General features: G+C 40.5%; 2 protein-coding genes across 2 annotated transcripts; both read right to left on the bottom strand.

Annotated features, from left to right (window-relative positions):
• Positions 1–38,831: 38,831 nt before the first annotated feature.
• Positions 38,832–49,637, bottom strand: LOC110969393 (monocarboxylate transporter 2-like). The gene is made up of 4 exons (XM_051948443.1): positions 49,534–49,637; positions 45,782–46,002; positions 41,527–41,670; positions 38,832–39,658 (listed from the first exon to the last, which is right to left on the bottom strand). The coding sequence occupies exons 2-4, from the start codon at positions 45,996–45,998 to the stop codon at positions 38,832–38,834; spliced, it is 1,188 nt and encodes a 395-aa protein (XP_051804403.1). The 5' UTR covers positions 45,999–46,002; positions 49,534–49,637.
• A 206-nt stretch (positions 49,638–49,843) lies between these two features.
• On the bottom strand, positions 49,844–56,559 carry kbtbd8 (kelch repeat and BTB (POZ) domain containing 8). The gene is made up of 5 exons (XM_022219498.2): positions 56,492–56,559; positions 54,596–54,803; positions 54,085–54,391; positions 53,093–53,912; positions 49,844–52,974 (listed from the first exon to the last, which is right to left on the bottom strand). Exons 1-5 carry the CDS (start codon positions 56,505–56,507, stop codon positions 52,511–52,513), a joined length of 1,815 nt encoding a protein of 604 aa, XP_022075190.1. The 5' UTR covers positions 56,508–56,559; the 3' UTR covers positions 49,844–52,510.
• Positions 56,560–72,089: the final 15,530 nt, after the last annotated feature.

Below are 72,089 nucleotides of genomic sequence, written 5' to 3'. Positions count from 1 at the left end.
TGGATACACATTTTCTATCTCTTTTATCCCTCTCGAATGTACACCGCTCATGCTGAGCAAATCGGTGACATTGTGCTCCGATTTGTCCTGACGCGTGGAGGGTTGAGCTCATTTTTCTGGATGTCAGGCATTGTCCTCTCTGATGAATCCTCTGGCCTGAAGCCTGGGCAGATTGGCTCACACACCGACTACAGGCAGGTGATTGATGACTGGAGTAGTAGTCTTCAGCTTTGCTCTGATTTCCCCTGACCAGCGTATCTGACAGCCCCAATCGCCAGGCGGACATTGGAATCGGGCCCTCTACCATCCAACGCGAAACCTCGGGCAGATCTCACTGCCTGCACTGCTCTGTATTTTGAAACGGCGGAAAATCCAAGCTTAAAATGCCTGCGCAATGAAAAACAATCGTGCCTTTGGAAGACCGTGGTGTATTACACCCACGCAGACATGAGATAACAGTAAGCTGGCTGTTTTCCACATTCAAGTGCAATTAAGACGGATTTTGTTGCATATCTGGGGTCCCATTCAGAACGGCTTCTCTCAGCATCCTCACAAAGGCAGAAAGCAGCAAGCCGACACCTCCCTTCACAGCCTGGTTTGAAGCCCTTGCATCAGCTATTTGGACGAACGCTCGCCTTGGAACACATATAGGTGGTGTATCGTCTCCTCAATTAGCACCTTTTCCAAAGCCCCCCCATGTCCCATTCCCTCCCACAGTACGGGTGTGAAATTTAAAATCCTCCACCACTGTGATTGCTCTTCTCTTCAGGGCACCGCGCTGCTGAGACAGCATAATGACAATCACCACAGTAGCCCGGGATGGCAGAGCTAGAAAGCAGAGGTGTTTACTGGGGGAAGAATCGCGAGCCAAACGCAGCAAGGAGCGAAGACAAGACAGTGACTTAACAATGGAATTAGCCGCGTCGTACTGTGACTCTCCGATGAGTCATCAGGTTTGCTCGGCCACGCTTCCCTGTGCCAGTCCTGACCGTCTGTTTGTTCCATTAAAACATCCCTCAGTCCCTTCCACCCTTCCCTCATTTTAGACTTCACTCTACCTGTCGGTGTCCCATGGCAGCTTACCAGGTGGGCAAAGTTGCACCTTGCAATTACCAGGCACCCACCTGGGAACGAGGATGAACGTCTGGGTGGTTCGAGGAGACGTGATCGGCTGCGTCTACTCCTGCTGATGGATGGCTTTTTGGGCATCTGTCTCAGTGGAGGAGCCGGCAGATGATGGCAGGTGGGGGTGGGATTTCTTTTTGGGTGTTTTTTAATAGAGATGTTTTTGTCTTTTATTCTAAACTCAAGCTGCTATTACTCAACAGTTTGCTCTCTGTCAGCCCCCAGTTTTGTCATTTTTGGCTCCAGAGGATGAAAACTGCAAAGAAAAGATGCACCACAGTTTAGAGTTCATTTCACTGTGAAAAGTCTTGCTATGTTCCATTCACCAAGTCAAAGTTCCTTAGTTGCTGTTGTCAAGTGTTCCATTCCTGCAAATGCAGCATAGAATGATGAAGTGACAAATTTATTGCTCACATTTCAGCAAATTTAGTGTATTAAGAGCATGTAAGATCACACCTTTAGATGGTTTCTACAGTGTTTTTTGCTTTTAACTTTTGAAAAGTCTTTTAGGAAGTGATCAAATCCATGTGTTTAGCAATGTTATTTAATGTATCTCAACACTGGCTGGTGTTGCTCAAATTTTGACCAACTTCTTCAAATTCATTAAACAGCAAGACAAAGCTGTTAATGAAAGCAGACTCTCCAGAAAAGCACAGTGTCACACCAAAATCTACAATAGCTTTGTTGGACCATAGCTCATAATATATTAGTTTCACACTAAAAGCTCTAAAATTGTAGGTTGCTTGCAATCATTTGGCCTGTTCTTTACCGTTGGCCTGCATCTGCACCACTTGATTCAGTCTCTGAAAAGAGCCATTTTTTTGAGAGAGCAAGTTCACAATAGAAGGACAGGTTGTGTTTCACCCAGAAGACTGAAACTCCATTCACATTTGCGTTTTAAAGGAAACACTTTTTTTTCAGATTAGGTTTTTTATTATGTTTCACAAATACGTTTCAAATCAACATCTTATCTTTTTACTTTATTGTGTATCATATGTTCTGCATGTAGTTAATGTTGTGAAAGTGTGTATTTTTCCTGAATCTAACCATGTGTTTTTTTTTATCTGCATGCGACCAAATAGCAAGTAAAAGCTTGAGGTACACCAGTGAATGAAAGCAAAACCTAATTTTAACAATAGTGATCCTACATCAGTGTGAGGCTTGGTCTCTTGCCTCCACTTTGTGGTTTTCTCAAGCCAGAAGCATTTCCTGCTACATCAGTCTTACTTCTAAGTGTGAAAATACATTTGTTTCAAGAAGAATTTTCTTTCGAAATATAAATGGAGAATGAGTTCAGTTGTGTAGGAGCAATATTTTTTGTGAGACAGGGTTGAAAGGCTGTGGTTTGGGTTAAAATATGCATGGGTAAATGCTGACCAATGTTAACATCTTTCTCACAGCACACAGGAAGTGCAGGGTTCCTGTATCCAGGCCCTGGGGCATTTTCCCTGTAATGCCAAGTAGAAAATTTTATTAAATCACTCCCTGCCACTTAGATGAGTAACAGAGAGAGGGGAGCAGGATGAAGAGGAAACAAATGCACATTTCCAGCCAAGCCCAGACACATTACTATGGCAGACTTCCCAGTGTTCTGCCCATCAGAGCCCAATCAAATATTCTATTACATTATTCTCCAATTTCTGCCCCCTATCAGCTTCGGGGGCCCAGGGGCCTCGCTAGCAACGTCGGCTGAGGAAATGTTTCCTCTGCATCCATCTGTAGTGATGGGAGGACATATTGGAAATCAAAGCAGGAACAGGAGGACGGTGCAGAGGGCAGGTCCCTTGGCTCTGGACAGGCTCCTGTTTGGCCACGAATTACCAATCCATGGAAGGAAGCAGTAAGGAGAGGGGAATTTGTACATCTCATGCACACACACACTGCTTAGTGTACATGCGTATGTTGATGAATATGGGGGAACCTTCTGCATACGGGAGTAGAAATTCAAGCCAGCAAGTCTTTTTTTCTTTTTCATATTTGAACCATATTCTATTTCCATTTTTGTAAATGGAGATAAAGACAGCCACTTGGGATTATGCTTGAATTCCCACCAAGCACAACTTTCACACAAGCCAGTTTCAGCAGAGCTAGGCATCTTCAAGCTGAAGTGAACAGAAATAACAAAAGGCAAGGTCATAAAACTGGACACAGTGACACTAAAAAGTAAGGAAATACTGATGGGCCCTGCCAAGACGTGAGAAAAACAATCTTGAAAAAGTCGTAAATACTGCCTAGGACACCCAGAGAGGGCTCTCGCCAATTAATCCGGCCTCTGCTCCTCTGCTCAAGCTGCCCACTGCTTTCCTCTGAGCGGGGTTTACTGAGCATTCTGTAATCCCTCCCCCCAAAAAGAAATCCCCCTCTAGGAGACACTTCCTAAGGCCTCAACTCGTATCTCTGCAACACAGTTGGTCAGCATCGCGGTCCCAGCTTAGAAGCACAGCTGCAGTTGTTCTGGCTGCACCCAAAACAAAATTCGAGCCGCCATTCATTGCAGAAGGAGGGAGAATTTGGAAATGTGGCATTAATGCATATGCTATTTAGCATTTTTGATTAGTTATTTTATATGCATACCTATTGACAAAGCATTTGGAGGAGCTGCTTTGTCTATTAAAGCAGCCATTTTCTTTCAGAAAGTACCTACCCTTCTCCCAACCAGCCCTCAAACTGCACCAAGAAGGTTCTGTTTGAGTGACATTTGTCTGCCTGTGTGGCTTTTCTACTTTGTTGGTTCTCATGAAAGTTGGTGAAGAGGTGAAGTATGGGTAAAAGATAAAGTCATGCAGAGTATGTAGAACTGTTGACTAAGACCATCGAGGTACAGCACAGAAGATCTTTTGTTCACTATCAAACTGCAAAACTCCTCCTCTTTCTGCTTTAGTCACAGCTGAAACACCAGATGCCTCAATCTAAGCAATAATGTCAATATCATTTAAATATTTCTTGGAAATGACTTTTGGACTTTTTCTCATTGAAACTCTGTGGCAGTGAAGCTTCCAAAGAATTGAGGTTCAATCTCAGCAATCCTTCTATCTTTCAAAGCAAAACTTGACATGGACATATAGTGGATCCACTCTGAGGAAGCACAAACATATTTGCATTATTTGAGCAATAAAGGCTTCCGCAATAAATGTAAATGCATTTTGAAAACTGGCATATAACAGAAAGGTTGACTAGTGACCTTGGTCTTCATCTGTATTCTCTGAGTGCTGTTTTTCTGAAGAAAGTGGTAAATTTCAACAGCAATGAATACATGGATCTCTTTATCATCCAGACTGCATCTTGATATGGAATTCAATTGTGTGTTGTATTGCGAAATGTCCATCTCTGGATTGCACCTTTCAATTAATTCACAATTTATTCCATTTATGGCTGTTAACATCCCACGTTTCCATTGCATTTCCCACTTTTTTCCCTTCTGATAGCACTAAAGTGCACATTATTACCTTCATAAAAGGGATTGAAGACTACATAACTGTAAAGTGAACTTGAGTCCTCAGTAGGTCTATCTGTCTGTGCCTCACTCTAAGAGCTGGAGTGAGACACGAACAAGCAGAAAAAACACACATCAACATTTCCCTGAAGGAATGACAGTGAGAAGCCATTGGCAGTTTGTGATCGAATGAGACAGAAGAAAACACGTGAGGGACTTTGAGGGGGTGTGAGGTGTCACAGGATTTTTCTTATGTGGACAAAACGCTGCTCCACACACTGCCATGTGTCAATCATTTAAGCGGCCAACAGTGGGTAGCAAGTGATCATGGGAATTCCCTCAGCAGCTTTATGAATTTTGAAGCCTGAACAAACAAGTCACTGGGTCACTCCAGAAGCCAGGAGAAGGCTGTTTTTTTCCCAGTTTATCTTAGAAAAGAGATGGTAAACAGACAGTGGTAGCTCTTCTGTGGGGGCACGGGGGGAGGGGGGTGTCAGTGGCGCCCCCTGTGATCTGATTGGCCACACTGTGTGCCCCCCAAAATTTTGGGTGGAAATTTACATTACTGATACTCTGATTTCCGACGCTCCTGAACGCAACTTCGTTGTCCGACTGCACCTGAATGCACAATGCCATCAGTTTGATCTGTTGATTGTATTTCGTTTGGATTTGAAGAAACTTTGAAAACGTTTCTTGATGCCAGAGGAGAAGATGAGCTTTGTACCTTTGCGGTAAGAAGACTGTGGCCGTTTCTCAGTACATAACTGTCTCTACTTGCGTTCTCACAGACTCGTGAAATGTCATCATGGAGACCGCATCAGACCAGACTAGTGAGCATAGATATGAATCAGTAGATAGATATATATCTATGGCTGCAGCTCCCAGTGGACAGGAGGGTTTTATTAGAGGATGTCAGACACAGTCACACAGAGAAACATTAGAGCTCACACTGAAATGGAGCTACAGCTCTGTGTCTTGGACAGGATTTATTTTCAAATCTGCATGTGTAGGTAGTAATCCGTGCCAGAGAGACCTCATTAGCACTTCCGCTAGGTCCACTAACTTCCGGTCACTCAATGGATGCTGTTGTCGGTAATGTAGCCAGAATATGGATTGATTTTTCGTTTGGGCTTGGGAGAACAAAAATATTAAGAGTGAGTGGACCAGCTAGGTAACCCTTATTACAGTTTGATTTACATGTACAAAGTCCATTTTTGAAATCATGTAATTTTCCTTAAAACAAATCACCGCTTTTATTTTGTAGAGAACCCTGGAAACGTTGTTTATCCGTAATTCCGCTAACTTGACTAAACTTGGTCTGCAGTTCCCTTTATTTAAACATCAATATGATGTATAAATGCAGATGGAATTCATATATTTCACTATGCAGACATTTTTATTTATGTCCAGTATATTTTATAGACATAAACATATTTGATAGAAATATTAGAAATGGATATCTGTTTCCTCATAATTGAGTTAATGTCATTAAATGTTCATCAGTGATTCATGGAGGTTGATAAAAGTTGACCTCCCTTCATTTCTCTGGAAACAACTCCATGGATTTTATGGATGCTGGTTAAAGACCTGGGGCCTCATTTATAAAGCTTGCATACGCACAAAACAGGGCTAGAAAGTGGTGTATATCACAACCTTTGCGTAGAAAGTGGTGTACGCTGTGCACTTTGTGATTCATAAAAGCAAACTTGGGGTGAGAATGTGCGCACCGGTGCGCTAACTTTGATGCTTGCTTAATCACATTTTAGAGACAGAGGGAACGGCAGTGCCGGAGGGTGAAGTGAATTGAAGCCAGATTGATCTCAAACCTTTATTGTTATCACATATTAGACTTGTAGAGCTGGATAATCATAAACCCTCATTGTTGTAGATGTTCATATAGTGCGCCATTCGGTGCACGACTGTACGACAAATACGACTGTGAACTATGTTCACTATGTTCATATATCAAACTTCCATCTTCAAATGATATAGAGTGGTGAGTGGCACTGATTGATTACTAATTTGGAAAAGGCATGTGACAATCAGTCCAATCGCTGATCAAGCGGATAAATAGCGGGTGACAGCCGTGCGTAATGTGGCACAATGGATGCGCTGGCGTTGCTGGAAGATCATGTTAATGGTAGGCTCAGAATGGAGAGAGTTTTTAGGGACCACGGAGATTTCCTGGCCCATGATGATGACTGTCTAATAAGCAGATTCAGATTCCCTAGAGCAGTGCTCTTGGATCTATGTGCTGAACTGGGCCCTGTCTTGGACCGACCTACCCGTCGAAACCACGCCATCCCATTACAGAGACAGGTGCTGACCACTCTGGGGTTTCTGGTGACCAGCTCCTTCCAGCGGGAATTGGCCGACAGGAATGTGTTTTATATGAAGAATATATCAGATTACACCCGCCCCCCCCCCCCCCTTTTTTTTTTGTCTAAATCCCGTTTGGGTCTGATATACAGTTAAATTATGTTCTTTAGGTCTGGGATATCAGAACCATCCCTCAGCGCAATAATGCCAGCTGTTTTGGAAGGCATTATAAACATGACCAGTCAATGCATCAGGCTTCCTTACACTGTGGGTGAACAGGCCAACATTAAACGGCAATTTGCAGCAATGTCCGGTTTCCCAAATGTAATCGGCGCAATTGACTGCACTCATGTTGCTGTAAGGGCTCTGAGTGAAAATGAATTTGTCTATGTGAACCGAAAAAATGTACATTCAATCAATGTACAAATTATTTGTACATTGGACATGATCATAACAAATTTAGTGGCACGGTGGCCTGGGTCAACATATGATTGATTCATTCTGACGCACAGCAGTGTGGGGAAAAGACTGCAGGCCGGTACTGCGCGGGATGGCTGGCTCCTGGGTAAGTAGCTACATGAACACCATTGTTATTAAGGGGAATTGTGTGCAGCTGTGCTTACGCATAGTTTTATAAGTCAGGGGCGAAGGGCATACACCCATTTCAGATTTTCGGCGCACGCAAACTTTAGTATGGATCCTACGCAATGTTTTATAAATGAGGCCCCAGCTCTTCTAGTCATCTTCCTTCTAGTCGCTGTAAAAAGTTACTCCATCCTCGCCGACTTCAACAGCTGCAGCTAATGATGCTGTATTTCATATAAACGAGGAATCAAGTCCATCATAATTTGAATGCTAACAGTCCAAAATGAAAAGGTCATAAACAGCTTTCCTATTGGGTTAAAGAGCAAAAAAAACAACCAAAAAAACATGAAAAATACTTTGTAAAAGCGAGAGGTCAGTTGCAGCTTTCATTTTTTCTTACAATTTTTCGGTGGCCCCCCAAAATATCTGTTGTATTCCCCGGTGCCTGCTCAACTAAAATTAATCTGGATCCGCCCCTGTAAACAAATGAGAGGGGGAGAAGTGGAGTAATACACAGACAGTTAATAACCATCAGCTGGCTGCTGATGCACCCTGAGTCCTCTTTTATTTTCCACTTCAAAACACACTCGCAATGTGCCCCAAACTCCAATCACCACCTCCCGGCTGCCCAGCAGGACACTGGGGTTGATCTCGGAGCAGTGTGACAGGACAGCAGGAGCCCCTAGGTAGGGGGTCAGAGGGACAACAAAGGTTAGTGAATGGTGGGGCATGATAAAAGTGTGTGTGTGTTTGTGTGGAAAGAGCGCGGTGTGTAGCCACTGTGTCCACGAACAGCGGCCTGAAGATCAAGCCAAGGGCACCACAGCCAGATACTTCTCCAGCCAGCATCGTCTCTTGCGGCTCAGCGTGCATGTGGGAGTGTGTGTGTGTGTTAGTGTGTGTCCAAGCACATTGGTTTGTCTCTGTATCCTCTTGTGTGTTTGTGTGTGACTCACCTATGACCAGCTCTGCTTGCTCGGAGGCAGCTTTTTGTCTTTGTGCTGACAGGGTGAAGATGATCGAATGCTCTGTTCCTCCAGTTTTACGCCACAGAGACAGAGAGCTTTGTGCTGAGAACAAGTTTTAGGCTCGCTCTGTTCCTGCACGGTATCACTCATAACGTATTATTTCCAAACGCTGCGCACAAAAGATAGAAATATCAGAAGAGGTCAACCTAAAGTGACAAAATCTTAGAGTCCAGCGATAGAAATGCTGCTGTATTTGTTCCTATCTGGCAGAGTGTTGCCTTCAGTCCACGGTTGTTGCTAGAGTTACGGACCCGTAGCATCGGTACTACAGGTACGGACCCTAAACCTAACCCTAACCTTAACCTTAACCTTTGCTTACCTTTCAACAGTTTGCAGTGGTTAGCAGCTTCTTGACTCGCGAGACTCGCATACGGGTCCGTATCTGTCGGCAAATGGAAAGTGCCGTATCCGTAGGCCACAGGCTACGGGTACGGGTCCGTATCTGTAGACACTACCTCAGTCCACAGGAGTTATATCCTATTAGGCTGTCATTAGTTTTATTCATCGACTAACACTCTTCGAAATGAAAACTATATCTATGTCTGGGAGAGACTTCATCCTTCAACACTTAATCCCTCCTTTTTTGGTGAGATAAGCCTGAATTGTTGAGAGATTTAAAAAAGAGAAAAGTACCTCTAGAGGATGTGTGCTGAAAAAGGAATGAAAGAAGCAATGACAGCATAATTGGTAGCTGTACTCATGTCGATGTAATTGTCATTTTTATTTTCATTCGAATGCTTTTATTTGAGCTATTATTTGGAAATAATTAGTTTTACATATTCAGTGCTAAAGTCAGTGTTTTGACATGAAGCTTTCATTAGAGCATTCACAACAGCAGCAAAAAAGAACATCTTTGAAGGATATATCCTGTGATCACCTGCCACTAGAAAGAAATTACAACTGAACATCTGTATCGGTTTCCTACCCACCAGAGAAAACAACAAAAGGAGAAAAGTAAATGTGGTAGTATTAATATAAGCCATATGTTCCAAAGAAGGAGAAAAAACTAAATACTAGTAGAATAAAATGAAAAAGTCAAAGCCAATATCTGCAAGTGTTATCCATCTGTATGTAATAAATTAAAAATATGAGAAAACATATGGTGTTGTAACACAACATCCTACTTGTTTGATAATTATAAATCTGATTGTTGTTGATCTTGTAACGTAACACAATACAATCATTATTTTCCAGTAAAAATTCACAGCTTTATGTCACATTCCCAGTTGTACGTTTTTGCTGCTTCATACTACATGTATCAGTAAACTGAATATATTTGCGTTTTGGACCATTAGTTAGACAAAACCAGTTATTTAAATGACATTTGTTTGGGCTTTCTTATTTCTCATTATTTGCATACTTGCATTTCATTGACTAAAATGTTATTAGATTGTCAAAAAAACATCAATAGATCAAGTAATAATCAAATGAATTATTGCAGCCCTTCACAAGTTAATAAAATGTGACACTAACTAACCAACAGAATACATTTGTCTCTTTATTTGAAAGCACCAGACTCCAGTGTTTGTCTTCCCCTCCCGTAATATCACATTTCTAGGGCTGTTGATGCCATTATGTTGACAAGAGTGTGCTGAATTACGGCGTTTGGCTCATGTCCCTGGAGAGCATGTGCTGTTGGAATGATTAGTAAAGCATGTAACCAGTCTGTATCTTGTTGAGCCAAACAGACAGGGAACATATGTATATGTGCTGGGCCTTGTAATCAACACATGGGCTGTGGGGCTGCTTGCTTCTGCCAAGGAATAAATGCACTTCTTCTCTCTGCAGTTTGAGGAAAATAGGTAAACCACAACACAAGCATATCCAAATTAAATGTGTGCTCAGATATAGAAGCCAAGAAGCAATAATGAAAAAAAACAACAACTTTGCCACTGAAAGTGATAAACAAAATCAGATTTACAGTGTGTGAACAGACTGGATTATTCATTCAGTTTTTACAGCCGTACACTCACAAAACATACACTCGCATAGAAAAAAAAAAAAACCCAAACACAGTTGTCATTGGAATATCACTGGCCTAAACAGCATCGTGAGGCTGACAGAGGCTAATTAATTTTATTGGCACTGCTGTTTTCCCTCTCTCTCCCTGTGGTGAGCCTCCAGTGTGCAAAGTGCGATCAGTATTCGTCTCTGGTTGTCGGTAAACTGTGAGAGCAGTGTGACAGTGACCCTCTGGGTGCAGAAAGACCCCAGCGCCTCCTCACTCTGCCTGCCGACACTCTCGTCCCGCCAAAGGCTGCCTGTAATTAAGAGCCACACACTGGGGAACGTGCACATATCTATGGAACAATATGGTGAGTGAGTGTTATCCGTTGTGCAAATAAAACACACTGTTGAAAATGACAGGGGCTCATTAACACTGAAAAAAACTGAATATATTGTAGTTTGAATCTTTTAAGTGTACATTTAATAAATATTGTGCAAAGATGTCTGTGCAACCAGACTACTACAGACAATGACATCAGTCAGCCTCATCATTGCACTAAAACTTCATAATGATGAACAGAGGCAGTTATGTGCGTCCTTTAAGGGTGAGAAATATGGAGAATGTAATTTTTTTTATTGTGTTTAGCATGTATGAGAAAACTGAAGATATAAAATAAAAGCTGTGAGTATATGAAGACACTTACTACTTCCTTTCTTTGATAGCCTCCCAACTTTACAAACCAGTAAGAATTTTAATTAATTAAAACTGAGCAGCCAAAAATTGGCAAACTAAAAATATATATAACCCCGTGGCATCACTGCCCACTGCTTCAAGGAATGCTATTCTGAGTGAACAGATGCCTCACAGTCCACCAGAATTATTTACTTCCTGGAGCTGCTTCTGCCAACTCTGAAAACTCTCAGCCATAAGCAAAAGTACACCAAATCCTCTGTTGCTAGTGGCAAGAGTGACCACAAGTGTCTTTATGTATGGCTAGCACCTGAAGAACTAAAGAGTAATGGATTTTTTTTTTTTTATTGATGACTATTCAATTTCAATTCAATTCAATTCAATTTATTTATATAGCGTCAATTACAGTCAAATCGTCTCAAGACGCTTTACAGAACCCATATGCCTGACCCCCAGAGCAAGCCCAAAGGCGACAGTGGCAAGGAAAAACACCCTTTTAACAGGGAAGAAACCTCGAGCAGAACCCGGCTCTAAATAGGGGGGACCCATCTGCCTGCTGGCCGGGCGGGTTGAGAAGGACAGAAGAGGGCAAGGGGGAGGGATGGGAGAAGAGGGAGGGGTGAGAAAGCAAGGAAAACACAACACACATTTGAATACATGCATGACAGGATATGTGACACAGACAAAGTATAAGCTAACATTGAAAACTGACTCATAGTTTACTCTTATGATGTACGGCTCTGACATTAAACATACTCCTTATATAGCTAGCAGTAAAATTCAAACAGTATGTAAGTTAGCATAACAGTATATTGAAGGCGATGCAGAGTTGACTCGTGGAAAAAGGGAATTGGAAGCAGAGGGCTGGTGGAAGGTCAGTAGCAGCATCCCACAGTGGACATGGTGGAGACTGGACCAGCTGGTGGAACATCGACCGCAGATCTGAAGCATCCAGCTCTGGGACCAGGGACACTCGGAGAAATAGCACAGGGGGAAACAGAGTGAATGTACTGCAATAACGGTATACATATTAAATGTAAAGGTAGATAGAGAAGGGCTCAGTGCGTCAAGAAAAGTCCCCCAGCAGCCTAGGCCTATAGCAGCATGACTAGGGGCAGAACGAAGGGACGTCCAAGAAGGAGTCAGCTGTACAATGAAGACACAAGCCGAACCTCTGTGGGTCACCCAGTCAGCCCCAACTATAAGATTTGTCAAAAAGGAACGCTTTAAGCCTGGTCTTAAAAATAGAGAGGGTGTCTGCCTCCCGAACCCAAACTGGGAGCAGGTTCCACAGGAGAGGCGCCTGATAACTGAAGGCTCTGCCTCCCATTCTACTTTTAGAAATTCTAGGAACAACAAGTAAGCCTGCAGTTTGAGAGCGAAGAGTTCTACTAGGATAATAAGGTACTATCAGATCTTTAAGATATGATGGAGATTGGTTATTAAGAGCTTTATATGTCAGAAGAAGGATTTTAAATTCTATTCTGGATTTAACAGGAAGCCAGTGAAGAGAAGCAAGTATAGGGGAAATATGATCTCTTTTGCTAACTCCTGTCAGTACTCTCGCAGCAGCGTTTTGGATCAACTGTAGATGTTTGAGAGAGCTATTTGGACAACCCGATAATAAGGAATTGCAATAGTCAAGCCTGGAAGTAACAAAAGCATGAACTAATTTTTCTGCATCACTCTGAGACAGAATGTTCCTGATTTTTACAATATTACGCAGGTGAAAAAAGGAAGTCCTACAGACTTGCTTTATGTGTGAGTTAAAGGACATGTCCTGGTCAAAAATAACTCCAAGATTCCTCACAGTAGTACTGGAGGCCAATGTGATGCCATCCAGAGTAACTATTTGCTTTGAAAGCGAGTTTCTAAGATGTTTGGGGCCAAATACAATGACTTCAGTTTTGTCTGAATTTAGCAGTAGGAAGTTAAAAGTCATCCAGGTTTTAATGTCCTTAAGACAATCTTGCAGTCTAGCTAACTGATCAGTTTCATCTGGCTTCATAGATAAATACAATTGTGTGTCATCTGCATAACAATGGAAGTTAATACAATGCTTCCTAATAATATTGCCTAAAGGAAGCATGTATAATGTGAAAAGTATCGGTCCTAAGACAGAACCCTGAGGAACTCCGTGATTAACTTTAGTCTGCTCAGAAGAGTTATTGTTGACATGCACAAACTGGAACCTATCTGATAAGTAGGATTTAAACCAATCCAGTGCTGTCCCTTTAATGCCAATTGAATATTCTAGACGCTGTAATAAAATTTTGTGGTCGATTGTGTCAAACGCTGCACTAAGATCTAACAAAACAAGTATAGAGACTAGTCCATTATCTGATGCTATGAGAAGGTCATTAGTAACTTTCACTAGAGCTGTTTCTGTGCTATGATGCACTCTGAAGCCTGACTGAAACATTTCAAACAAATTATTCCTTTGTAGGTGTTCACACAATTGATTTGCAACTGTTCTTTCCAGAATTTTAGAGAGAAATGGTAGGTTGGATATCGGTCTATAGTTAGCTAACACATCTGGATCTAAAGTGGGCTTTTTAAGCAAAGGTTTGATGACAGCAACCTTAAAAGCCTGTGGTACATAGCCTGTTACTAGAGAGAGATTAATCAGATCTAACATTGAAGAATTAATTAAAGGTAAAATCTCCTTGAAGAGTCTAGTTGGGATAGGATCTATGTGACCACAACAAACAATGAAAATCCTTAGTGTTACCTTAATATGCATTGGCTAGTGTTACCATTAGTTTTGAATGTCCACATCTTAGAGGTCTGCAGAAACTGAAACCCTGAGGGATGTTCAGAGATGGTGGAAACTCTAAGACCTGATTGAAACCACTAATCAAGGAGCAGGTGGGTCACTGTGTTTTCCTGTTGCCTGCTTTGCAAACCAAAACTCACCTGTTTGTTTCTCTCCTGTTCTCTGTGTTCACATATACTGCACTTTAATATAACTCAATTCCCAATAAAGCTGCTCTAATTTATATATTTTCTCTTGTCAGGCACTGAAACAAGTATTACAGTGACTTAAATGCAGCCCATTAAGATTACATGTTCATCAGTAGTGACTCCAGAGCTTTTTTCCAATGTAGTTAGTTCTTCACCACTAAAATACAGATTTTATAACCAGTGTTAAAAACGGAAAAAAAATGACCGTTCAGACAGAACTGCCCATTCACATCATTCATTCATTCATGTCAGCTGTTTTGCGCTGCTCTGTAAATCTTCTTCCTGAAGCGAGCATAAACAGCAGCATCTCAGCTGTATTTAAAGCTGCAAACATTTAAACCACTTGTTTAGAAAAGGGCTAAAATCAGAGGTTATACAGTCATAATAAAATTAAATCCTATATTTGTCATGTTTTTAGCTGGAAGACACAATTTGGGGGCATATAAGACTTAAATCAATACCATTAGAACCTTATGGGACCTTTAGGTAGTAAATGCATCGTTACATTTTAACTGAAAGGTTTTGTTTGCCTGATCAAAAATCTTTAGCATTGTTTATTTGCTGTAGCCAGAGTGTCTCTCTAGTTGTAGTTGCCATGTGCACAGATTGTCGTAAGAAACATCCTCATTGGAATTTTGCAAAAGGTCATTCTGATTTGTCCACTGTTACCACAGTGTTCATGCCTCCAAGAAAAAGCCTTTTCATTTGTAACTGAAAATGGTAGCCAACATTTACACAATTTATTAATGTTTCCTATCCTTGTTGTACTGACTTTTATTGGCTGGAAGCCAAAGCATACTGTCGTTTTATTACATTATTTAGACCTTAATTTACATTTATAACCTTTTTAATTTGGTTAAAAAAATAAAAATAAAAAATACATAGCTGTGTACAACAGATAATAACACACAAAAAATGACATATTGTTATTTTTGGTGTTTTCATTAGGGGTTTGTTGCCAGTTAGAAAAATGTAGAACATACTAGCCTTATCCTCTAATTAAAGGCCACTACCATTAACAGGATGCACTGACTATCTACTAATAATCCTGCATACTGCACACACAGAAATGATTAGACCCATCGTATTGGAACAAAGACCATACAACAGCTCTGACTCTCCTCCTCTATAATGCATCGTAGTACTTTTAGCAAGTGTACACTCAGCATGCTGCATGCTCATCATATATTATCTGTAGTAAATAAAGGTTAAATGTCTGTCAGGGGAAAGCTGAGAGTTGTTCATCTCCCCATCCTCTCTTCACATTTCCCATCCCTGTCTCTTAAATCTGTCTCCTTGATGTGGATGTCAGGTGTAAGAGGAAGATGATGAGCTTCACTTCCTGCAAACATGCTCATCAGTGTGTTGCATCGATTGCATTAGCATCTCCTTCGCAACAGTCAATGACCTGAGCTGTGTTCAACACTAAACATCAACACATCAACGCATCTCTGTGGCTTCTTCTGCCACAGTGCTGTTTTGTCTCCATCATGTATGACATTAGAAAATGCAGAAAGTCGTGTTGATTTGCATTTTCCTGTTGTTTTCCTATTACTTTCTTTCATCATGTGTGTTCATTTTCCAGTGGGGGGAGAGAAAAAAAAATCAGGAAATACGACAGAAATGTGATCCTCAGCTGAGAGATGGAATCAGTGTTTCTCTTGCTCTCTCCATCTCTGTGACAGGGAGGCAGGTGTTAGATGATATAAAGAAAATGAGCTCAGTGGAAAGACCCATTAGAAGCCAGCAGCGGGGGCTCAATTGAGCAAATAGACATTGTTGTCATCTTGGTTTCCCATAGCCAACTGAATGCAATCCTCTCAAAGAATAAACAGGAACATGCAAACACATCCTGTTCCTATGCACACAGATACAGACGGTGGGATGTGATTCATAAATTCCTCTGGCTCAATAGCAAGAATCACCCGATTAGAGATGTGTGCTCTAATATAATATATTCAATTTGCATTTTAGATGACTAAACGGTCTTCATTTTGCACCACATTTTCCACCATAATTACTTTTTGTTACAGCTAATGTGTTGTATCTGTCATGTTATCTACCACTTGGCTGCGGAGTTTTTGTTTCACCCGTAAAATCACCGGCCATAACAATCCCCACCTGCAGGTAACTGTAAATCATTTTTCTCCTGACCTTCTTTCACTCTGTATTTCTGGCACAACACAGTACTTACTGGACCGTACTGTATGGCATCTCTCCTCCTTCTCTTCCTTCATCTGCTGACTTACTGTCACTGTCCCGCTCACCTTCTGGCGCTGTGCTGAAATCCTCAGAGCAACTTCACCCCTCCTCCCCTAGCTCCCGCAAATTTATTAATATGATTTACATAAAGTTAAAGTTCTCCCGGCAGCCAAGAAGGCCGCTCTAAAATAAGCTGTGGTAGTGACAGAGCCAATGTGTTATGTGTGTCATAGGTCCGGGGGGGCTCTGGGGGGCTGCTGGGGAGGGGAACGTAGTGGAGGCTCTCTGGGGGCCTGCTGGCCTGGAAATGACATGGAGTGAGGGAAGAGCCCCCATACCCCAGAATCAGTCATCTCATTTGCAGGGGGAGAGGAGGAAGGACAAAGACGCATCGCCTCACCGCCGGGCACATACACAAACTCACCATGGGGAATCCGTGCACGTGCTCTGTCTGCACACACACTGGCCAGAATATAATATTTTATGTGTGAGCTTTAAATATGGCTTTAGAGAAGGATTATGCAGAGGATGATGCGGGCCAATTATGGTTTCAGGACATCGGGGGCACTTGATCTCTTCAGAGGTGCCCAGCACAGGAGAGTGTTTTATTCACACAGCGAACACATTTGCAAAAAGAAAAGGAGAACAAAAAGATATTCATTTAGTACTTTTAATGGGTCTGCTCACTCAAATTGCAGAAACCTATCCATATGCGTTATTTGTTGTTTGCTTTTTGCCAAAAAAAAAAAGCCCCTTCACAAATATCACAGTTGCAAACACTTCACTAAATATAAATAGCAAATGCAATTAAAAAGTTTTGCAATATCCAACTCATTCTGCCTGCATCCTAGTCCAACTGAAGTGAGTTTAATTTCGTTTGTGGTCCTTGAAACAAATTGAAAAATAGCTTTAAATTATTTTTTAAAATGTGACAGACTGTTGCTTGCGTATGTTTTATACATCCATGAACTGAAGCATTCATATTTCCTTCTTTCACTGCAATCAGAGCAGTTGTTAATACGGTCCGATAATCACCACATCTGCACACGACGGGTTGAAAATAGCAGTGTGTGGTGTAGCTTACCTACCACAAGGTCAATATCTGCCTGCACCTGATGACAGCCGACTGATCTCAAACTACACTGACAGCTTTTTTGATGGGATGATTTTTGAGAAACCGCCATGAAAGCCCCAGAGAGTTTTGGCCAATAGCACATGGGAAATACAATCCAGTGTATAATGGGATAGAGGTGGTTTTAAAAAAAAAGAAAAGAAAGGGGAAAAAAATCAACCCCCCCCCCCCCAGAGGGACAGACAGCACTCAAAACCATCTAAACACAAATGAAACATGTGAAAACCGAGACCTGTGAAAAGCATTTTGTGGCCGTCTACCACAAGCTGAAGGCCGTGTTTCTTTCTGTGGAAGAATAAGTGTAAAGGATAACTCGGCGTGGCCTTTTATGTTACAGCTGTGAAATTACCCAAATGTGTTTCCCTCCGAGCTGCATGACAATGAAAAGGCAAAATGTCAACAACTCGTTTTCCCTGCAAATATTTAAGAAAACTGTGACTAAAGGAGAAGTCCTCGGAGAGCGGAAAAGGAACACAGAGGGGAGAATTAGCTGAAACATTCATGTAACGTTTTCCCTGATGCTTCATCTTAATTACCACCGTGCAAGCCATGCAAATCCGATTGGTCGTTTATGCCAGGAAATTCATAACCACAGTGCGATATTAATTACTCCGGTAGGATTCCTGCTATATTTGATATGCACAAGGCATCGCGGCCATTACCAGCCTTGTGTTTCAGCCTCAGCCCTGCGTGTCAGCGGTAATCAAATCTAAACGTTGACAACAACACATTCGCCAATCAATATCGGAGAGAGATCCTTTGATGGTGGAATTTTAATCTCTTCTCTCTCCTGTGTGTGTGTGTGTGTCTTAATCTGTGTCAATACCCTGTTAGGATCTCTCTCTCACACAACTCTATTAATTTCTCTCACAGGTCGCTCATTGGATTTCCTCATTAAAAGCAAATCTTTTATGTTCCATTGTTCACAAAGCCATTAGATTAAGTGGAGTCAAATGCAATTTAAGCACACGCTTGTTCGGAGAGAGTTGTTGTACTTGAAGGCAGAATCAGGAGGGAGGAGACTGTGATTAGTGCATAGCATAATGTTCCCTTAAAACCTGACCCACAGAGGAAGATGAATTGGAAAAAGTGAGAGTGAGAAAACAGAATGAGACAGTGAAGGGAGAAAATGAAGAAAACTGACCTGCAACTTCATCAGTGGAGCAATACTGACCTCTCCTGGCAAACACACCTCTCTTGTTTGTCACACACTTCATTTTTTTTCCACCAGTGGCTTTAAAATTGCTTTCTTAAATCATCCGCTGTGTGAGTGAGAGGGAACATAGATCAAGCACGCTGAGGAGTCGAAATAATAAGAAAAAAAACACAAAGCACTGTGCCAATTACTGGCGCAGGTTCGACATTGCTCTTATAAAAATGTAATCAATCACCTGCTCCAATGTGGGCCACACACGCAATGTAGCCCGCAGTTAAACACCCCACTGCCACAGACGAAGTTAAAAAGGTCACCAGGGGAGAGGTAACTGTGCACTGCTGCTAATGACATAGCAACTGCACACACTTTTAGTGAACTGAGAAAACAAAAAAGCACAAAAGATGACAAGCGGGATATCACTCTCAGCCACATCTACATAATCTTTCATTTTTTTCCATTTGAGACCCCCTGGCTGGACTCTACTGTCCTCTAAGAGCAGCAGTTGGTTCCCAGACGGTGGCTGAAGATGCCACCTCAAGCTCAGAGCGGTTGGAGCATGTTCGGAGGAGAGGGGAGGGTTGCCTCGGGGGTCCTCACAGGCCCAAACATGCTCATAGATTTCTCCGGCTACGTGGGGTGACTCAGATGACAAGGAGCAAGTGCAAAAAGGAGCCAAAAAAAAAGTGGAGTCACACTGACCAAATATGTACCCATGGACTCAAGTAAATGAACATCCACGCAAGCGTGCACACTTTCATATGCTCCTCTCAGTTTAATATGACAAACCCCACGCTGCCTCCAAAGGAAAATAAAAATAAATAAAAAAATTATGTGCAAACAGCTGTCAGAGACCACTTTCAAAACCATACACCCCTCCTGTGTGTTTGTTTCTGTCTTGCAGTCATCCTCTGCCTCCGCTAATGATCTACTGGCACGCACGTTGTAGCTGCGTCGCCATTCACAGGGCTGGCATGTGTTAATGGCCCTGGCACCCCACGCCCCCCGGTAAAGTGATACATCCAGCTGGCTCAGTGGCGCACATACAGTTGGGGCTGAACAGATGCCACTCATTTCTGCTGGCCAAAGTGACCCAGCAATAAGCTGGCTAAACACCTAAAAAATCTCGGCAAGCTAGAAATGAGAGGAGGGAATTCTCCGCTGGGCGACATCACAGCGTGGAGCCTCGCCACAGTGGCCGCCTTTCTAGCTCTCCTACTTTCTGTTTGTCCTTTTCCTTGCTCTTGCCCAAGTTTCAGGGCTGATCCGTACTTAGCTGTTGTTTTGCTGATCCTCACTCAGTCCCTTCATCTTTTTTCCTCTACATTTCTGTTCCTCTTTTATCATTTTCACCCCCTTGTTGTGCCATCCTGTTTGTCTCATTTGCTTCCTCAATCACCCAAGAAACACTCAAATTCAATGTTTTTTTCTGTCTTGGTATCCTCTCTCTGAGCAACATTGCCGTGCTTCTGTACAGGCCTGCGTGCATGTGTGCATGTGTGTGACTGCTAGCTGATGCACTCTATGACATATTGAGGTAATAAAAAGCTCCTCCGCAGGGACGGCTGTGGCCCACTAATTAAACACCTCCTATGCGACCTTATTGCAGGCGCCAGTTGCCATAGAATCCAGCTACATCTTCTGGGCCCTGCGTCAAACAGCATTTCCTGTCTCTGAATCACGGAAAAGGGCGGGGAAGTAGAAAAAAGGGAAGGAAGTTGCAAGGTCGTTCCATCAAAAAACCCAATTACTAAACAAATTAACCTCACACAAAATGCTGGCATTGACTTGCAAGACATAAACTTGTTTTCGAGGCTCTGTGAAAAACTTTTAGTGTGACAATTTTTGAACAATTTGCTCATAATCTCTTTGCATAAACAGCATAATATGCAGACAGCAAGGTGTTCCAGTTCCAAATGCATAACTAATGTGCAGCTGCTTAATAGCTTTTTAACACAGTGCGTTCTCAGACTGTGTTATTTATTAACAAGATTGTGTTTACCTCGTGGACTTTAAGTCATCAAATGCAGCCCCAACATAAAAACAAGCATGGCAAAGATGAAACTGGGTTCATAGACCTGGAATGTACCTAATAAAGGCTGTGATTACATTGAAAACACCAGTATAACATAGTACGCTATTACATGACAAAGGGAAGAAATAAAGACGATTTTGGTTTTCATCCCTAGTTCACATAAAATCAAAGAAATCTGAGCACAAAGCAACAGAAATGATACTACTACCTCATTCCTGAATTAGCCACTAACAGACATGCTGTGTCTCATGTGGCCTTTAAAGCTGCTGTCCGGAGTTTGAATCGCAGCGTCTCCCAAAACACTGTTGGTCCCTCCCTCTGATTTCGCTCCTTTATTTGTGCACGCGCGCAGTACATGAGAGAAGTGCCCGGAGTGCTGCAGCATCTCGCCTGTTTTGCTGTTTTCCCCTCTTCTACATTTAGTACATTTAGTAAATAATAAAGGAATTACGTTAGAATGCTGTATTGAGTCTAACTTGTCCTAATACCAAAATAACATGAATCTGCTAGGACGAACGAGTAAAGTTTCAATATGTGATTACACTCGTGTATCCCTCTCGATGACGTTGTTTATCAAACTTAGTGCATTTACGTGTGTATATGTGTTAGATTGTTTATTTATTTCTATCTAGAGTTCAGAATTGCATGACTCCTCTGATGAAGAGTATGTCCCAGACGCCCCAACATCTTCCTCCAGAGATCGGGCATCTAAACGAAGCCGTCAGGCGGGCTATGGAGGCCGTGGTCGGGGAGCGACGCGAGCACCCCGAGCCAAAAAACGTCCTGCAGTCTCTTGGCCTGACAAGCCGTGGGATTGGTAACTTTTCTGGAAGTTGCTGAGCCCTGATGTTCTCTCCTCCACAAGCAAAACAAATGTGCGCGCGGTTGCATAGTGCGTAGCTCGCCCACCTCTGCATGGGCTTGCTTGCTGTGCGCGTAACCGTTGATTGACAGCATGACAAAGCTGAAGCTCGAACTTGATTGGTCGGCAGCAACCAGCGCTTTTTGGAATAACATGGGGGTCTATGAGAGGAAGGCGGAGCTCAGGAATAAATTTTCATATCGCGTTATACTAACATTATATTATAGTATCGAACTAGACTAACACATTTAAGCTTTGTTAAAAAATGATACATAAATTGAAAACAAACGGAAACTCCGGACAGCAGCTTTAAGGTTTACTCCTGATGACTCTGTCTCCACTGTATCTTCATTAGTAAATGCATTGTATTGGTGTGTTATCTGTCACAAGTTCACATGCTCTCCCCATATTTAATTTCTCTTCCAGTCACCTTCTTTCCCAAAGCTCTGAATCGGACCGTAAACACATGTCTGTAGGTTTACTCTGTCTCAATCTGAGAATCAAAAATCAGCTCAATAAAACTAGCTCCAGGACAGGTGACACTTTTTAAAACCTACAACACGGGACAAAATTAAAAAATCAGTCAGAACATAGTACTAAAATTCTGTCTAGTGAGAGAAGGTTAATGTTTAAAGCTACACAGAAACCCGAGAAAACCAAGTGGATGATACTACATGTGCAGCAAGGACTGAGTGTTCTCCATATGTGTCTATAATTGCAAGCGTAGGAGTGAGCGTGCATTTTCTACCACCAAATGAATGTAAAAGCAACTCTGAGTCAGAGACATTTATGTATGTGTGTGTAAGTGTGTGTGTGTGCGCGTGCATGTGTGTGTGTCTGGTAGGGTCGGGCCCACTGAATGAAGGTGTCCTCTGATTTGGTCCGTCGTGGAGCGAGGGGTCAGCGCAACAGACGACTCAGCACCTGTCACCGGCCGAGTCCCACTCATCACTCACCACCTCCATATGCTGCCCATTAAACACAGACATGTGGGCACTAGGCTCGCAAAAGTCCACACACTTAGTGACCCTCTGCACATCTGTTGACAAAGCCATAAACACATGCAGCACGGAGTAGGGGGAAAGGACAGTCGACAGGGGAGGGACAGCAAAAAGAGGCGTTTACGCACGACAAACACTCACTTTTCAGGTGACTTGTAAACAGATGAAATCATGTAATAAAGTATCATTAGCTGTAAGAAGATTACCAGAGGGAATGTTGTCTCTTTCCATTACTAAAGATAGGGGTCAGATGTATTAGTTGTCATCAAATTAAATAGAAAAAACACATTTCTCGCTCATTTTTTCATAGTTTATACACCCCAGCCTCAAGGACAATCCAAAGAAATTAACAAAGCTAACAATGCCTTAGTCAGTCCACACTCACTCTTTAGTACACTCACTCCTGTTAAATGCAAACAGGTTTTGTCATCTCTTTTGCAGGACCAACATTATATTTGCTTAGGACAGTTTTTAGATGCAACATTATAATGTGCCTGGCAACACACTGCTGTACATGGGATCAACTGTAGATAAAGTTTTCACCATAACAACAGCATGTCACATAGTCTACCAGTGTAGCTGAGTGATGTAACACTGTTTTTCATTATTAGTGGAGAGAAATTAGCAGCTGAACTGTATCAGACTCTGCTCACACAGACTATTCTTGAACAACAAGAAGAAAATTTTCCCCATCACCAAAATGCAATAGAGGTAAATCAAATATTGGCTTGTGGTGCTGTTCTCTAAAAAAAAAGACATTCAAGACATCGTGTTCGACAGATCTCTGTGTGAGCATTTTTGTTGTTTGTTTTAATTAGGACTGCTTTCCTGCTATCGTCATTGCATTAACTGCATTTTAAAGGCTTAATGGAACACCCAAATTTTGACGATTTATGTATAGAATTGAATGTGCTGAATTTTATTTTTCGACCTTAAATGACTGCTAATTAAATTGTAATTATTTGCTTCTAACTTTTGCTTTTACTCTGCCTCATCTCCATATTCCCCTTATGTCACAGAATAAGCACAAGAGAAAAGCAGTGAAACAGTGTGCTTCTTACTCAAAACAAAATATGGCAGAAGACAAAGCAGAAACACATTTTGAGGACATTACCGGAAACCCAGTGGCAATCTGTAGAGACAGTGAAGAGGAAAGACTCCAATCTCCAGTTTCTTCAGAGGAGGATCCAATTTCTTCCTTTGTGCCCACCACCCGATTCTGTTTCTATAAATGCAGATGATATACAGTTCATTTTTGTCGCAACTGCTTTGTTTTTTAACATTTGTGACTATTTGTCTCAGTGCACTTTCAAATGACTTTTTATTGTAGTGATTATAGAAATTAGTGTCCTTTCAGTTTTTTCATGCTTCACTTGCATGAAGTAAAAGATTCGTAATGAATATAGTATTCTAAAGTGTTTTTAAAGTTATTTATCTCAGCAACCGTTCTTCTACATCGGCTACATTGATGCTTAAACTTAATTGTGTGCAATCAATGACGTTTGCTTTGTTAATTCTACTTCCTACAAACCTGTTGGCAGCGTATTCCATCCTCAGTAATGTTGGCATTCTCTCTAGGAAGACGAGTTCCTTCGCAGATAAATCCAAGTGTATCTGGACCGTTGGACTGCAGCTAAATTAGGAATAAATGTTTATTTGTAATTTCATTGGACCAGCCAGTTAACTGCTTTGCTCAAGGCGCAAATAAAAAATAAACCTTTGTTGGGATTTAAAAGCTGCATGTAAGTAGTTTAACCTGAATTAGACCTTTACTGGAGAGTGGCCAGTGGCCGGAGTGAGGCTGTGCATACAAGTGAGAAGGAGAAAGAGGGAAATCAAATGAAGGAGTTGAAAGTTGAAGAGAAATTCACTCTCTGTCCCTTCGACACCGCTGGAATGTGATGTACAAGGTGTGCATACATGTGTGTTTTGATACAAGTCGGTGTACGTGTGTGCATGTGTGCAATTACGAGCACGTTGCTGCCCAAGTCCAACATGACCGTGCAGTTTGTGTATGTGTGTGAATACAAGAGAGCCTGAGTGAGCGTGCTTGAGTGACTGTGTAAAAGAAATGCAGAGGGCATTCTCTTCAAACGGACGGTATTCAAAGAGCAGGGAGTTTCAAAAGGAGACAGCACTGAGGGCAGTTGAGTTTGAACTGTGTTTGTGCAAAGCAGTCTGTCTTTAAAAAAAAGAAAGAAAGAAAAAAAAAAGAAAGAAATTCCTGAAGTGCATTCACTGAATTTTCGCGGAGGGGAGTGAATATTAGGAGATATAAGGAGAAGGTGGTGGAGCCAGAGAGACAGGGCAATAGAGGGGGTTACTAACCGACCAGAGAGGAATAAGAGAGGAGGGAGTCGTGAACTGGAAGGCAACAGAAGGAAAGCCAGGGAAGGAAAAGAAAGAGCGAAAGTGAGGGACACATAGAGGGAGAACATTGGCCTGGGGCGCTGCTACGTGCTGGGCCTCCTTTCTCCCTTTTCTTCAGGAGACTCGGAGAGGAGGAAAGAGAAAGAGAGGAGACGGGAGAGAACAAAAACCCACTTTCCATGAGTACCTATGGGAGTGCTGAAGCCGGCGGTGCTCCATATAGCTGCACTGATCTGACCTCGGCTCTGCAGGAGTGATGGCTACTGAATTACCATGTCAGTGCCCCGGTGCCCCGTCATGCCAGCTCCCTCACACACACATAATAAACACACTCCATCACCCGTTCGGCCTAACCACACCGCCCAAAGAGAGCATATTAATTATAGATGTACATTAAATTACTTTCATTACCTCCCCTGCTCAGTGGATGGGACAGAGGCAGGGATGATGGATGGAAAAGGGGTTCGATATCCCTCCCCAAGTAGTAAATGCCCCTTCTTTTTACTTTCTCTAACCCTTTTTCTTGCACTTTTGTTCTTTATTTTGCACCAGTTCCTCCACATTTTGGGTAGTTTTATTTTCCTGTTAGCTTATCTTTGCCATCATGTCCTCAAACGAATCTTTTCCTAAAGAGTCTTTGTTACATGGGTGAGAGTAAAGTGGGCAGTAGGTAGACTTGAAGTTGCTCTCAAACACAATTCTCTTATTTCTGTGACAGTTAAAAGGACTTTAATTTGAGTACAAAATGATGTGTTTGAAAGATGTTTCAAACGCTAACAGAAGGCTACAAACTTGGAGCATTATTCTAACTTAAAGACATTTTTTTTGGTAGCGTAGCTAATAAAGGAGTTCAATATTTGGGAAACATGCAAGAAAAAGGAAAATCTGTACTTTTCTCATATATGCCAGTCGCAGATACAACTACTGGTGTAGTGTTATTCCAGTTTAGTATCTTTACAACCCACTAATTCACACATTATTTGCAGTAGGTGATCTGAGAAGTACTTTCCCTCTTGTTAGCAAAATGACCAAACCTTGTTAACCTGCCACCTCCTTGCTCATTCGTCTACTGACAGAGAGATTCTAGCCTTGACTCAGTGACCTTTTATCTCACTAAAGTTTGTTCATGTTCGAATCAATGACCCTGATCGTGGCTCTGAAATATCAGCAGTCCAACTGAACTGAGAAATCCATGGCGCTGTCCTTGGTACTGAAGTAGCAAACAAATCAAATCTACTTTTTTCTTTTCAGTTCCATCTTTTTAATCATCTTCACTCTGGATTTAAAACATTTTCTAAACAATACGCTATAAATACCCAATTTATACTGTACTGTAGCTCACTAAATACAGCAGTGTCAACCTCTTGACCTTGTGACAGCCTCATAACTGACAGTGAAATACAAATTTTGAGTTGGGTGGTTTAGCTCCACAAAACAAAATGTAAATATTGTTTTTTTTATTAAAGATCATAATTCCTTTTTCTCTTCTCAGTTTATCACTCAAGCATCAAAATCAAAAGAAACAGGGATTTTTTTGTTGTTGCTGCGTCTTCCATTCTATGATGAATCTTGTCAAATCAAAATTAAAGGCTCACTGTTTTTTTTCCATTACCTTTAGTTCTTCATGAAGCTGCTCTAGTCATGTCGTCTCTTAGTTTCTTTTCATCGACCGGTAGCCTGTTTTCTCTTTTGCTTCCATAGTTCCACCTCTAACCAATAAACTTCACCTTTGCTCATATAGCGGTCTTCACATTTTCATTCTTGCCACTTCCTCCATGTGTTTAGAGACACTATTGCATGGATGTAACTCTGTGCTTCCTCTCATCTGCAGTTTGTGCTCTTTTCCTCTTTTCCTTGTGTTTCTAGATGCGGAGCTACACAGGTCCGATCAGCAGTTGATGGTTTCACCAACTTGTGCAGTGTTTATTTTTTTCTATTTGTTTTACCCTCACACAGGTTGAGGCAGACTGCTTCTTTCCTTGATCCTAGTTCTACGAGGTTGCCAATATGTGATCTCGTAAGGAATTCTTGGATTCAGTGAGATTTTCATGGATAATTTTGTGAGATCTTGGTATTAATTCAGAAATGAGTCAGTTAATTCTGAACATTGCTTTTTAATTTTGTCCAGGAAATTTGTATTATTCTAACTTTCAGGCTTTAAATCATCGTATTTTAAAAATTCACACCATAATTGAAACTTGTTCGGTAATTTCCCAACACCAGTCCTATTCCTCTACAGTAAAACACGTTGGCTCAACAGCTGTTGCTTTATATGTGCTATACACATAACAGTGACTTGACCTTTACGATCAAAGTGACAGGAAGCAGTGTGTGGAAGGGTTATAGTATTCCTGGCACACTTCTTTAATATTTCTGTGTGGATTCAGTAGCTGCTGAATGTGGTGCTGATGATACAATCTACACCAAAACCAAACTTAAACTAAATATTATAGGTGAGACGTGATGATAATAGATAAAGATTTCATTATTGATTTGTGGTACAGTGTGATTCTCAGCTGCCACAGCTACATAATTCAACATAACATCAAAACTACAGTAGTTTCAGAAAAATAAGCATTTTTAAAATGCGTAATGTCCACATCCAGCAAAATACCATGTATTTACCTGACAACAACTCTACTAAATCAGAATTATAACCGCATTATAATCACAACTGCAGTATATTCAAATAGAGAGATGCTTGTATTGAATCATCCTTTCACATTTATCACATCCTGAGTATATTTGAGTTTTAACGATGCTGGTAGGAAGGCTTTGTTGTCAAGGGCCTTTAAAGGCAGACAACCTGTATATATGAATGAATGAATCAACGTTACTTTCTGGGCACAATATTTGAATCTTAACATTTTTAAAAGTTCTTTACATCTGGGGTGAAATTTTTGGATCCGCTGTATAAATCAAACATATGAACGACAGAACAAATACCACCGTCCCCATAGGAATGCGTTGTGACATTTTGAACGGTGCTTGATTTGATGAAAGCTGCTATATAAAGCAGGTTATAAGCCCACTTTGATTAACTTTTGCTCAGATGTTAATCATGATGTTTGGATGGTACCTGACATCTACAGGCTCTAATGAAGATGTGGCTAATGTGGAAGCAGCTCGTCTCTGGTGTCATCATTCCCCGGTGTGCTTGCTGAGCAAATAAAGCAGCACATCTCTTCCTCAAACCTAAAGGCCACTGTAGGCAGCTCAGAGTGTGTGTTTGTGCAGATGTATTTGTGTGTCTTGTCCTTGCTTCACTGTGTTCTGTAAGTTTGATTTCACTCCGGTGAGGGAAGCATTACATCGGTAGCCTGTGCTTGCTCAACACCCCGGGTCTATCTAATCTCTGCTGCTCCGAAACATCCCATTCAATTTCGTCTGTTGATAGATGCCAGTGCTCTTTGAGCCCTCGGGGAGCACATTCTTTCTCTCCCGCTTGTCTCCGACTCTCTGCTTGTGTAAGACCACTCCAGATTCATCAGGTCAGCCCCCTATTGTAAACAACTGGGATCTGATTCGCGCAGATCCAAAGGTCAGGAGAAGGGCTGATAATCAACATCCAGACACCAGTCTCTTGTCTGCGCTCACTGCGTTTATGTAGAGTGTTATGTGGCACAAGCAGCCAGGACACTTTTTATGAAGAGTGATACCCAATTACAATCACGCACTCCCAAGCGGTGCTACTTGTTTAACAAGAACTGACAGTTAACTGAGCGCTGTCAATTAGAGTTAGTGCACAGTGATACATTCTAATTGCAGTCTTCATTAAGAGATGAGTAAGAAACAGGCACTCTATCACTGTTTCTCTCCCTGTTTAGGAGCTTGCTTTTATAATTTACTGACACAGGTGCCATTTAGTGCGCTTCAAGCTATTTTACAGTTTGATTAAGTTTTACAGCAGACCATCTTCGAACCTACTGAGGCCTAGCAAAACACTGAAACCCAAAATATCAAATATTCTTGTCAAAATGTGCCCGTATTGGAAAATTATTTTGACACAAAAGGAATCATGGACAGAAGACGAGTCTGGTATCAAACTTGAGGTAAACATGACAACTTTAACTTGCCATAACTTGTTCTGACTAAACCACCTTTCTACATGGGGATAGAACACTTCAAAGTTTACCCAAAATGAACTTTTTTTAAAAAGTGTTGTCAGTTCAGAAATAACACTTACAGGATACCAATGTCTTTTTGCATTTCTGTTACCAAACTATAATCTACCCCATGGTAATTGTGCTCAAGGTTGCTTACAGAAAAAAAGTACTATACAAAAGTGATAATTCATCTGGAGTGGATGTAGAATAAATTTAGTTGCAGTTTTTACTAAAGCAGCAACATGACTAACATGTTTAAGACTTGAAAATTTCAAATGGTTATATTTTCAGCCCATTATGAAGTTACGAGACTCAGAAATACTGGAAAGAATAACAGAAATTAAATTTCAATCCACTTTATTTATGTGGTCTCATTAAATATACTAAAGTTATGTACAAAAAAAAATGACACTGAGGAGATCCTGTGGGACTTTTTCAAATTTGGTAGATTTTATATGTAATTACCCAAGAAGGAGGTCTTTACTAAGGAGGCCTAAGGGGGAAAAAATTATGACTCATGTAAAATAAATTGCAGCTTTTAAGGGAGCTCAAACGTGTTTTTCAGTCCTGAAAAAATCATGTGACTGTATCCTTTTATTTTGAAGTTTTGAGAACATGAATTAGAAAACATAAATGTCAACCTATCCTATGCACTTTAATGGCCATAACTCAAAAGATTCATAGTATGATGTTAAATTCTGCATTGCTTCATTAAAATATACTGAAGTTTTTGTTGTAAAAATCTGCTGATTCTAAGGGGCCATGTGGGTTGATTTTGTATGAAACTACCTAAGAAGGAAGACAAAGTGTACTTAAGAGCTGTGTTCATCGAGAGTACAACCTCATAACGCTGCAGTATATAGAAATTACTACACAGTAAAGCAGAATATCATCCTGAAGGTACGTTATTCATGATTGTCGGTTTTTTATTTGCTCAACGGTATTTTTCAAACCAGCATTGCAGAGTCACCCGACCACCTCTGAGACCCCCAGGAGACACAGGAGTCTTTTTTCCACTGAGCGTGGAGGACAACAGTCATGGGGCTCTGCAGGAACAAACATTGTGGCAAGGGCAGCCTGTAGAGGAGGGTCAGCAGGCCAGAGGGGAACAGGAGGTGAGAGAGAATATAATAATGACAAACAGATTTCCCGGCCACAGTGCCCACAGCTCTGTCTCTGGGGTAACTTCCCACCTTGTCATGTCCAAAGACCTTGCATAATACTCAGCAAAGGGACAGGAGATAGCCAAAAAAAAAAAAAAGTGCGTGTATGTGTGCTCGCCTGTGCATTTCTAATTTATTGGCCCACTGATTTGCTGATGTGTATGAGGCCGCATGCAGCTCCGAGCACTAGCCTGGAACATCCGGGCCTTGCTTCATTAGGTGCTCACGCCCTTAAGCTGCTGACATTTCCAAACTTGTTCCCCAGTCTTCTAATTGTCGTGAAAAATTGGACAGAGCCACCAACGTTGAGAAGCTGCACGCTAGATCTCGATTTGATGGCATTTTTAATGTGTCGCAGTGCCATCTACCTTAGTGGATGAATGTGGAATGCGAAAACGCACTTTCATAAGTCCTGGATGCATGATGAAGGAAATTGAACTGGACTCTTTATCCCCTGAAGGTGCAAAATCATCATGCAATACAAACACATCTGATATGATGCATAGTTTTAACAAAAAGTGATCCTAATACGTTACAAAAACATACAGAATTTGTGTTTTTTTTAAGAGATAGCCAAGGACGTGCATACAGAAGACACCAAATCCATAAAGCTGCCTTTTACTTCAAATATTATTGTAAGCTTGACTTTAGACTGTGTGATACATATTTTTCACCGCTCAGTCCCACCACAAACAAATGTGCTCACATGAGCAAATACACACAGCAACAAATCAATCAACAGAGCAAACACATTCATTCTCATCCAAACAACAAATGTCATTGCTAAATGTCAACAGAAATTGTCATGCTATTGCGGAACACGCAGCAATTTATGTGTTCAACGTGAAAGTTCAAATTTTATAAAAAAAAGTTTACAAACACAGTATTATTTGCTGTAGACTGGAGCTTTATCATAAGTCAGTATCAGCCTTTAGTAACAGGTTTGTTCCTGTATAAACAATAGATTTTAGTACTTAGTTTACAGTAAATTAGCATGTAATACGCTTTATTTGCTGATATAGTATTTCCTGTGCGAAACCTATTGCCAGTTTTTATGTAAACACTACAAGTGCAAATTATCTCATGATAGTCCCCTGAGCTTATGCACATTACTATAAATGTTTCAACAGACACTTTAAATTTGGGGGTTAGAAATTTAAAAAAAACAAATGCATAAAAGAACAGCAGCTGTAGTGTGTTCATAATCATGTAAAACAAAGATGTTATTCTGCCAAACATTTACTCTCATATAGTGAGACTGTGCACCTTTCAGGATTGGGTATAATTTTGCCAACACATCCACTGAAAGATAACCACAGTTGTTCACAGTAATGCAGTGCAAAAAAGTATGAAAATACATCACAGGTTTAAAGCAACACACACTGTCCCGCAGTACTGAAGAGTAGAATTAAATACAGCAGTTGATCCTGGTTCAGTGTGTCATCCACACACTTAATTGTGTGCCTTCTAGTAGTCTGTTGACTTTTTTTTTTCAAATTAATCAACTAGACAGAAAATGAGAGAAATGCTAATCAATAATGACTCAGACTGATGAAGAATGTGCTGTTTGTAATTGGGTATTTTGCTACCCAGAATCAAAGGATAAATCATTTTAAAAAAGCAAACAGTAAAACAAGCCAGACTGAGGAGTTTGCAACCTGCAAACTGTTCACAGTTTTTCGACTGAGAGATGGCAGTTTGTTTGCCCCTTTACCCCTTTGGTCCAGACTTGAATATCTCAACAACTATTGGATGGATTTCGGCATAAAATCACAATATAACAATCATTCAATGCATGTCCCTCTTCAGTCTATGACTTTGGGATCCACTAACCTTTCATTTAGCAAGATCGAGTACCTGTCAAGACATTCATTCTCTACTAGGCCGATTAATTAACATGTAACAAAATCCTCACAAGCTGCAATAAACACACCACATGCGCACAGAAATGACAGAGGAAGGTTCTTTGTACACTTGTCAAACTAAGCCAATCTTACTCTGTGTCCACCTCAAAAACTAACTTTGGTTTGTTTAATTTTGTTCACCATCAGCTTTCTCCATTTTCTACCTGCAAAAATTCCATGTGCCTCAGCTGTATTTTGGAATTAGTGCTGATTAATAAATGTGAGCTAAAATACAGTATATATAGTAAAAATGACTCCTGTTAAACATCTATATGTTTACAATTGTTATTGCCAGAATGTTAATAAGACGATAGCTACTGTACAACCTCACAAAAAGGCTAGCACGGCTGCAGAGTGTTTTTGCTGGTTAGATGACTTGACAATTAAAGGTGAAGTCTGCCAGTCTGAAGAGAGACTGTTTCACTCCCATTATCCCATCTCCATCCATTTCCTCATCACCTTCATCTTGTCCCCTTCATGAGCTTGAACACACACTTTTAGGATTGCTGACTCTATCTTTAATCAAATATAAAAATAATTGCTAACTGAAAGGACAAAACACTGAATTAGAAATGACCCCGTAAGCAAGCTAACAAATACGCTGCATTAACATCCACAAACACCTACAAGTTAGTTCCGTAACATTCATGCTAAATAGACCAATCATATTTCAACCGTTTCTGCATTCTCTACATCTTGTTGGGCTCCGTTATCTCAGTTTGTTCCATTTCTACCTCTGAGGCGTTGGCCTGATCCTGGGTTCTCTCTGTCTTTTTGGGCCCTGCTTGTTGTTTTTTGCTGCTTCTCTTTATCCAGCATGTGGTGTTGTAGATGTTCATGACAAAGAGAAAAGAGGCCACAGTCATGATCACTGAGCCACACATGAAGAAAAGGTTACTTGTAGTCACGAAGACCGTCTACTAGTAACCTGTGAGGAGAAGAAGAAGAAGTATGTGTAATTTCAGGCAACATCCGTATACACAGAAACACACTGGAAACTGTATGCAAGACAAGCAAGGATAATATAGTGGTAGTATAGTATCTTAATTCAACCGCTTTACATTTTGAAGGTGAAGAGCAGGACCAGACTTGATTTGGCTTAATGTGTGTGCAAGAGAGTGAACAGTGAGCACAGGCCGATTTGAGGAGAGCCATTTCGGAAATGACAGAGGGCCCATTACACCCTTCCTGGCTCTCCTGCATCTCTGGGAAGGCAATTTGGATGGGTGCTACCAAAACGAATCAGAAGAGAGGCCAATTCTCAGCAACCAATAAATATCACACCCAAGTCTGCAGAAAAAGTGACAAATGTGGTTTACATCAGATTTAAGCCTGAAGGTTTTCAGAGTCTTAAGCGCACCTCGCCCCAACCTCCCCGTTTCCCTCCAGACACCGGATCGATGGGCGAGTGTCGCTATCCTCTCTCTCAAGTCTCAGCATGTGGGACTGTCCATCTCACTGGATTACAGTTCCTTCTTTATGCCATTGCAGAGCCTCGTGGAATCAATAGAAGGCTGTTTTAAAAGTTAAAGCTATTCTGAGCTGGTTGTTGTTCTCTTGTAGTAGTCTTTTTTTCTTTCTTTCATCAGTCATTATAACCTCTCATATCAGAGTATCTCGTTAGCGAAGATTATTTTGTCTATTATCATCAACTAAGAAGGGTTTTTGACAACCCAGGTCTGTTTTGTAAAATTCTGAGTGAACTCAACTTCCAAGAAACCTTTTATTGACTTTCTCAGACATATTGGGAAGCCGTCATTACAGACGATGATACAGCGTCTTATCAAAACCAATCAAAGAGAATGTTAAATTACACTGCATTGAAGAGTTTCCTTGGTAGCTCTCCTCAGGTATCCCACTAACGATCTTTACAACTACTGATGACATTTGTGTGTGTGCATGCACTGTATTGGGGGGGTAACTTTGAATTTGGATCAATTTCAAGCATCTCAGAGCATTCAGATTGATAGCAGTCATCTGGTGCCTGTACTCCGCTGACCACCACCCTCATTAAGACAGCCCTTGATTGGCTGAGCAGTAATTAAGTCCATCTGCATAGTCACCTCTTTTTTAATGTATTCACAGCTTAATTATGGCCCAGGTACAGGACTTTAATGACGAGAATTTGAACTGAGCATCATTAGACACCTAAAGCAAAAGGCTAATTACACCCACTTACCTAACTTCCTCCTAATTGGATTGACCTGAAGGTTTTGGGGAGCAGTAACAAGCAGATAAGGGGAGACGTAACGATTGTGCCCTCTGGAGGAGAGTGTTAGATGTGCAGTAGGGCACTTATTTACCCTATTAAATGAGCGCCTCAGAACAGGGTCGCTCGAGACAAACTGGGGGGCGTGTGGCTTTTCACTTCATTAAAAGTCAGGTTTGGAGGCAAAGATTGTCAGTCAGACGACTCGACCAACTGATAAAGTCATGTGCAGCTACGCTACTGTACATCCTCAACTTACACTAAACAGGTCGTCGAAATAAGCTTTGGAGCTGACCCTGATTGGTCCACAATTAGGAAAAAACCCCAGCTCTGGTCATTTTATTTACATATTCTGTGTCCTATAGTTTTAGAAGGATTTCACTTAAAAATAATCATTATATCTGAGAAAGTAAGTAAATCAGCTCACTTAAATTACAAATTTGGAGAACAGATAAAGTCAACAAACGGTATTTTCACCAAAACAGGCACTCATTGATTGATACAATTAAAATCTGAAAGAATTATTTCAGTTTATTGAGCGTTTCCTGCACCCATCACACTAAGCAGCTGCACAAATGTTTCCCATATTAAGTTGGGTTCACTCACCGGAGGTCATTAACTACTACTCAAGTCTCTGTCATGGTGGCCCACTGCCAACTAAATCCCACAGTCCTTTTTGCCACACAGACACTGAAAACTTATTCAGCTAACCACAACAATCAAAATTCAAATACAACACAACTGAATTAACAATTACAGAAGAACTCATTTAACAATTTGGATTTGAACATTAACAGTCGCTTGGTTCAGAATTGCACAAGCACCTCCTCTCCTATTTTAAAAAACAGTGAATAACCAGCTACTACAGCAAATGTGCGGCGCATTTTCTGACATGTCTGTCCTTCGTGTTCTGCCATAACCATTAAAATATTTGTAATTATTGACACCAATCAATCAATTTACAATTAATCATTAACATCCCAACTGCAGATTCTGTTGCAGAGTCCTTGGAGTTCACTTTAATTCACTGCAGCTGTTCAGGGGCAATGAAGTAAGACACAAAAAGACACAAAATTTGTAACACAGGCTACGTAGAAAATTCTTTTTTGTTTTTTCTATTCCATCCAGCTCAGTCATCCTATATATATTTTAAAAAAACCTGTTAACTTGTTTCACTATTTATCTATTTATTTTTCATAAAATCACCCTTAACTGATCACAGTGATGATTAGGATGCAGTCAGGGTGTTTCAGGATTAAAAGCTCAGGTTAAAAGGTGTCATATTAGTCAACAGTTGGTTCAGAACATAATACATTTTCATTGTAGGGATATTTCGGCAAGGCTCTGCTTCTTATGTTTTGGCTCAGCCTGGAATCTGAATTCAATCACACAGGCAGAATGATAGCTGCAACATATTGGAAAAAAATGTGCTTCTTTCCAATATGAATAAACGCAGGGAATTTTCATGGAATAACGTGAATTACTATTTGCGTTTTAGTCTGTGGTGTTGATTTAAATGGTCAAAGAAAAAAGTTGTGCCACTACCAACAAAACACCATTTTTAGTTGTTAGGGGTCATCTTTTCTGTGGCGGAAATAAATTACTGTCAGGCAAACCTCTCTCGTAGATTAGTCATTGAAAATGAGAGGTGTGAGTTTACATTTTGTATCACAGAGCAAATAAAGATGTTACATGACGAGTTGGATTTCTCTTCACATTCCACTTTGTGATTTGACTCATTGCATCCCTAGCCAGAGCTGCATTTATTGTGTCCAAACTACTTTTTTTTTTTTGCAAAACCAATTTTGCACATGTATGACATTTTCAATAATTTGTATCTACTCAACATTTTGCGTTGTCGACAGAAAAACACCCCATTTCTCGGTGTCCTTGTCTTATCTCTGCCTTGCCACTCTCATATTATGCATCAAGCTCATCATTGTTTCAGTCTGACTCAACTGTTATTGTGTTTCTTTCATTCATACAAATATATGAATGCTGAACACATCTAATGTTTCAGACATCCTCATTTCACCGCAACACCAGCAGCATAGACCTTTTACTGTGGGTCAATGCCACCACCTGTATTTACACGGCCACACTTGATAGGTAAAAGGCTACAACTGTAGGGACACACTATCGTGGATTGTTGCCAATATGCCAGTGTCATTTTGGCCGAATGCCGATCCCGATATATGCATGTTTTTCCACTAAAAGGCAGAGAACATCAGGAAGTTGCTGTAGTGGAATTAAAAAATCATCATGTTGGCAGACGCAGACATAAGATACAAAGCTTTTCAAATGTTTCAAACCTAAGAAAAGCACCTCAACTTAGATATAAACAGGCCACTTATCTTTATATGCAACATTTTCCAGAAAAGTAGTAAACTTTGAGCCTGCCAAGTGCTACCTGCATGCCAATGTTTATTTTGGGCTGGTTCCTTTATTCTAATCTGCCGCTGACATGCCAATATCATTCTTAGCAAAAACAGGCACAATTTTGTCCTTTTAAGCATTCAGCTTCCACTTTAAAGATGCAAGCAGAGCAGCTACAAAACTTGTAATTCTGCAGCTATTTTGGTAGCACACAATAGTGGTACAGTCAAAGTAAAGAATGTACACAAACCTTGGCTTTTTAGATTTGCGTTCCAAATGTTCTACTATTTGTATGGAGGCCAGAACCTACTAGACACCTGTCATGAATGTCTGAACTGGCAGCATCTTTACAGCAGCAACTCACTGTGACAAATTACTACTTTCTGTGGGCCTCTCATACAACCCAAAGCACACTGACTCATCAGTGATAATCCAGCTCTGTCTCACAGCATAGAGATTCTAGTGGGCAACTGGGTTGTACTGCCACATAATGCAGAGGCCATGAATGGGACAGAGATAAACACACAAATATATATAATTCAATTATATGCATTGTTTGCAAATCAGCTTACTTCACGCTGGTTATTTATGACAACTGTAACAATGGAGTTTTCCCTCCCCAAGTGTGTTTGCATGTTGTAATGTGAGCCCACATTATTCACTTGGCCTCAGTTGTAGAGAGAAACAGTATAAAGCCAGCCTAAGATAGATGACAGTAAATACTTGTTCCTGTGTAATAGTACATGTCCAAAGGGGCATTTTTAGACCCGAGAGATCTCACTGCTTCCCAACTTTGGATGCTTAATGTCACAACAGATGATTGACAGATACTCTTCAACAGAATTTCCAACAAACGGTTTCCACAGGATCCTTCACCTCACTGCTTCCGATTCATGGCCTATGTATGCGGCCATGATATTCATTCTGGTAGAGTTACAATGTGCTTTGAAAGACAGAGTGTCACTTTGCCTTCTCTTCACTTGCATGAAGTTCAGGTTTTTGGTGACTTTATACAAATAAGAAAAGTCTGGGTGCCGTTTGACACCTCTCGAAACTCCTGGAGAACTTTCATAGTGACCTTTGCTGATCTTGTATGAATACAGATTCAGCAACTGCATTACTTCTTTCTGGCCTCAGATGTTTTCAGAAACACATTTCAGTGAACTCTTTTCGTAATATAAGTGAAACCTTCCAATCAAGCTTCCATGTTGATTGGGTTTGAAAACCAAGAGCAGACAGAACACATGTGAAGCATTCATCCAATCAGGTGCAGCCATAGTTTGTAGAAAGAATGAGTTGGATTCGTGTTGCAGAGCACCTGTGAAACATTTGTCATGACACTGCATCATTGTACATGCATCTGGGGCGGCATGGCTCAGTGCGTAGAGTGGCCGTCTTGTAACTGGAAGGTTGCTGGTTCGATCCTCGGCCCGTTGTGCTCATGTCGAGGTGTCCCTGAGCAAAACACCGAACCCCTAATTGCTCCTGGTGGGTCGTGGTTAGCGCCTTGCATGGCAGCTTCCGCCATCAGTGGGTGAATGTGATGTATCATGTAAAGCGCTTTGGATAAAAGTGCTATATAAATACAATCATTTACCATTTTATCTGGTGTCAAATGTTGGGAAGCAGCATGAGCACTGGTGTTTAAAAGCACATACCATACCAGCCTGTAACATTGACTGCACCCGATTGGTTTGAATGCTTCACTCAGATTTCTGCTCCTTGATTTCAAACTGAACCAACGAGGCAGCTCCTTTGGAAAGTTTTGCTTATATTACAAAAACATAAAAAATGTGTTTCTAAAAAGATCCGAGGCAAGAAATAAGTCGTGCAGTTGCTGAATCTGTCCTAATTTTAGATTAAAAACACTTTATATAAACATTTTTCTGAACTTTACAGAAGCATTGAGTCACCCCAATTTGCATAAAGTAGCCAAGACTCTATGCAAATAAACTCTCTCCAAACACATTGCAATTCCGCCAGAATGCATTTCATGGCTGTTTACATAGACAATGAATGGGAAGCATTGAACTGACAAATCCAGGGGACTTGTAACATAAGAGGGAAACAGAAAAACAGCGACAGCTGTCTAGTTGATCTGACTGTTTGTTCATGGCTCATCAGATTCAACAATCCATAAAAAAGACACATATTGTAATTACAAGTTTATTGAGTGGTCTTTTTTATTAGACTAAATCTGCCATGTTTCTGAGGGATTGTTTGTGTTCAGGGTGTGTTACCTGCAGCAGGTGGTCCCAGCAGCATGGGGAAGCACTCTACAATGGTGACCAGTCCAACAGCACTGGGGAAGCGCTGACTTCCCATCAGGTCCATGAGGCATTCGAATATTAGGGCGAAAACCATGCCAAAACCTATGCCAAAAAATGCAGCATAGACCACCAGGAAGGTGTAGCTCTTGATCAGAGGACACAGTAAGTGGCACGTAGCATTGAAAACCATGGCAAAGCTGAAGAAATACTGGATTCTGGGCCTAATCCACTTGCTGTTGGCAATTAAGCCGGTTGCAGGCCGAATAAACATGTCAACAAAGCCCATAATAGAGAGGAGATAGGCCGCAGAATACTTCTCCACGCCTTGGTTAATGGCATACGCTGAGAGGAACACGATGGGTGCATAGGCACCAAAGATGAACATCACATTTCCTATGAGGTAAATGACAAATCCTCTGTCTTTAAAAAAAGACAAATCCAAGAACTTCTTCGCGTTTTTCCCAAAGCTTCGTTTTATCTTCGTGTTATGCTCATTTGGTTGTTCCACTTTCGTCTGCAGTGCAAAAGAGGTCCACTTATCAGGTGGAGTAACAGGCCTCATCAGGGCCCCAGCAACACAACAGTTGAGCATCATACCCCCAAGGATAAGTACACTTCCTCTCCAACCAAATGTAGCCAGTAGATATTGGTTAACAGGGGCCAGGAAACAGAGAAACACTGGACTCCCAGCCATGGCCAGTCCATTGGCTAGAGGACGCCTGACTAGAAAATATTTACTTATGATGGTGAGAGATGCATTAAGGTTTAAGGAGAGTCCAAAACCTGTATGGAGAGAGATTGTAGAAAAAGAAACAGTCACATTTCAGTAAGAAAACCTCACTAAGCCTAAACTCCAAAGGGTACTTACTAAATTAAATTAAGACTGATTCTGCCTGGTGCTCATTAAGGTTCCATCTCATTTCACTTTTGCCAGCTAAAATCTCATTACAGAATGCTGGAATTCTTTCAGAAATAATTTCTCCATTCAAGTAGAAATAAATTAGGGGGCCTGGGTAATACATTCACTCTCTTGCCTTTCTACCCAGAAAATTTTAATTTAATAGCACCTTATTTTGAAGAAGATGAAGAGCTACAGCTACATGGTTAGGATGCTCCCCTTCTCTCCTTCCAATGTCAATTTATTCTTCTTTTCTGGATCCACAGGAAAGCTCATGGATTTCTTTTTTCCCCTATTTGAAGTACAAACAGGGCACTACTGTATGAAGTTTTATAGAAAAGTTTGTTACAGCCATGTTTTTCTTCCATAACGAGAAACCCAACAACAGTATCTTATATTTTTGCTCTTTTCTGCATCTATGAGTTAGTGAATGACTATTTTAAGACTGTGTAACCATACAAAGTATCTCTAAGCAGAGGAGAGGATAGTTTCTGTGTTGATCCAAACATCAAAGTATAAAAAAAAGTCACATCTGAGTGTATAAAAGTCTACTTTCTGTATTGTCAATGTCATCAGCCCAACAGTAGAAGTTGAGGCATTTGGACAGATTAGAACTACAGCAATTTTCCCTTTATTACCATGAACAACGGCCACAGGCATTTAATTCATTGTCCTGGTGTCCTGTGCGCACTTAAATGTAAAGCACCCTCTCGGCATTTCAGCTTCAAAAAACCTAATACTGTTTGTTCTACACACAGCTCACAGTTGAGCTAAGTTTTCCATAGTTTTAATCAAAGATCTAGCATTTCTTTGTTGTCTTTGTCTCGACCGTCGTACTGTTGTGTCTGTTTTCTGTTAGGCAGATGCCTCAACTAACCATAAGGATTCAACAGTGCAGTGATAAGGGCATCATCCCTCAACAGCTTCCCACCAGCAAACATTGACAATCATGTTTGCTGGAATACAGCAGATAGAAAGAAACTGCACTCACATAAAAGAAGAAGTCATTATGGAAAATCTTTTCCTGTGTCTGGAGCACTTTTCTATTAAATTATCTTTCTGAATGTGCAGGTATTTCTGAATATGTAAGCGACTCGTAATATGTAATATGTGTGCATGCCTGCTGGGTAAAACTGCCTGATGCCGACGTGTCAGTGTGCCAGGGCACAGGGGAGCAGATCAGGTCCTCCTCATGCCCCCGGGCACCACACACGGCCTGACCACTTGCTGGGCCTATTAATCCTTTACGGGAGCCCTTGGCAGGGTAATGAGCCTCGTAGGGTGGAAGAGAGCCCCCATGTGACGACCATGATTGGAGCCTACGGGAGAGTACAGAGGGCCATGGAAGACTATGCTCTCTGGGATCAGAGATGGCTCTGTCTTAATTACTGTCCTGGTCTGGGTCCCCTTGGTGATCTAACTGCAACCCAGGAGCCGGGGCAGACACCCAGGGCCCTGACAAACAACATGGCAGCCCAGTTAAGGGAGGCAGATCTGAACCAAGAGACTCTGAAAGGATGTGGAAAGATGCAGATTGCCAACCCTCCAGCCACAGAGGGGCTTAACCAGGGCTGATGGGAATAGTAAGTAAACAGATAAACAAGTCTAGGATTCATCTGATGAAATCTTCTTAGTCCAAATAAGCATCTGTGGAGTCCCAAAAGTCAATCGATCCAGCCAAAACTTTTCAGGAAGCAGTGAAATAAAATATTGAAAAGAGCGGACAAGTTTTAAAAACATCAAATTGCTGTACCTCCAATGATACCAATACAAAAGTAGAGATAAATGATGGAGGTCCCAAAAGAAGCAGTTGCCATAGAAACTCCGCACATCAATCCGCCCGTCATGACTATTGGTCGGCTTCCAAAGCGAGTGACCAACACGCTGCTCACCGGTCCTGCAGAGAAAGACGAGGAGGACAAAGAACAAGCAGCTCATTAACTGTTGTAGAAATTAACTTACCAACTACTCTCAGGTAAGCTAATATGATACATATAAACCAAGGGTAAAAGGACATCACATTGGGTGATGGAACACCTCCACACTTTTGTCTCCACTGCAAAGTAACTTGGCAACTCATTATACTTTCCCCTGATAATGTGAAATACTACACTCAGTGATCAATCAGCAATTAAACAGTCTTTTATATGCTGTCACCCTTTCCTTCACTCATAACCTTGCCTGGAAGACTGACATTGCACCACCGGACTCTCTGCAGCATGCCGTGATGAAAACGTCTATATTCTAATTGCTATTTAGACCAGTTGTTCCCATATACATATATATTAATTTTACTGAAATTATGCAGAACAATGAGAAGAGCATCATTCAAGTCTGCCATGATTACTGAAACCTGATTGTGTGCCAGCTTTTTCAGGAAATGTTGCAAAGAAATTGTGTGGAAGGTGATAAATAATAAAAAGCCGCCCTGTGAACAGAAAGTGATAAATGCCTACTTTTCTTGGAGAGCATGTTCAGGTTGGTTGATGACAAGAGTCGCAATTGTTTTAGTTATAAATGGAATCTGTGAGGACAAATAAGATTTGTGAATTCATGCAAAAGTGAAAATATTTATGTATTTATGTTTGCTACAGCCAACCATGAAAGTGTTTTTATTATAGTTTTGTTAGTGCCATTCACATATAAAAAGCCACAGTTAGCTTCAGACTGCATAACTAACTACCAGCTGTGGATGGTTTTGCACTGTATCTGCGAGAAGAAACATGCAAGACAGCGTACACTGCTGCTGTGTTCACGGCTGTTAAAGTTGGTTAGATACCGTGTTTGTTGAGTGTTCAGAGATTCAATGTGGGTCAGGGACAGTTAAACAGAGCTGCAGAAGAATGGGTTTAGAAAAAATAATGTATCATGTTGTTACACTTTTGTGCACTCTTTGTCGTTACAATTTTCGAGAAAAAAGGCAACAAAAAAAAATGTAACATGTTTGCTAGCCAGTTAAATGCATGTTAAAATGGGTAATGATTTGTCCTTTCACAATACTGAAAATTATTCTAAAAATATGAAACATCTTGAAGAAGTTTAGTGTGTGTTTATCACATAGTTGTACAGAGTAGGTTCACAAGCTGTTGTTGTACTGACTCTGCTACAAAAAAAGCTTTCATACTTGCAACTGTAGCTTTTCCATGTTAGTTGAAGAATAAACTTCATAAATCAAGAAAATGCAAACGGAAAGAAGGTCTAGTAATGGTTTGACAGTGATAAAATATCTGATTTAACTTAAGATTTTTTTAGTTTCCTGAGCTTTCACACATTTGTTTTTATAATTTTACAACTTATAAGATGACTTTGACTTATTGATTACCTTACACAAGTGTCAGTTAACTCACATTTTCAACACAGCAGAGTAACTTGGGTTTCTAAATCGAATTAAACATTTCTAATAAAAATGATTTACAGTGCTACTACACATACATTACACAAATCTACAAAAACAGCAAAAATCTCTTTCTCGCTTGTGCTGAGCAAACGTCAAGAATTATCCTCAAAAAGTGTATTTTTTTATACTGTAAATAAGATAAAAATACCCATCCCGCTGTTTATGCGGTTAACCAGGTGCCAGCAGGGGTCAAAGATAGATCATCATTCTCACTGTCGTCGTGTCACAGTAGGGCATTTCTAGTACTACCACCATTTCCATTTCCATTATAAGTTTGTCATTCGGACTCCTTGTGTCAGAGGTTTTCTGAAAAGGCTGTCATGTCTCTCCCATGGGGGCTTGATGTCAGACCCCAGTGTGCTGAACCTTCCTCTGATATATTCCCTGTCTCTCTCCTCCACTGGGTGACATTGCTGAAGCCTTGCCAAGGACAATATGATAAAGCCCTGTGCCTGAGCCACAGTGGAGGGGAATATTTCACCAGTTAGGCCTCCCTGAGTCGAGTGCAGGTGAGTCGCATACCCTGCTGTCCTGTGCCCTTGAAAACAACGACTGATGAACTCATGTAAATCCTCTACTAGACTTTTTGTGTCATCCACCAATGACATAAATACCTATATATTGTGAAAATGGGGCACACATTATGGGGAAAAAAATGTCCGACTTCTCAGATTGCTTCGCTGATTGTAAAAGCTGTGGTGTGGCTAAGGCTGAACAATTCATCAAAATCCAAGACCTAGAATATGAATATTATTGCAAATGAAGCACTGTGGTGCTAAAATGAGGCCCCATCCTATAAAATATATTCTCCAAATTTAAGAACACATGCATGTTTGGAGCAGACTGCTGCAAAAATCACATCGTCAGTAAAAGCAATGATTCCCACTATCACTGTGAAAACACTGCAGTATCTTTCAAAATAATTGCAATATGACTTCTTTTGCATATCTTTAAGGCCCCACCCTTAAAACTGTAGATATCCCTCCTCCATTACACAAACACAGTAACACTATTCTCCTATGCAACAAATTCCCCACTGAACCAACAGCAGTACATTGTATTTAAAGGGACAAGTAGTTTTTTACATTTATCGTTGGTAGAATACTCAATGTTTACTGCACTCACTACAACTCAAACCCAGGTGTCTTTTAAAACTAAACGTTATGGAAATATTAGTTTTAGTTTGCACTAAGAGACATTTTCTACCTATGCTGGGCTTATGAGTATTAAGTGGTTCAGTTTGAAAAATAACCTAAAAACACTGAAAAGGAAAGCAACAGTACAAAGCAGTGAATCACTGAGGAGACCTAAATTTAAGTCAGGTGAGTTATACACGCTGGCAACACTCCTCCTATTAGGCAGCCTAATGCTATTTCAGTCACTCATGTGAAGTCAGTTATCTCTCTGTCCAAATGAATGGACAGTGCAAACACACAAAGGTTGGTAGAAAATCCAGAACTTGAAGGATTTTTCCATTGGCACTAAAACCTGGATTTGCTTCTCTAATTGTGGCCATAATGTTGATTTACATGCACAAATACAGACACAGACTATACAAACATAAAATGCATCTGCAGTCAACTGGTTGTTCGGCACTCTTTGTACTCTCTTTGGTATGTTCAAGTACAACTTTTAACAGGACACGTAAGGTGCTTTCAAGAGGGTTTGATCAGCAGACCATTATCAGTGCTAGATCTTGAAGGTACATTTGATGTGTGAAAGCCCCACGGGAACACAAGACAATACAATACAAAAGAACAAGAGAAAAGAAAGTGCTCAACCTAGTTAACCTCCGGGCTATTATTTTCCAGCCAATACAAAATGTATTCCGTGGTGGTGTAAAGGCGCTGACAACAGGACCTGTGATTACCACACTGAATTCCAAACAGCTCTGCTGCAACTCTGCATCTGAGGTTACCGTACTGAACCAGGTGGCGTATTGATGTAGCAAATTTGCTGATATGAGGTTATAACAGTAAAATCAGTGTTTTTAGCTGATAAATACGAAACTGCAGATCGGCATTGCCAAATACACGGTTGAGAAGGTGTTAATATTACATAGTTGGCCCATAAGGAAAGAACTGTTCTCAACTTTAAAATATTCAAAAGGAATATTTAAAGTTCAGAACAGTTCTAGAAATATATTATTTTGAGTGTGAAATTTTGGCACACACTAAATAAACTCAAAGCTGAGCAAAATCCCACACACACATATATATGCTAATTGAAATGATATTGTTTGAATCAACAGTTTATTTGGGCCTATGTGAAGCATGTTTTCACTGTGGCTGTCTGAAGAGCACATCATTGACTGAACGGTGTATTGTTGTGTCAGGAAACGCACACATATTTATGTAGACTTAAAATGTGACTGAAGGCTGGTTAAAAAAAAAATCACTGGAATTAGAAGGGAAATCTGTATCTTGGTGAAAATGCTACCAACATTAATTTAGTGGAGGAGTCAGTGGGAGACCGTCCCATTTCAACAAGGAATTTAAGAATCACATTGCTGACACATGTTCATTTTTGACAATATTAAACCTCCTGGTAAAAGGATCTATTATTCCATGTGGACAATCCGATGTAATAAACAGTGACTGAATCAACTCACCTCCTGCATACATGACTGCTAACATGATGGAGGAAATCCAGGCTATTTCACTGTAGCTGGCCCCTAAGTCCATTTGGATCTCCTTGAAGAAAATGGAAAGGGCTTTGGGTGTTGAGTAAGCAAATCCAATGGAAATATGGGCCCCAAACACCACCATCCAACCCCAACCCCCATCCGGTGGTTTGTTGCCCAACACATCTTTGGGAGCAGAGGACATGATCCTGTTCAGAGAGAAAAACATGCGTGATACTTATCAAACCAAAGGAATATGTTTTTGTTTTTTGTTTTTTTAAAGCAACTCAAAAACGCATATTGAAGTAAGGATCCAAGTTTCAAAGTGATGGACGTCTTCCTAAACGTACCAGCAGATAAAGCTTGTACTATACAAAATATCAACTGAATCAGAGCTTTTACTGCTTTCTGTTACTATGAAAGGTTTGGTCATAAAAGTCATTAGCAGGCAAAACTGAAGACACAACACAACACAAAAGCTGTTTTTCATCATAAATTAAGGTCATCTGTAATATAGTGAGTGAAATGTCAAAAAGCCTCTCATTTCTAAGTTCACAAATTACTTAGTGGACCTATCAATATTGAAGACTTTACTTTTTATGTATCAAATGCAGATACCACATGTGCGCATGTATGATTAGTCAATGCCATAAGCGAAGATTTCAGGGGGATATTTAAAAGACATTCATTTCTGTGTCTCCAATAAAAATATGTATGAAGTCGATCATTTTACTTTTGTAGTAATATATATATATATATACACATACAAAACATTATTCCTATTATTTATTCAATGTCTCCAACAAGGGAAGCTCCTTTTTCCTCAGCCCTCAGTCTTTTATAACTACCAAAATGACTAGTGATCATAAAACCAATGAATATTTTGTGGTAAACGTCATTACTTACTTAATACGAGTAAAAATCTTGCTAAAATACATGTGAGCTATTGAAGTCCAGGGTTTTATAAATTCATTCAAATTAATCCATTAATCATTGATGTGAATTTTTACCCCACACACTTTTGAAGAGGGTGCTTTCTCGGAAAGAAAACCACGAAAAGGGCCATGAAACTGATCATGCCTAAATGTAAGTTCCCTCAGAAGAGTTATTAAAAAAAAAAAAAAAGTTGGACTACAGGAGAGTAAATATTTGAAGAAAAAAAAAACAGAGTGCCTGACATTATTTTCATATAAATAAAGCTATTTCCAGTAAAAATTAATAAATATATGTAGAAATGGGGGCAGAGCCAAGAAGGGGAGCCTGGCCACCCCATTCAACCAATAGTGAAGCCTCGGAGACAAACAGAAACGATGGATCAAGGAAGCCATCGAAATCAGGAAGGGGGTGGACTGCACCATGAACTGGAACGAGGGGGCCTACATCCTCTCGCATACCTGGGATACCATCCTTCAGAGACCACCGGACGGCGGGAGGCGTGGTCGGTTTGACAGATCTGTCAAACCGACCACGTGATAAAAAGGACACGTCACCAAACGTCAGATGACGCTCTGAAGAAGACAGCAGAGGCTGTCGAAACACGTCAGCAAGGTAACCAACCTTTTCTGAATTGTCGGTTTAAATGAGCAACACTTTTGTATAATATACAACAACAAAATGGACCTAATCCAACAATAGTGAAGCCAGCTGGACCTGAAATCAAACAACATCCGGTAACTAGTATTGTTCTGGCAGAACGTTTTTAGTACATCCATCTCTCTGCAGTTGTTGTTCATATATAAGTGTATTTTAACAGCACAACCCACTTCCCCACCCCACAAAAAGTACACAGACAGTGAAAAAATACGTTTTACGTGTAAATAAGAAGCAAAAGGCTGGATGGACACAGTGTGACGACTCAAGCTGGTGCCATGTGTTTATGTATACTTATCTTAGGTAATTTAAACTATAATTATCTTATGAGCCTCATTAACCCTTAACTTCCCAAAATCCAAAAACATTCCACAGGTTTAAAAGGCATGTCACCTTTTTTTTAAAATGCCAAAATTCTGCCATTGTAACAGCTGGAATCTGCAAAAACGTAAAGAATTGGCAGATTTTCAACTTTCCCAAGGTTTGAAAAAATATCCTCTAACATCTGCCATCACTGGGAAACAACCCAAATCTAAGCTTCAGGTCGTAATATTTCACTAAAATCACTTTCTTCTAGACATCTTTTTCAATATTTTACCAAAAAAATAAACGATTTATACGAACCACATTTTGTAACAAACAAAAAATTTTGTGCTCCTTTGCTCAAATATGAAGCCATTCACTGGTTACGTTACCAGCAGCTGCTACCAAAAGTTTTGAGAAAATTACATGGACTTTTCAGCGGAACTGCAGGCTGTGTTTTCACGGAGAAGACTGAAAAATCTTTTTTTATCATTTATGGCAACAATAACATGTAACTGTTACATTGCACAAAAGACATTTTCTGAGTTCTCTCTACATCTACCCAGGGCTGTGCTATTTCCACAGAGGTGAAGGACTTTATATTTCAGTGAAAAACAAGCCCACAGTGAGCAAAAAATACAAAATAAACAAATGCCACATAAACTAACAGGGGTTCAGAGGGTTAAACAGAATTCAAACCACCATTTTAGATTTTTAATCAACTGTAGATTAGATGAGAAGCTTTTTAAACTGTATATGACTTCTTGTGTGCTTCTACAAAGCAATCTTGCTTGCAAAAGCAGCTGACAGAAATAAGTGGTCAAAAAATGGCTCAAAAAATGAAAAGAAACAAGGCATTGTGGCAACTGTACAAACTGACTGCCACTGTTCAGAAAAGGTACAAATTAGTTCAAAAAATTCACATATGTTGATTCCAAGTATTTTTCCTTTTTTTCCAAATAATTAAAGAAATTAAACTTTAGTTACTGTTTAGAATTAAACACTGCATCATACTACACTAAATATATTTTCTGAGTACTCTCTACATCTAGTCAGGGCTGTGCTATTTCCATAGAGGTGATGGACTTTATATTGCAGTGAAAAACGAGCTCACAGTGAGTAGAAATGTGACAGGAGCAGAAAATACAGATGCCACACAAACTAACAGGGGTTCAGAGGGTCAAAAACAGAATCCAAACAACCATTTTAGATTTTTAATCAACTGTAGATTCCATGAGAAGCTTTTCAAACCGTATATGAATCATCATGTACATCTACAAAGCAATCTTGTTTGCATATTCAACTGATAAGAATCAATAATGCTCAAAAAACAAATCTACTGCTTCCGCCACTGCAGCACAAAAAAGCCCTAAATGGTGCGTTAAAAATTCACGAGAATGCAGTAAATTAAGAGTGTGATACTCAACAGTTCCCTGAGGAGGAAACCCTGAGCCCTTAACTTATCGCCCCTTACGTTCCACTGAAATCTGTCCACAGTGGAAACATTAAAAAAACACAACCGTAACATATGTCTCACTTGCGCAGACTCCTGTAGTTCACGATGCGTTTGCTGTCTGAGACACATCAGTATCTACATTCTATATTTCTCTCCATTCGCAAAAACAGCTGATCACGGTGAAATTCCGATTTTTTTTCCTCCCCAATTTAACAAAGTTTTCTACTTCGGCTCTTCCACGAGGAGCCGGAATGGTGGCAACCCTCCACACGTGCACACACAATGATCGAAACAAAGCCGCTAAAGAGTTGAGCCTTCGTGTGTAAAAAAAAAACAAAAAAAAAACAGAACCACTCATGAGCGTGTTTTAGAAAGTCTGGGTCCATTTTACCTTCACTGAGCGCCTCCACTGCTTTTCTGTCCAAAGTTGGCCACAGTAGTTTCAGCCTGTGGTTCTTTGACGCCTGGTCACGTGTCCCACAGAGCTGCCGGGGGGGGGGGCGGTTCTGCAGTTTTCACTACTTCTGGATCACTAGCACTAGAGCTTCCTCTCCCCTTTATGTCTTCCAGCCTAAAGGTCACAGTGCCGTCTGTGGCGTGACCGTAGTGTAACAAAAATACAACAGAGCCTCCAGTCAGTATCTACATGCCCCAAAAATAAATGCATCACGTGTGTTAAATTCAAAATCAACTCACCAAACTCCACTTTAATAGTTTTATTTCAAATTATGTGCAATGTGAATTTCACAGTTGAGCTCAACAACCACTATAACCCGAAAACCCCCAAAAAACAGACAAACCAGCAAAGTAAAAAGTGAGGAAAGAAAACTGGATAAGAGACACAATGGAATAGCACCCATAAAGCGATGCGTGGTGATGACCAGAATGCCAGCCACTGATTCTTCAACACAGAAAAGCAGGATTTTTATTTTTATATATAGCTTGTTGTATTACATGACTGGTGTTTGAAATATGGTAACAATGGAGTTATTTGATCTGTAATGCTTAGTTTCAGTGAGATGTTACAAAGAAATACTACTGTACTACAGGAGAAAAAAAAATCTAAATCATCACTTGTGCGGATAATCATTTTTTTCCCCTCAACAGAGCAGGATTACTCTACCATAACTAAATAGATAATTACATAAAAAAAGAAATGGAAAAAAAAAAAAAAAAACAGCCACTGGAGACAAAAAGAAAATCACATCAATTTTTTTTTCAAGTTATAAAAAGAAACTGAAGATAAGTTTAGAAAACTGTGCAAGTACAGCAAACCTATAGTACAGTATATTACACATAAAAAAAAATCTTAAATACAGTACTGTGTATCAGTAGAAATCCTGAGAGTTCTCTGTTCCTGGTTCTCAAATGGCCGTCTGTAGACATGTAGATGAAACTCAGACCCATGCTCACCCATGATAAGGGCTTTCTGGGGACATTGTCCAAGCTGGGTCAACAACAACAAACAAAAATCAGCTTAAAGTCAGTGAACAGTGGATCTTCTCTTGGAGAAGTAAATCATGTCCTCACTGAATGCTTCTGGTATTAATTTCCATGTAAATCTCTTAGATGATTGCTATATGGTTACTGAAACCCTTTTTTTTAACGTAATAGAGGGGCATTCTTGGTAAGATACGATACAAGGGAAATGTGTAGTGCAAAGATGACACAGGAACCTGCATGAGGAAACTGACGGCACTGAAAATGTCCCACTTTGACAGCGAATGCCACTTGGCGGTGGTATTCTTCTATACAAGATTGTCAAAAAAACAAAACGCAGCACCAACAGTTTGTGTCCTCTGTGTGATGGCGTGTGAAGACCGATTCATGGCTGTCAGATGAATTAGCACACAACCTGGGTCACCCTCACTCGCTTTTAAATAGTCTCCTCGTTCAAGAGGGTGCTTCGTAAAGTTTGCAGTTTAGGACCGCTGAAGTGGAGAGTGATTCAGTGCAACGCTGAGTAAGACTTTTTCAGATATTCTTCATCAGGAGGAACAGTTTTGGATTCTGATGCCCCTTTTTCTAGCCACAGGCACATTGGCATCACAAATGATCTGCACTAAATTACACATCACTTCAAGCCTGTACCCATGCAACAGCCAGACAATCATTATTGGTACTACCGTGATTTTCACTAGCAGAGACAAGCACAAAACAATTAATGCACTTTTACTAAGGTAATACAACGCAATATAGCCTAATCACAGTTCCATGATTTATTGCTACCACAAAATCCGGTTCAATGTCCACAACAACTATATAAAGACCTCAAATGCTTTGTTTGGCATTGAAGAGGAAGGCTCTTTCAACCTTTTTTCAAACGATCATAATCTGATGTAAAAAAAATAAAAAACAACTTCGGAGCTCAATGCTGAACTGAGCTTTTCACGCAGCTGCTTCATCAACACAATGGCCTAAAATGTCCCTTTTCTCCTAATCCAATATCTCTGAAGTTTCTGAGGTAAACCTGTTAGTTGGTCTAAACTTGCCACTTAGTGTTGCCACAAATTTGACTCCGTCCTTAATTCTCCAATGTGGAGAGTGAATATTCTAAGATTTCACTTAAATGTTCTTAGCGTGTGACACAAAATGGATGCCAACTCAGAGCGGAGGTGCAAGCCCCCATTCAACTGGAATCTCAAAAAAAACAATGAAAAATAGCTTGGAAGCCACACATAGTGTACTGTTTGACACACTGACGCTTGTGAAGGAAGAGGGGGCCATAAAAATATCATACAAGCTTCAACCTTTAAAAACACTAAGGTAATGTACGTCACAAGCACACTTCAAATTTAAACTTGTCGCAAAAATAAGCTGAAGAGAGTCATGAACACCAAATAGTGGAGGAAAAAAAAAACCCACACACAAACCTCAGAGCCAGCAAACCTACTAATGAGCTAAGGTACTCATCTTACCCGTATGAATATATAGTTCATATAGTTATTTATATAGATATTTTCACTTTATGCTGAGACATAGAATCCATATCTCCAGAGGGATACCAGCCAACACCCTCATGTGCATGCTTAACATTTGTAAAAACCCATAACTATTCATGTATCCAAAACAAAAATAGAACAACATGGCTCAACAACAAGCAAAAAATAGGATAATTGCACTTATGATTCATTGTACGGTTTTGATAAACAAGCCTCAGTGTGGGTAGTTGGTGCTGTCTGGAAAAAGAAATACTGCAATCTTTAAAAGCACCCTGATGTTGATCATGTTAAACCAAAGTTCGAAAGACTTAAGACTTAACCGAAAAATTGTCCGTGTGGTGCAAACCCAAGGTAACACCAGGCACAAGGCAGGCAGAACCACGCCACTCCCTCCACCTCATAGATTGGGTTCCCAAATCAGCTACCTCAAAGCACTTTCTGTAGACACTGTGGATAAAGTTTGGCCACCACACATTCAAAATGGCGACCCAAATCCCAGAGGCGATCGGGTGTCTCATAGACTTTGGTCCATACGTCTGCCTCGTCATCATACTGGTAAAGGGAGTTCTTGCGGCTGGTGCGAAACACGTGCTCCTCCACCATGACCTGTGTGGCTCGTACGAACAGGTGTAGCTTGCCTTGCAGTAACATGGCCTTGATATACGGGCTTGTGGCTGGGTCAAAGGGCAGATCTCTCTTGCGGCTCCATGTGTTCTTTTCAATGTCATAGACCTCCACAGTGAAGGTGCGCTGGTGATTCCTGCAGATGCCGGCAATGTAGTAGATGCAGTTTTTGTACAAGGCAGCCAGACCCTGACTCCGAGGGACACTCATTGGGGCCAGATGACTCCAGTAGTCCTTACGGGGATCAAAGCAGAAGAAGTATTCACCTGTGGAAACAAGTGTAAGTTAGAACTGCGCTGAGCTGCTTTAACACAGTTCAAAGTTATTAAAGTGCCATTACAGACACATTTTAAAATAATGTGAAATATAACTGCATAATCTCACCTTGGAGGATATAGATGCGATCTCTATACTCCACAGCACTGTGAAACTCCATGGCCACTGGCATAGGACTGACTGCTGTCCAACAGTTGTCCCTGGCATCATAGCACTCGACCGATTTTAATGCATTTCGCCCGTCACCTTCATAAACTCGACCTCCCAGTGCATAAAGCTTCCCACAGCAGTGCACAAGCCTGCATCCTATTCTTGCTCTGAGCAGAGGTGCACGTGGAAGCCATCGGTTGCCTGCATGTTCGTACTGCCAGAAGTCACTCTCTGCTCGATGATCTATGGACACCTCGCTGTTGCTCGGTCGGTACCCACCAGCGATGTAGAGGTCGTTCTCTGAGGACACCAACATACCGACCTCCCGGAGATCATTAGGTGGTTTGCAGAGCTTGAATACCCGTCCTGTGGCTGTGTCAAGGCAAGGCACTGTCTGCTTCTTACCTGAGTGTTTATGAGCAGCATCAAAGCAGATGATCATCTCGGAAGCAGTCATACCAAGCCGCTGTGGGCAGCCATTAGTGCCGGTGAGGCGAGCCTTGGCCTCAGCAGGGTCTTTTGACAGGAACAGGGCACAAGCAAAAGGGGCGGGTATTCGAGTGAGAAAGGCCTCATCCAGCAAAGGCAGACGGATGCATTGGGAAAAAACCTCAGCTAGGTGGGCTTCACGACCAGGCAGATCATGCTCCAACCAACGGACGATGCTCTCATAGACATGCTCTTCCTTCTCCACATTGAGGTCATCATTGTTCAATATGCTGACCAACTGATCCTCGGTCATGTGGAGGAACTCTTGCTCCCGTGATACACACAAGAACTAAAAAAAATAAATAAAATGATTCAGTTTTTAACAGCCTAACATGCTGGTCTCAAAGTATGCACAATTACAAGATCAGGCTAAAACACTGGTGAAGTAAAGCAGCAGCCACAATCATTAAATCATTTAATTAACAGTTAAAAAACCAATCCAGTGCTCATGTTGGACTGACCTTCTTGCGGATGTAATCTTGTGAGCGCTCCCTCAGTTCCTGATGGCCATAAGCATCAGCAAACATGTAGACCCCTATACAGTTCTGAGGGTCAAGTCGGCTGATCATGAACTGGGCACACTGATCCTGCAGAGCAGGAATCTGGAAAATGCTGGCTGCAGTGAACAGGGCCTGGACATTGGACTCAGAGAGCGTCACCCTGGATGTGTAGGCATAGTCTAAGACGAGGTGCATGGATTCAGATTCAACCCCAACGATTCTGACTTCTCGCTGACTGCTCTCTGTAAGGCCACTGGTGAACATGGACCTGGTGGTGAAAGTGAGAATACACAAGTGGTAGAATGATTCTAATCCACTCTCATGCTAAAGCGTTCACAGGAAATTAATGTTAATATCATAACATCTATCCAGTAATCTGTAGCAAAACTGTTTCTGAAACAAGAAAGGGTTTTCAGGTACTTGCCTTTAAACATTTGCAAAAAAACAAACATGCATATCCAACAAATCCTACCTAAAATACGGGCTGATTGCTGCAAGAACATTTCGGTGGCATGAGAAAGTCTTGCCATGGTCCACTTCTACAACGATGTCTGTGAGCTGTGCTTCATCATACAAGGCCTTGAGCTGCTGAAGGATGTTACAGGCATGAACAGCATCTACCCCATTGTAGTTGGTGGTTGGAGGTGTCCCATTTTGAACTTGTAACAGCTTCCCTACCTCTAAACAACACAATGCAGAGAGAGGAAAAACATGCCATCACAATCATTGCACCTTGACAAGTGATACTGACACCAGAAATCACACTGAAAGCCCCAAGTAGACTTCTATACAAAAAAAAAAAAAGAAAGAAACAGTTAAAGGGGTCAAAATACTAAAGAATAATTCCTGTTAGCATTTTTGGGATCCTTAATCTAACCACTCTCACATAAAGGGGAAGTCTCATGAAAACAGGAAAATAAACAAAAGTTGATAACACACATTCTGTGTCATCTATTTTGACAGAGACCAAGATTAGAGATGACAACACAAAGATGGCTACTTTAATGCTGACAATAGTGATCATTAATCTATGCCATGCTAAGATAAGATCACATTTTTTGCAGTAGATATAGAATGTAAATGTGGCCAAAGAAAGCAGGTTGATGACATGAGGTACAAGTCCAGCAGGCTGAAAGACAAACTGGGCACTCGGGTGCATTAAATGGTGCATTTAGTGGTGAGTGCACTAACCACTGGACTCTCAGGTTGCCCCACATTATACAGATTTGACGTGAATGTAATCTAAATAAATATGGCAAGCTGCATACTGATTGCTTGCGCTTTCCATTGAGAAAGGTACTATATTTAGTTTGTGCTCAAAATAGACACCAATACATCAAAATTACTATTTTTTAGTTCTTCTGCATCTATTTGTTTCTAACTTTAGAGCAAGGTAATTTACTTAGTAGTGGACTGAACCAAGACATAGGGACAATATTTGCTTCTTAAAAAGTCGGTAATTCGGTGGTCTTCCACACTATAGCGTGTGCAAAGTAATCATGTTTCTTATCACACGTGTTATGGCAAGTTACAAAAATGGCACCCTAACATTATCTGTCCTGCAATGCTTCACTGCAGCCGTATTTTCTCAGCTGCAACAAAACAAAAACTTTTTCAAACATATACCTCGTGCTGTGCAACGCTAACTCTTGACAGGACAAAGACTTGCAGTGGGGTGAACAGAAAACTACTGTCTCGCCAGGTGGTAGCTAGCTGGCTAACATCTCGTGTCATTGCCCGGCGTCTGCACTAACTGTCTGGGTAGCGAAAAGGACTGAGAACAAACTTAAAGAATACTAACTATTTCGTAGTGAGGCTGAATAATGCTTCGTTTGAATATTTCTTCACGGCTGGGTTAGCTGGTTAACATGCAAGCTTAACTTTAAGCAGACAGCTAGGCACCAAGCTAACGTTAGCAAGTTTTCTTTGACACAACATTGCGAGATAAAAAAGGGCGATAAAAACCTCAAATGTTTACGTGGTAACATTCATTTTTTACAGAACCGTGACAACATGAAGCCCAGTGTGTAATGTATTAGTTTGGTCACCGTAACTACTACTACAACTTGTCAAACCTTTGTCTCGTCATAAACAAGTGTTTACACAATCAGCTGTGGATAGCGAGCTAACCGGCCGAAAGTTAGCCAGACAGCTAACGTTAGCTTGCTAGCCAGGCTAACGACAACCAACAGTTTTGAGGAGTCGTTTAGAACGTGACCCTTTTTCACCGAGAAAGCAACATGTCACGACTTCTTCGAGTGATATGTAAAGCTATACTCAGTAAACATTTAAACACACAAAGTACAACTTTAAATGGCACTGTTTAAGTCTGAGTAGTACACAAAACAATGAAGATTTTTTTGCTAACCTCCACTGGCAGCCATTCTCTCCAGTCTGTCTCGGAGCAGACCGAGAAACGTCAGTGAGTGCAGAGCAGAGCCCCGGAAACAAGGAGCAGCCAATCACAGGAGGAGCCCGGACCACACAGCCAATCAGATTCCTTATATCTGAAATAGGGAAAAAGTTAATGCTGTGTGGGTAAATTGGCTTCACACAGCAGTGTAATCAGGCAGAATTCAATGCAGTCAATCAAACAAGTCAAACCTGCAGCAGGGTAATGGACATGTGGATGTAGAGTAGTCTAAAGCAGAGAGAAAACATCGTGAGCTAAATTTTTGATACCACAAACATGTTGCAACACATTAAACAGACAACAGCCTTCTTGGAGAATCCCGTTTTCTTTATGTTTGTCTCTTAGTACCAAGTAAATAGAAAATGATAGATGCAACCCTCAATTACATTAGGTATTATCAACTATATTAGATATTATACTTGAGAACCTTCATTTATACATGAGGAAAGACTCGGAAAATTTCCTTCTTGATACTGACACATTTGGCAAAGTTGCATGGTCTCTGGATCCCATCACTACACCCTTTATAAATTCCATTTCATAGATTTTTTTTTTTTAACGAGGGTCTGCTTAGCACTGTAAATTATTCTCTTCAGAGGAATGTCTCAGTGTCAAACTTGAATCGCTTCAGAAGAGAAAGAACTTAGATGTCTCAATATCTGACAACTACAGATCAGCTTCCAATCAAATATTTTGAAGTAATTTATTAGAGAAATTGCTTGTTTTTGATCAGTCAAATGATTTTCTAAATGGTCCTCTTATTTTTGAAAGACACTAATCTGGTTTTTGATCAATTATAGTATACTAAGCCAGCACTAGTAAAGATTGTAAACGACCTGATGTCCAATATGGATATGAAAAATTTTATATATTAGTACTACTTGGGGGCGGCATGGCTAAGTGGGTAGAGTGGCTGTCTTGTAACTGGAAGGTTGCCGGTTTGATCCTTGGTCCGTCGTGCTCATGTCAAGGTGTCCCTGAGCAAGACACCGAACCCTTAATTGCTCCTGATGGGTTGTGGTTAGCGCCTTGCATGGCAGCTTCCTCCATCAGTGTGTGAATGGGTAAATGTGACATATCATGTAAAGCGCTATATAAATACAACCATTTACTTGATTTAAATGCAGCAACTTCACTGCCTGATTGCCCTCTCTGGTACTGTTTTCAACTGATTCAAATCTTACCTTACAGATAGAGATTTATTTTTGGAAGCATGGATGAATGTTCATCTGTAAGCCGTAGTTCCACTTTAGGTAGCATACTTTTTAACCAGTATATGTTGTCATTTGGAAGAGTCATGCGGAGACACAGTGTCGGTTTTCATAGTTATGCTGACAGACAGTTGTACATCACCATGTCTTCTGATAACCCAGTCGATGCCCTTCTTAAGTGTATTCCACATATAAAGTTATGGATGACAGAATTATCTACACTCTTGGTCTGGTGGGGAAAATTAGCAAGAATTATTTTTATATCATTTAAATGTATGTTTTTCTTCTTATGTTCTGTTCCTTTTGTTGTGCAGAGCACTTTGTTTTACATTCTACTCATATGAAACATGATATATAAATAACTTCTGAGGAGATCTGGAGATCACGTCTAAGGATCGACCGATCATCAACCTGGCCCATTATCAGATCTGATATCCAGCATTTTTCTCATAATCAGCATCAGTGTTACCAATTCCCAGCAAAAATAAATAAATAGATTTTTGAAATTTTGCTCTGATGCTAAGGAATGCTGTCTTGCTCAATATTAAAATAAATCTCACTACAAAATAAATTAATATGGCTATAAAATAAATCCTGAAATTAATAAATGAGTCAATCGTGTTTACATAAAGCTAATAATTACAAAAATATTCTTTTATTTTACAAGGGATATTTGTCAAATCATACTTTCATCTATTTCAGGGCTCTTCTTCTGCTTAATGCCATGTTTATTTATTTCACAGGAGTATTATTTTTATTTATTTTGTTATCTCATGGGGAACAACATGGCATTTTATATGATGCTGCCACCTCTCTCTGCCTGTAGTCAGAGCTCTGTGGTCTCAAGCCATGTCCCACCCACAGCACTATCTGACTGATTACACATCACAAGTAGTAGCCTACAAACTATGAATCACAGATGCTGAAAATAATCAACAACAAATTTTAGCACAGCTTTTTGGTTGAGTTTACGTTCTAAATGTTGACACGAAGATTTTTATTTTTATTGCAAAACAGCTCAAACCCAAATATGAGTCTCCTTGATCACAATCCATATTGACCCTTAAGAAAACAAATCAGCTGACTTCTAATATTCTGTAGGGATTCATGTACTAAAGACACTTATACCAGAGAGTTTCTGTACAGGAGATACTCCACTTTCTCGACAGCCATATGGTGCAGCATTTTAAAGACTATAATCAAGAAATTGTGAATTGTGGCACCACAGGAAGGCCATGTAATTGAGGCAGCAATAGGTGCACATTTTCTCCCAACGGTACTTGCCAATGCAGATTTGCAGTAACATATTTCACAGCAGACAGATGCTCCGAGATGAATGTGATGAAGCTTATATTTTGAAGCTAATCAGACTTAAATGTGAGTGTGTTAGAAGAGTCAGCATCTGTATACATTTAAAAAATATGTCACATTATCCTCAGTTCTAGGCATTTGGTGTTTTCTAGTATTTCAAAATTGGATTTGAAGAAGTCTGAAACTCTGACAGTGAGATATGTTTGCATTGCAATAAAATTCTACACTAAATTCTATACTAAAATTCTGTATCTTTGACGATATGATTTCTTCGTGGAAATTATATAATGATCAAACAGAAATCCATCCATTCTCTCTCTATACACCGCTTTATCCTCACTAGGGTCGCGGGGGTGCTGGAGTCTATTCCAGCTGACTCAGGTGAAGGCAGGGGACACCCTGGACAGTTCGCCACACATACAGACAAACAATCACACTCACGTTCACACCTAAGGGCAATTTAGAGTACTCAATTAACCTCAGCACATTTTTTGGACTGTGAGAGCAAGCCGGAGTACCCGGAGAAAACCCACGCATGCACAGGGGAACATGCAAACTCCACAGCAGTGTACAGATGATGGATAATGGATGGATTTTTTAACTGGCTAAAACTTGAATCCTATACAGAACATATGAATATTTTCTTCTAAATCCCTAAATTCAAGATCAATACCTCCTTTTCCTGACCATTGGTTGATGTGCTGAATCATGGCCTTGGTCAGATACCAACCACAGTTTGTCCACACAGTGTGTACACATTATCACCAGCACAGTTCAGAGTTCAGTATCCACTACAGGCAAACAAATTATAGTTCTCACATAAATAAATTGCATTGTTCCAAGGCCACATTTAAAAAAAGTTCATTTTCCAAAGGTGCTGAACTTTTTCCACATTAAATACATTTGTACGTCAGCTGGGTTTATTAAATCTGAGTATTGAAATGACACCGGAAAACGCCTCATTAAATTGGTTTTCATTGCCTAACCCAAGGCTATAAAAAGTGGAAAATTTATAATGAAATCTCGGCACACCTGTGATATCCTCAGCGTGTTTTCTAATGCTGATCTTAGTTATCATGTTGCAGAGCTTGAATTCTGGATCCCACAGGATTATGTTAGCTCGAAGGGCACACTATACTGTGTTTAATATATTTAATGTGGAATAAATTGACTTTTTAATCAAGCCCGGCACTTACCTTGGCGAAGGAGGTTAAACATTTTGATGAGCAGTGACAGTGGATGAAAAATGCCTTCTCGTCATATCAAGCTAATTAATATATTTTGTCTAATTTAGTTTGTTGTGCTTGCCAAAAACTGATATCTGATCCAAACATTAAGAAAACGATGATACTTTTTCCTCAAACTGGTCATTACGTTTCCTCTGGAAAACCCACCATTCTGCATAAATGTTATTCTTGCTTGGCCTCCTGCTGTATGACCTCCTGACCCACATCCCCTCTTCACATGTTTTTAATGAAATAAATGCATTTTTATGATGACAGAATACAAAACCAAACAGACAAACATTTAACATCACAGCAAGTCTTTTATCCTGCATTCATTTTAAATGTAAGCCAACTAATAATTTTGTCATTTGGGGTCAAAACTATACTGTGACATCACTTCTCATTTTATGACTGATGACTTTGTTTAAACAAAAACAAGGAAGCGTCGCCAAATCCGCTCCATCTAAAGGGAAAATATTGTTTTACATATTAATAGTTGCTCAGGGAAACATGCATTTTTCATCCGCAAATAAAGTCAAACTTGAATATTTCATTTAAATTCTCTATTATCGTGTTGATTGCATATTTCTGGCTCTTCACACGCTGTCAACAGTAATGAAGCAGTGCCCTTGGAGGCGGTGGCAGTTGATAATTCACTGCAATTATCTGAGCCGAGTTGGGACTTTGCTACAGTGGGTCATTTCACATTCATGTGGCATCACCTGGAAACTCACGCTGTCAAGAGAAATAGACTAATTGCTGTTTATTGAGCACTGTGATTGCCATGTAATATCCATGTAGTAAAGTGCTGTCATTTAATCGCTATTGCTTTTAATTAAAATCCCTTTATTAATGGATTTGTTGGCGAATTACACAAGCCTGCCTGATAATGTTATCGTTTAAGCACAGCGCAAATTGCCTCTGTTGAATATCCAAATTATTTGCCTTTCGCCTTATTGACACTTCAAAACCTGTCACGTCTCAGATCTTCACCTTTAATAACAACAACGAACTCCTAAATGACACAAGCTGGAAACTTTATTAACTTCTGTCAGCACCTCCAAGTGAGACTTCAACTTCATCTATAAATTGACACTTTTTAGTGCTTTCTGTTGCTTTCATTTCAACTATCATTTCAGTTTATTCAAAACAACTGTAACTGTTAACTCCTTTCACATTTTCATCACTTTCAAAAGTTTCCAATTTTCAGCAATAGTGTTTCATATGTTTTTTCCCAGCGATAATATACATTGCAGTAAAATGTATTTGGACAGTGAAATGTTTTAGATTTTTGTGAAATGTAGGCAGGTTGCCCACAACATTGTCTGTACTACAGCACACAAACTAATAGAAAAGCTGCCTCTGCCCAAGTACATATGGAGTGCACAGCACATCCAGTCCAATGTGTTGCTACTATAACAAACAAAAACAAAAGCAAATGCAATATTTTATTAAACTTTATCCATTCTTTTTAATATAGGGGAGCATGTATTTGCTGTTCCAATACAGCATCTCAACAACAGAATGGACATCATTCCATCCAGTCTGAGTATTTCAGAAGCTGCTGATCTACTGGGATTTTCATGCACAACCATCTCTAGGGTTTACAGAGGATGGTCCAAAAAAGAGAAAATATTCAGTGAGTGGCAGCTGTGTGGATGAAAATGCCTTGTTGATATGGGAGGTCAGAGGAGAATGGGCAGACTGGTTCAGGAAGATAGAAAGGCAGCAGCAACTCAAATAGCCACTCCTCATAACCACAGAATGCAGAAGATCATCTCTGAACCCACAACATGTCCAGCCTTGAAGAAGATGGGCTACACCAGCAGAAGACCACACTGGGTGCCACTGCTCTCCGCTAAGAACAGGAAACTGAAGCTGGAATTGGCACAGGCTCACCAAAGTTGGACAAGAGAAGAAAAACACGGAACTACTACCAACAAACAATGGAAAAACATTCCCTGGTCTGATGACTCTCAATTTCAGCTGCAACATTCAGATGGTCAGATGGTAGGGTCAGAATTTGGTGTAAACAGCATGAAGACAGGAATCCATCCTGTCTTGTATCGATCAATATGGACCGAAATCTCTGCTGAATGTTTCCACCACCTTTTTGAAAGTATGCCACAAAGAATTAAGACAGTTCTGAAAACAAATGAGGTTCAGCCTTCTACTAGCAAGGTATACCGAATAAAGTGGCCAGTGAGTGTGGATAATGAGGTTGTTGACGCTGCTTGTAGGTGTTGTTTCACTCTTCCTGAAGGACTCGGAGAAGTTGATTTATTTTTTGGGAAGCGGGATAGCGTTGACGGACATGTGCATTCAGAGCATCATGTGGCAAACTGTATCCATACTGTGAAGCAATTTCTCAGATGACAAATAGCAGAGTTGTTGACATTCACAGCCTTAACTGACACATCAGCATCCAGCATACCAACTGCTCGTTCTCATCTTTCTCTTGACTCCTGTAGCATTGTGTCATCTAAATAAAACTGCAGCTTAATATGGTCTTTTATAGTCACTGGTTACAGTCGTGGTCAAAAGTTTACATACACTTATAAAGAACATAATGTCATGGCTCTGTTGAGTTTCCAGTTATTTCTAAAACTGATTTTTCTCTGATAGAGTGATTGGAACAGATATTTCTTTGTCACAAAAAACATTCATGAAGTTTGGTTCTTTTATGACTTGATTATGGGTTAACAGAAAAAGTGACCAAATCTGCTGGGTCAAAAATATACATACAGCAACATGAATTGGCAGTTTTGGTGACTGAGGCTACGTTTATACGAGGACCATCTTAACAGAAAATGCAAAAGTGGCATCTTGTCATTTCACGTTTAGACGAGCGGTTTTGAAGGAAATCTGCATATATACGGTGACTCTATAGTGTGTGGAATTCGATTGGATATGCATGCCAGGCAGCTGGGTGGCGCTGTGATAAAACTCCACCATGTCTACGCGCATGCGTACTATCTCCCTTTTCGGATCTCAGTAAATGTTCATAAATGGAATCTGTACAGATTCTGCATGTTTGTTGGTACGACTCCTGTAGTGTACATAGAGCTGCCAGAGTTGCTTGAAGGTACGAAAGATGGAAATAATCACACTTCTTTGTTTACTTCCTTGTACTGGCTGGCAAACCAAAGCACCGGCGCACGTATGTGACATCATCGCGTACGCGACGTGGTCAGATCTCGGCAAAGTTTTGCGTTTTGCTGTTTAGACAGAAACGTAACGGCGGAGAGTTTTCAACTTTTCCACTCTGGAGATCGGTTTCAAATTTTTGCGTTTTTAAGCCCCTAAAACGCCGTCCTCGTATAAACGATAGGGTGTTTTGTTGAAATATTTTGATGTTTTTACCTGCAAGCGTCCTCGTGTAAACAGCCCCTTAGAAAGTCATGTCAATGAAATGAGCTTCATAGCATTGCCTCTTAACTTCTTGTGAGTGATTATGAGTGACTACAGCTGGTTACTTCTCTGAGACCATTTAAATAGGGCTCAGTGGATACAAACGTCCCCCGCCCAGTAAAACAAAACTGCACCTTTCAGAGTGGCCTTTTATTGTGGGCAGTCTAAGGCACACCTGTGCACTAATCATGGTGTCTAATCAGCATCTTGATATGGCACACCTGTGAGGTGGGATGGATTATCTCAGCAAAGGAGAAGTACTCACTATCACAGATTTAGACAGATTTGTGAACAGTATTTGAGAGACATGGTGATATTGTGTATGTGGAAATAGTTTTACATCTTTGAGTTCATCTCATAAAAAATGGGAGTAAAAACAAAAGTGTTGCGTTTATATTTTTGTTGAGTGTATATAAGCATGAAGTCAAAGCCAACACTAGCATCCAACATTAGGCCTACCCTCCTACTTAGGTTATTTTTAGCGGCATTTTCTCCACGCAGCACAGGAACCCGAAAGCAGCACCTTCCTTGCAGTGCCGTCATCATTGCTGTGCAGGCTGGAAATGCACTCCAATGCTGCGTAACACTGTAAAATGACAGAAGAAGAGACAAATAAAAGTACAACTGCAATCTTAGCAATCGATTTCACTTTTTTTTTTTCCAATTTCTTCCCATTCAGCCACAGTGGGACCTGTGAAATTGGGCCTAGCTACTGTTGAATCAGAGAAAAAGGCTTCCTGGTGTCGTTGTTATTTGATGATAGCCCTGGTTTCTGATTACCCCCACCCGTCCCAACCTCTCCAACCCACCCACAGATGTCACCTTCTGTTACATTGAAACTGATCACCTGATATCTGCACTTTTTACTTTCTCCCCGAGTTTTCTGGTCACGGCGTTCTGAACGAGAGATTTATTATTACAGTGGGCATTTACAATATGCCACTGTTTCAGCCCGACAAAACTGAAGGGCTACAACCAATGAAATTAGAAGAGGTGTCTCCAGAGAATGTATGGGGATAGATGATGTCATCTATTGCTGCTCTGATCCAGAAACTGCTGTTCAGTGTTTTATACCAAGTATATCTGTCATTTTCGCTGAAGATAAATTCATATTTTCAGGCTTTAATGTTAAAATGTTATGATATATCTGAATATTTAATTGTGTTTCTGAGCACTGCGGTTTGTATAATATGTAGCAACAAGGTGTATATTTGTCAACAATTTGTGAGATTAAATTGTAGAGGAGATGGACGTGGAATGCTGGAGGAAGATGAGGCAGGGGGTGTAATTGTAGTTTAAATGAATGTTTTTGTCAGAGATGGAGGTAATGGCTAATTATACGTCTCTGGGGGCCCGTGGAAGAATGCCTGCAGATGTTGCGAAGAGTTAGGGCTCCACCAACCCTCCAACTCAGAGGGAGACAAATAGAAACACTATAGGAAGCTGCTGTAAATACAGACCCAGAGGTCCTTCTCCATGTTTAAAAGTCCCCTTCTCACTCTTTCCCTTCGATTTTCTTTCTCAGTAACCCCACCTGAGGAGCTGATGAGCAGATGGTGTGAGATTCCCCAAAAGGCCCTTAATTTCCAAACAATCCCACCATAGCTACTCAAACTGCTGACGGAGTTGTTTGTTAATGGTTGTTGTTTAGAGGCGCAACTCCAGACTTGGAAGTTTGTCTGTTTTGTTATGTTTGTGTGTGTGTGTGTGTGTGTGTGTGTGTGTGTGTGTGTGTGTGTGTGTGTGTGTGTGTGTGTGTGTGTACTTGTTTCTGCTCTTCCGGTGGGGACTTTGACCTGACTATTTGCTATAAAGGTGGGGACTTGTCTTACGGTGGGGACCTAAAATGAGGTCCCCACGGGTGGCAACACCGTTTTCTTGGCCATATTGTTGTTAATAAAAATGTAAAAGTGCAAAAACGTTTGTTTAGGGTTAGGCATTGATTTGGTGATGGTTAAGGTTAGGGTTAGGGTAAGGGTTAGGAGTTAGATATGAATGGGAGTCAATGGTAAGTCCCCACCGGTATAAAAAAACAAACATGTATGTGTGTGTGTGTGTGTGTGTGTGTGTGGACCTTTTATTGTAAGAGAGTATCGAAGTAAAATAGAGTAAACTAAAAATTATTGTCTTATACTAATTAATGTGGCACTTAGGAAATAAATACAGCTTTTAGCTGTTTTTCCCATTAGTTAGAAGGCATGACTGATGCCTCTCTCATATCAGTAATTATTAAGTTAAAAACCAACAACTGATTAGCTTAGCTTAACGTTAAGAAGGGGGAATGGTTCTAAAGAAACCATGATCTGCCCAAAAGCACCCTTAAAATGTATTAAAAATACAACTCATCTCCTTTACTTAATCATGTATAAACATAAAATAAACATCACTTTACTGTGTAATTTTTTTGATAGAAAAACTGGAAACTGGTTACAAGTGTTCATTTAACTTAGAAAGTTCCCCTACTACCTTAAAAATGTGAGTACACTCCATTTTGGTTGATTAATTGCTTTAAAGTCATCTTATGAGTTGTGAAAGTTTAAAACTAGTTGAGCAGAGCAACTGGACCTGAGAAAACAAGTTCCATAATCAGATTTTAACTTTAATCAGCTAGTCACAGACTGAATTCAGTTCCTGTATTTGGCATGGTTAGAACTGCTCTGACTAAAACAGTTAAGCATAAAATATTTTATAGTATGTGTTACAGTCACCAAGTAAGTTTGCACTATGTTTGTTTAACTACAAAAAACAAGATTCTATGGGTATTTTTTAAGCTTCTGTTAATGGAGGCCAGGAAGGCTACTTTTCAGCTAGTTTTGTTTCTTAAAAATGTAATGTGTTGAGTGAACTCTCAGCTGTTCATTCACTGAACTTATTTTAAGTCAGAAAGTCTCAAGTTATAAGAACTCCTTTTTGTATATTCTAAACCGTTCTGGAAAAATATATTTTTTTAAAAGACAAAAGTTGAACTAACTAATAATGTAAGTTGATAACACAAAAGTGTTCAGAACAGGAGGTTAAATGGAGAAAATGTGAATTGCACAAGAATGAGAAAGCAAAATATAAAGCATATTATAAAAGACCAGCTAGCTGTTTCCCCAGTTGGTCTTCTGGCCGTGCTTTTCTGTGTAATGAACAGACACCAATGAGGCATCAATCTTTTCATCACACAAAAAGTAAATGATCCTTTCCCCAAATATGTCAAACCTATTGTTGTATTAGTTTGGCTAACTTTATATGCTGCAAGAAGTTGAAAGCTGAAAGATGTATAGTGCTTGCACATTCATAATTTAATACTAAAGTCTAGACAGTCAGGAATTCCTCAAGATTTGGGTTTCTGTGAGATAAGATTATACAAATGTCAGGGTGTTTTGGAAGCAGTCTGAATATGACTCAGTCTGTTGCAAACATAGCGGGTGGTCATCTCCTGTGGCGATATTAACCATTCATGTTTTCATAGCTATGAGATGGAAAACAGACACACCATTTAGCAGAGATGAGCCCAAAAAGGAAATCTTTCCCTGTGTTTGTGCTGTGTTGGAAATGTAACAGAGCTGATAACACTGGATCAAAGCTCATGTGTTTTGATCTGACTGCCAAAAATCAGAGTCCCAAACAGGCTGCAGAGGTTCATATGGACTCCAACTTTGCTGACAGTTTCAGTAGGCTGCTCCTGGGTGACCGTGTATTGTCTGCCCTTCAAGTTGTAAAAGCAAACAAATAAGGCTGCGCTGCCTCCCACTGTGAGCTTGACTCATTCGTTCCACTTGTCCGGCTGATGGATTTGGTTTTATAAATTTTGGCTTTTTTTAGCCTTCCGCTAATTAGTTAAGGGGAAAAAACATGCACTCCACACATTTTATCCAATTTGACCAGGCTCTTTTTTTCCCTCCCTCTTTTAAATCGTCCTCTTGTGGTCTTCTTCACAGACCTGTGCATCCACAGCATGGTTGCTCTCTCTCTCAGTGAGAGTGGCCTGAAGGCTCTAGACACCCAGCAGGAAGGTCTGAGGCTCTAATAGCAGAATCGGATTAGAGCTCTCCCCTGGTGTGCGCTGCCATGCACCCATGTGCAAATGCTCTTTCTGTCATCGGCACTGAGGCAACGGCACAGGGAGATCTATCAGCAAATCCGATTGCATGGAGAAAATTCTTGGGACCCAGCAGAAAAGGCAGGGATGGGCTTTTTTTCCCTCTCTCCCACTTTCCTTTTACATTATTTCAGGCCCCAGGAGAGTATTCTCCATCATGTCAATGTAATGTAGCACACAGAGGCAATCATGCAGCCTCTCTGGCCTCAGGGCTGCCTGCTCAGAGGAGAAAATGCAACTTTAGCACTTAATCATCTCACCGATACCTGCGGCATCAGTCTACGAGAAGGTTTTCCACACAATATGAAACCAGATCCCTTATGGTGGCCGTGTTGTTGTGTATCCCCCATGGTTAGGGGCTTTTGCTCCTCCATTTCTCCCTCCTTTCCCATCTAAAGATCAGTGAATACACTGCCTCAGACCTGTGCTTACATGTCAGTCCATCCCATGTGGAAAAAGACCACAGTTGGATGCAACGCTACACGCAGACACCTGCTGAAACATTTGGATTCATGAGTCCCATCTCCTGACTGAGGAGTGCCTGGCAATCAGAGTCATTCTAGTGTGATCAATGCAGCACCGCTGAGGAAGACCATGCATGCCGAAGGAGAGTGATGTGGGGCTTTACTGATATCGGCTCACATGAATACCAGACATTGCTGTTTCAAGTTTCAAGGCCGTAGAGTTTACATTTGATAGGAAACAGATATAATACAGCCCTAATGTGTTGGTCTAATGAAAGCCAGAGACAGGAAAAAAAGAAGCGTATGTGTGTGCATGCATAGAAATGAACAGGGAGGTGTGTGTATTATGAAGTGATTGATCGGCTGTACGCATGGCTCCAAGGGAAGACATAGCGAGAGGTCAAACAAGACTGTTCCAAATAGACCTGTCGGAATCAGCCTCAGGGAGGCCTAACTGGTTAGACAAGGGCAATACTTTTTTACCACAAGTGCCCTTGCTTTACTGTGCATGTACTGGACAAGCCCATGTATTATTCACTGGTCTCACTGGGTGATAAATGGGAGACCTCCATTCCAAGCAGTGGAATATTCACCAGTGCTTATCTCTTTTAATCCCATGACCGCAGGCCAAGTCACTGAATTAGTGAGCGATGCATAACAGCGCTGCTTAAACTGCAGAGACAAGGTTGTTTAACTAGGAGCTATATCCAAAAGCTATTTTTTAGTAAATAAGCTCTGGCGCTACATTTAAAAGGAACACGCGTAATTTTATGCTAAAAGATAAATTACAGTTATGTCGGCACATGGTATATTTACCGGAAACAGTTTGTCAAACATCTGTGCACTCATTTCTCTTCCCAACTGTATTTTATGTGCATGCGAAAGCAGGGAAAAAATCACACGTACGTGCAAATGCGTGGTTGTATTTTTAAACAGTGCCATCAAAATAAATGATATGGCAATGTGTTAATGAATAAATCATGTCAAGTCACAGTTCTCGCAGTGATCTGCTTTTTAAATAAGATTTATTTATTTTATTTGCAGCTATAAAAAGATAAACTCCAGACATGTGTTTCAAAACATGACATTTTGGGGTCTGTTCAGTAGACAGAGACATCTCACTAAATCAGTTTTTGACTGCGTTGCCTCTGTGTTGTCATTAATTTTGCTAAAATACCATTCCCTGCCTGTACTGTGTGTTTGTGTAAATGTAAATTTGTGTGGTTTCTTGCATGTTTGAGCTTTTGTTTGTGTTTTTCACTGGAAGTATTTATATATCTACCAATACGTCTTTATGAGAATATTCTATGAAAAAAATGCTTGCACATTGACAGCAAATTCTACATTTTTTTTAGATGCAAAAGGAATTTTTCCATGTGCGAAGGTTAAAAAAAAATACAAAAATGGTGATGTCAGTCATAGATCAGAACTTGCAAGTCATGCCAGTCAAGAAATTAATATGTAATGTAAGACTTTTTTTCAGGAAAGATTGGGTGAGAGGGAAAAGGTGAACTTTGAATTCTCAGCATCCTTTGTTTTGGTTGTACATACAAAGAAACCAGAATGAATATAACAAATGAACCATTGCAAATGTGTGTCTGCATTAACCCAGACATTCCCATTTTCCTGAACACTACACAAAAACTAAGGCAATGGTATTAATTATTATAAGTTGCTACAGAAACAAGACCCTGTGAGGATGTGGTGTGCTCTAATAGAAAATACACTTCAATATCTTCTCCAAGCAGTTGTGGCTCAACATTACCACCTCTTTGTGGTTTAATAATCTGTTGACTGGCTAGAAAGAATGTATTGACTCTCAATAAGCAAGCTTCTTTTGCAGTGAATCATTTCATAGCATGTTTTCCAATAGTTCTGATTGCTTTACCAACATATTAGAGTCCACGTGAACATGACATGAGGTCCGTCACGTCAAGAGATGTGCATCTTTTGCTTTATGCTGCAGGTTTTCCTTATACGCTTCGTGAACAAAATACACCAGAGACAAGGATCAAAGTTGATCAGCCACCTGACACTTCAGTGGAATATGCTGATGTTGAAAAATATAAAACATAATTTTATCTAGTTTATGTCCAACTTACCTTTAAGTAAAGCTGACTGAGCTGCACCACAATGTAAAATGTAAAAGTTTTGCAATAAACGTATATCAGCATTACTGGCAAAATGTACTAAAAGCATCAAACAAAAACACTCATAATGCAGGAAAGTAGATTGTGTGAGTGTTAGATTATCATCATTAAAATGTTCAGCTCATTTTAACTAGTTCTTTTCATGGAGGCGATCTTAGCTTTAGAAATATAATCGTATCAACGTAAAGCACAACTTGAAATTTGTGCTTAGTGACATTTCACCACTGGTTTGAAGACCATCTGATTCATAGCTCTGATCCATAACCTTAAATAACTTAAAAATCTACATAAATTCATCTCAATCTACTCCTCTAGAGGAGTTTCTTTTGCGGTAATGATTCCTCTTCCTCCTCAGCTTCACCTCAGTCATATCACAGCAGTTTGCTAGAAGCCGGATCCCACAGTGGAACTACACCAGCAGCCTTTGTTTTCCCGACACAGAATCTGGATGTCTGCCATGGAGCTTTCTAGAATACTAATGAGGGTGGTTAGCGAGTCAAAGTTACTGACCTGAGGTGTCGAGATAGAGCACAGACCAAGGAGTGGAGGGGCTGAGAGCAGCCAGAAAGCGTCTGCCACAGCAAGACTGGAAATGTCATAGTTTATTACCTCTGGCCTGCTGCTCTACACCCCTGCCTCATCCTCTTCCTGTTGCGGGGACTTTTGTGGGTGACGATGGTGAGAAGAGCTTTGATTTTGTTGCACTACAATCAGTGCAAATGACTGAAATGTTTTTGTCTCATCTACTTTAAACGTCATTTTTAAACTCCTCTGAAGGCATACTGTAGTTCCTTTCTCTGTAATTAGGTATTGAGCCCCAGACAAAGCTCCGTTGCACATAAGGGATGAGTGTTGGTTGAGAAGGAGGATTTGAGGAGGCTCTGGACGCGAGGTCTGTCTACACCATTTTCACTCACTTCACTCTTTGCTTGCCTTCTTCTCCCTTGTTTCATTTTTGGAGCTGATGATGTGTCTGTCAGCCAATATCTCCCATTTTTCTCTGCCTATCGTCTCACAATTTTTCCAGCTTCATTTTAATTCTGTTCCACCTCCTTCCCCCTCTCTCTCCTTCTCTCAGTTTCTCCACAGGTGGGGAGTCCACAAAAAAATAACAGAAAGAAGAAACAGAAAGGCATCTTCTGCCCCTCATGCCTCTCCATGAACAAGGGTTAGGCTTGTCTGGCAATTAATGTCACTGCTCATGGCTATGAGGAGCCTCTCCGTTATACACAAAGTGTATTCATGAGCTGGTAGATAACCCCAGTGCCTTCATTTGTATCAGGGGGAGAGTAATTACCCCCCCATGCAGTTAATCTATCTCTGCAGCTACTGCTTCATCTTCTACATGGTGATCTGTTTAAGGAGGCGTCCTCAGATTTTTGTCATTCTTTCATTTGCACCCCTCAACATTATAAATGACATAAGAAACCTTTGATTTCCACTGTTAATGACAACCACTTCCCTGTTTTAGCTAAGTCTGGTCTTTAATCTCCACCCTTAGTATCAGTTTATGTGCAGTGATTCATGCTTGTCATGCATAAATATTCCATGTTTTACTTAAGATGACAGCAGATTATGTATAAAAAATGGTTGCAAGAAGAAATACAGGATGAAGAAGTCACAAAAGTCAAACTCTGAAGGCTGAAAAGTTCCCACTTTTTATCGCAATATCCAAGAAAAAACAAACAAGCTA

This window comes from Acanthochromis polyacanthus, chromosome 5 (genome assembly GCF_021347895.1).
Source record: "Acanthochromis polyacanthus isolate Apoly-LR-REF ecotype Palm Island chromosome 5, KAUST_Apoly_ChrSc, whole genome shotgun sequence".
Classification (NCBI taxonomy): Eukaryota; Metazoa; Chordata; class Actinopteri; family Pomacentridae; genus Acanthochromis; species Acanthochromis polyacanthus.
Note: the sequence above shows the minus strand (reverse complement) of the source record. Positions and strands in the feature narration are given on the sequence as shown.

Excerpts from the sequence above, each read along its gene's own strand:
- LOC110969393 (XM_051948443.1), bottom strand. The coding sequence starts at position 45,998 with ATGTCCTCTGCTCCCAAAGATGTGTTGGGCAACAAACCACCGGATGGG. Across the intron at positions 41,671-45,781 it reads AGCAGTCATGTATGCAGGAG|GACCGGTGAGCAGCGTGTTG; the intron begins GTGAGTTGATTC and ends CTTTCTCTGCAG. Across the intron at positions 39,659-41,526 it reads TTGTATTGGTATCATTGGAG|GTTTTGGACTCTCCTTAAAC; the intron begins GTACAGCAATTT and ends CTCTCCATACAG.
- kbtbd8 (XM_022219498.2), bottom strand. Across the intron at positions 54,392-54,595 it reads GCAATCAGCCCGTATTTTAG|GTCCATGTTCACCAGTGGCC; the intron begins GTAGGATTTGTT and ends TTTCACCACCAG. Across the intron at positions 52,975-53,092 it reads TCGCATCTATATCCTCCAAG|GTGAATACTTCTTCTGCTTT; the intron begins GTGAGATTATGC and ends TTGTTTCCACAG.